The sequence below is a fragment of the Rhipicephalus microplus genome, chromosome X (genome assembly GCF_043290135.1).
Source record: "Rhipicephalus microplus isolate Deutch F79 chromosome X, USDA_Rmic, whole genome shotgun sequence".
NCBI lineage: Eukaryota > Metazoa > Arthropoda > Arachnida > Ixodida > Ixodidae > Rhipicephalus > Rhipicephalus microplus.
In genome coordinates, this window is record NC_134710.1 from 367,135,945 (window position 1) to 367,208,033 (window position 72,089).

The window sequence follows — 72,089 nt, forward strand, 5'->3', positions numbered from 1 at the left end:
TGTCCCCGGACCTCAATGGGCACGACGTCAGCGACAGCATTCAATTGTTGCATAAAAAAATATTGAAAAAATCAGAAAGCTCCACACTTAGTGGGCGCCAAGCATGAAGGAAGTGCGGTGCTGGCCGGCCTTCTTTGTTCTTTATTTTCCAGTTTCTTTCTGCTTGATCTTTCCTATTTTTTTTTAGTCTTTTTGTCTATTGATTTCTCTATACACTCTCAAAAATTATCGAGTAAAATGGGTGTCTTTTTGCTCCGCAACAATTATCCGACTTGCCTGTGCTTTTTTTGTCAGAAACTCAGCGCTGGGCGCTTTAGTATCAAGAATGATGAATGTAACGTCGATAACCCGCAATATCGTTCGCGAAATGAAACTAACGGGCGCGCGGCGATAACGCGAGGAAAGGAACGCAAGAGAGATGAGGACTGGTGTTGGGGGACAAAAAGAAAAGACACTCTTTTCAGTCGGCCATTTCTTGTACACTTCTGGCTTCCTTTTTCTCTAAAACCTTCTATTTATTTCTATGCTCAATTCTCTCTTTCTGACGCTTTTAATTTCTTCGCATTCCTATCTCTCGCGGTACTCATTCACTTGGCCATTAGAGGTGTTGCATCGTACACCTGAAAAACCGGCGCACCTATTATGGGAGAGAAACAGGTAATCAAGAAGCAGAAAATCGGAACACGTGCGGGTTGACGGTCATAATTTTTGTCCGCGACTAGTGGCGATTGCCACTGAGAGAACAGCAGTAGAGGGGCAGCGCAGGCGGAGGTGGGGTGGGGGTGGGGTATTTTAGAGCACTGAGAGCAGGGCCACTCGATCTGCAATCTTCCGGAGAGCAGGTGAGAAGGTTGACGAGTGGGGAGATCCATCAGATGGAAACATTCGAAACGCTGGCATTCTGTGCAGGGCCGCAGTGAAGTACGCTTAACATCTCTCAGTCTTATTTTCGACGTTATTCTAATTCGCACATGCATAGTGCGTTTGTGCAGCGACGCATGCAGCGAACGTATACCTGCGTGCCGTCATCATCGCCACCCTATAGATTATTGACATGCCGATATACGGCAAGCAACGGTGAGAGACTACACATGGTTGCTTCCATTGCCGCAGCTCTCACCGGCTGAAGAAAAATTCTGTCACGTGACTCTCTTTGTATACTGCGCCTACTTATATGTGTAAGGTTTAATGTCCCAAAACCACAATATGATTATAAGAGACGCCGTAGTTGAAGATTCCGGAAATCGCGACCACCTGGGGTTCTTTTATACTGCGCCTACTCCGCATTTTCAGGCGAAGGCACTAAGGAACTGCTCCTGGCTGCTGCTCTGGGCGCAGCCAAAGTGTTCTCACTCTACGAGTGGCCCTACTCTCTTTTGAACCTTTTGAACGCAACGGCTCTGGAGAGAGCACTTTCAGCGTTCTTTTCAGTGCTCGTGCTCTACAAATGGAACTCACCCTAAGAGGGACTCTAGCCATGCCCAGATATATCCGCTGTTGAAAACGGTAAGTAGGCTACGGCGAACTTCTCTACTCCTCCACAATTGCGTACAAAATGTTTGCAGCTACTCCTGCTCCTGCGCTCAATTTCCGCGCTCCGAGTACGTTAACAGTTTACCCAGGTTTTCGCGCTCCGTGCACTGAAGTACAGAGGGAATCTTGTACAGACGACGCCCTGGCAAAAGATATTCTCATTTCATTTCTTATGACATGCTCTAAAGCTGCTTTCGTCTGGGGATCCACAGGGCCTTTTTCTTGGGGGGGGGGGGGGGGGGGCGTCCAAAAACTTATTTTTCAAGGAAAAAGGAAAGTCCTAGCTTTTCCGCAAAGGCAAAGCAATATTCGACAGCAACAAATCGGAACTTCAAATGAAGAATGGCAAGCAGATCTAAACGTGTCCCGCGTTTCTCACACAAAGATGACGCACGAAACGTACTCACGGGCACAGAAGAATGCAAATAAACGTCTCTTTGCTGTGTCTTAAAAGCGCGCCCTTTTTGCAAACAAAGACTGTGCAGTGAGTGCAGCAACCTTCGTGCGCACGGTAACTAAAACAGGATCGTTCCGGTGAAAGCCCAAGACGTACTACTTTCCCCACCGCGAGATAAGCGAGCGTGCTTATCGCCCTCTCTCTGTGGGGCAAATTACGCGTGGGAGATCAACACATGAGCACGCGTCACCGCATCGTGACGATCTGGTGACGCTAAGGAGCCTTCATGTGCGCACGTCTCGACTCGCTCGTACGCCGGGATTTTGACGGCGCCGCCACGCAGCTTCACAGCATGTTTCAGCCTCGCGCGCTCGCACATCAGTGTTCCGTCTTCGAGCGCGAGCTGCCACCACCTTGCACCCACGTTTTTCTGCAACCTTGTTCATCCGCCGACCTTATGAACGCGCGTGCGCACCGAAACGCTTTTATTTTACTACACCGCACTTGTTAGCGTACGGCGACGCCGACGAACACGCGATTGCCAATGTCTTCATGTGACGTCATTCTTATTTTCTCACGCGCTCGCACATCGGGATTACATCTTCGAGCGCGAGCCGCGGCCGCCTTGCGCGTGTCACACTTTTCATCGGCAAACTGTGAATCATCCGTTGGCCACGTCCGTCCATCGTAAGTCTGTTTGACGCATGGACGGACGGACGCATGGACTAACGATGGGATGGAGGTACGTACGGACACGCGGTTGATTGCAAGACTAGACGGACCCACGGACACACATATGGACGCACGAGAGGACGAACGAACGCACGGATGGACAAAAGCAACAACGAACGGACGGCCGGAACCATGAACGGAATGAGGGGCGCTTCGCCCCACTCATCATAATTCACTCCATGGATACGCTGTGATTTTAATTATTTGTCACACTAAAAGTAACTTTCTCTATAGTATCGTACCATTTGCATTTTTCAGCGTATATGCGTTTTGTTATATGATCAAGTACCGCCTTTTACGGCCTGTTCAAGAACTGACGTGAGGTGGCTACATACGATTGCGATGGGACGCTCAACCCACGCCTTAAGGAGTTTCACTCCTAAAAGATAAATATAGGAGCACGCGTTAGTACCATACGTGATACACGTTTACGTAAAGAAAACTAAACTCACTTTTCCTACAGTTTGAAGTTGACCACCTGTTCTCGATAAAGGCGCCGCCTCTGCCGCTGGGACTTGTGTGCGCTGGAAGAACGTTGGCACGTGGGGCACGAAACCAGCCATCCCGGGGACAATCTCTGCGCATGCGTCGAGGACGACGTAGCCGTCGTTGAGAAACGCGCACAGTTTGCTTGTGCCTGTAAGTGTGTCTATACCAACCAGCGCCAAGGGACACGGAGCGACATTGCGATTTCACGGTTAAGCGTAGGTAAGACCTTAGCACTAACCCTCGTCTCGTTCCAGCCCACGCCTTACAAAATGAGTAACACTTGAGTATAGTGGATATTGCCTTATAGACCATTCAACCTACTTAGGGCTTACAGTCTCCACTGTAGAACATTTGTGCACAGCTGCATCTTTGTCCATTGCTTTTAATTTTGTGCTGACCTGTTGTTTTAAATTATTATGCACCAACAAGCCCAACCAACTCCAGCACTTAGTAACACTTCCTTTATCATATTTGCATGGTCCAGCCATAGTGACTGGACCATGACCATGAAACCCCAAAAATTCATGGAGAGAAGATGAAAGTCAGGATAGTGAATTGTTATCTCTCAAGTAGAGACTACCAAGCACACCGGATTCATATGCGCAGATAAGGCGTAGCCAGGCAAGAAGTACGACCCAAATATTCCTTCATCGCCACTGCAAACGTGTCAGATTTTGTTAATGTAACTGTTTTCTTAATCAACTCAATATAGTGAGGAAAAAGCACTGAATTTGAAGCCGTTCATAGGTACTCACCTTTTGAGACCTTCCTGATGACACAGCGGTTTCTCGATCTGGCTGGAGAGAAGGGGAAGTGGCGTGCCCTTTTACTTTTCTCACTACAAAGCTGAACCATGGAGCGGAAACGCGAGCCCACAGCTTAGCGCAGCGGCACAACTAAACGGCGATTATAAAGTCTACTCGTCAACAGCGGAACAGAATAAGCGAGCGACAACTCCACAATCGACAATGAGCTTACCCGTGCAACACGTACGTTGCGCCAGGCCCAGTCGGAGGCGTCGGAACACTTCTTCCTCGTCTTTCGTTCGATAGCACGCGCTTAGCAACCTGGAGAGCGCGATCGTAATAAATGATTATATTCAGACGTCGCCCTCTGGTAATTCCTTATAGTTGATTTCAGATCCTTTAATCAAGTTCTATTTATGTTGTCTATTTAGTTCATGTTTTATTTTTTTCATAGCTTAAAACAGAGCTAAATTGAACCCGTCACTTAATATTTTTCTTGTCGTGCAAAATTAGCGTCTTTCACGGAAGAAGAGAACGCTTGCACGAGGCACTTGCAGGCGTTCACGTGCTATAGGCACGCGGTGGTCCACGAACTCGCCAATTTAAGGTAGTAAATGGAGGGGGGTGGGGGCTGACAGACTGCGGTGAAAGAGGCACTCGAAAACGGCCTATGCTTTCACTACGTTTTCCCACTGATAGAGTTACTGTATATGCTACCCTTAGGTACCTAAAGGCAGCATATACAGTAACTCTACACAACGACGCTGCCCGGAGCGTTTTTAAGCGCGAGATAGGCGTGCGACTTTTCGTGCGATGCGGCGTGCGGCGTCCCATGGTGCGACGTGCCGCATTGAGACGTTTTTTGACACACGGTGGCGAGGGAGCCATGAGCGGCAGGCTCCACCCTCATGCGGCTCCTCGACATGCGCGGTCGGACGACATTGTATCCTCGTAATTAAGCTCAAAACAAACAACATTGCACAGCTACGCCTCGTTTTAAAAAAAAAGTACCATAAACATTTTGCTTGAAGCAGTCTCCATCTCCCTACTTTTTTTCGATTGCACTACAAGATTTGTCATGATCTCAACTTTAAACGTCATTTAACGTACAAAGTTAATGCTCACTCAACCGCAACACTTTTTTTGACAACTGCGTAGAAGACTAGGGGTAGCGCAATCAGTGTCAAGGTATATTCAGTTTGTTCGAATAAAGGAAGAAGTCGACGAGGGCCTTACTATAGAGACAGTGGCTCATTCTTTCTACTACATATGCATTTTCCTCAATAGAACATTGTAATCTAGTCTTTGTCATAAACCCAGGCAACTATTTGTTCTCGGCTAGAGGTCTGTGACTGACTGCGCAGTGGCAGGCCCGACCTTGAAAACCATCGTAAGGCTGGTCTTGTGGATTGACAGCGGCCTCATGCCGGGTGACGCCGGGACATAACGTTGGCCCGACCGGGTTTTCCGACGAGCCCGAGTACGTGCTGCACGCTGGCCGTTGCCAACGTTCCTTGGTCTGTTTTTTTTTTTCATTGTACTTTGTGCACATGACATTGGCTCAGTGCACATGTAATAGGAAGTTAAACGTTTCTAAAGTACACACTTGTAAGCGTGTAAGTACGTAACCGGCAATAAAAGAAAGACCAACGTAAGCTCTCTAACTTAATATGATTATTCCACAAATATATAAACGCACTATGTTTTCATGCAACATTGTTCGCATAGAAAGATTTGCAGCAGGCATTGTTCAACCTAATTATACAGTTGCTGGAGTAGTATTCCTGAAAGATCAGTTATCTCTTTCGGTCAATTTTTGTGCTCTTAACCGTCAATACGCATTCAGTGTGCGACGTTTTACCACCGAGATGTGAGGCTTGTATCTATCTGTTAATTGCTGGGAAGAGCTGAAAAGATCAAACAGAACGATTATTACTTAGAGAAAGGCAGACTATTTACATGACTAGTTGCACAGTCGCATGCGTTTATAAGCTCTATTTGCACAATTCGGCAAACCACCGAATTGCGCATTGTGTACATACCTGTGCGGGTATGTACACAAATAAGAAAATTTTGCACTTACAATACTTATGTCAGTGCGTTGAGATTCTGAAACGTGCTTGAACTCCCAGAGCACACAGTTTCCTCGTAATATGTCACTGGAAAACATACAGTACAACAAATAAGTTAGGGAAACAAATCTTGCCTTCAAGGTGGGCCAGGCAGACATTTTTCAGTCGGCGTTTACAGCGCGTTTGTGACTTAATGTAACATGGAAAATTGCGAACGTCTTTAGCAACCAAGCATACATCTTACCAGACTTCCTTTCTGTATGACAAGACCAATGCAGCACGCTATTCACACTTTTTGCAGTCTTTGTTGCAGTGCTCCCTGAAGAAAAACAATAGCAACATTTGTCACGGTCTTTCAATATAAACAAATGAAGAAAAAATCACGAAATGCGTAAATTTACCTATTTACCCGTAAACGATCATTGACGGCTGATACGAGAGCCGTTCACCTGAACAATTTTTATCCGTCACCTAGAAGAGACTATACCGAATCGACACATCAGTTTCACAAATCAAAGTGAATTTTGTCACGAGAGAAAACTGGGAATATGCGTCAGGAAATAAAATGCCACTTGCGAGTACGTATGAAATCCTCGGCGGGGGTACGCGTCTGCCTCTAAGAACATCGCAAAGTAAGTGCTGCTCAATGCATGCGCGTCACTTTGCATGGCAGTGATTCAGCGAGTCCCCGGAATGAAATAGCGTTGTCTCCTTCCTAACGAAAAAAAAGTAGGGAAGAAAGCGAAAGGCCTGTCGCTTGCACCACGCCAACCGGTCCCAACGACTCCGTGGCTAGCGCATTCCTTTCCTCCTTTCAGGCGTTGTCAATAGACAGATTCAGTCACGTGTCCACAGGAGCCGGACGCAGCGTGCAAGGCATTTGCAATTATGGTGGTAGTGGTTAGCAGAAGGCGCCTAATTTCTGCAGCCCGGGGAGCACAGCGCAGCGCCTTTTGGAATGTCAGGCCGCGTCCTTACAGCTGCTGGGGTCGCGCAACTAAATCTCTATCCTTATGTGATTCTTAAAGAGGAAAGAAGAGAAAAGTGTGCCCCGTAATTGTCTGCATAAGAGTGCGACAGCTCAACAGTAGCTCACAAGGGATGGGGTAAGAAGGAATTAGAAGGATAGGAATAAAGGTATGGAGATAGGGAGAGGAAGGAGAGATCGAGGCGCAGGGACAGCGAACAGCAGAAAACGACGTAAGTAAAGAGGAGATAGGAAAGATGGACACGGTTGCCGGACTCCGGACTCGCTCACTGGATTCCGTGCCGACCGGTTGTTCCCTCGCGATCTCCGACGACGGCGCAGCTCTGGCCGGCTGGGCTGGTCCTACGCCATCTCCTGAAGCCGGTCTCCGATGACGACGACAGCGTAGCTCTGGCCGAATGGATTCACCCTACGCCACCTCCTGTCACCGACAAGGGCTCTCACCAGTGGTAGTAGTGGTTAGAAGAGGAGAAAAACACCTAATTTCTGCAGCCCGGTTGGAAGCACGGAAAAGTGCCTCCAGTGGAGCCCCGTCCTCGGACTCATGTGACCGTCTCCATCTTTCCTATCTTCTCCTCACTTCGGTCGTTCGCAGTCCCTGCGTCTCGCTCTCTTCTTCCTCTCTCTCTATCTCTTTACCTTTTAATCCCTCCTTTCCACCCACCCCTCGTTAGCTATTGTTGAGGTGTCCTCCCTCTGAGAGACAGTTACGGGGCTCACTTTTCTCTTCTCTTCATTTAAAATCACCCCCCTCCCCCCCGCAGGAGTCCGAGGACGAGGCACTACTCAGCGAGAGCTCTTGTCGTCGGCAGGAGATGACGTAGGGCAAGCCAGTCGGCCAGAGCTGCGCTGTCGGCGGAGATCGCGGGGGCACAATCCGTCGGCATGAAATCCATAGAGCGAGTCAACTGAATCTGTATATTCTTCCTGGGGAATGTGACGGGTGGAGTATTCCCAGGCCGAAACGAGGTGACCTCAACTCTTTTTTTCTCTTTCCAAGGAATGCGCGTTCCGCTTTTTGTAAGCAGTAAGCACGAGTGGCCGGGGCGGCAGAACCCAACGTTTATAGATACTATAAACATTGGCAGAACCAGTAGTAAAAGTTTTTTTAATCTTATTTTTCCTTTCCGTGTTTTCTGCTATCTGTAAAGCAACACGTGATTTCTTTGTTGACATTGGCTTGTCTGTGCTTTTCTTGTGCTCCTAACCCGTCTGTTCTGTGAAGAATACACATGTGTTCAATCTGACAATCTTGAAGGAATATTTCTACTTCATATTGTTTGTGTGTCTGTACTAAAATCTTGCATGAGGTCATGCCTGTCGTGGACAGCTTTTTTGAGCGATTTCAAGTTTCGGTCCGTGGACTTGGACCATCGATCGAAAGCCCGCTGGACTTCACCGATACTGTTCTAACCTCAGAAGTGGGCCATAAAACAGAGGACACGTCCACCAGTGTCAGTGGTTGTTTTTATGTCTGTTTACATATGTGTGGTGCAAAGAGGAGAGCCCTTAGGACTCCCAAGAACATCAGTGACCTGTCGCCAGCAAACCATTTGAGACGCGCGGACGTTCTTTTTTATTGGTGTCAATAAATAGCTTTCTTTTGTTTTAATCGCCGGCTTCGTTTAATCCTTTGATAATTCGCAACTTGAGCCACCGAGTCGTAAGGACACTACAACGCCTTTCGCGGAGTTTCTTTTTCTCCCCACATAACACATATAGCATCGCCGTTTTCATATCTAGCAGTCAGCGAAAGATGCATTACTCGTGTGTACAAAACTAATAACTAGCTTCTATACCAAAACATTGCGTACCTGCGATTGTAGGGTAGGGTACGTGGTGTAGTGCTGCCCGGGCAGCCCTGAAAAATCTTCATGAGTGATGTTGTGTGAGTATGGATATGCTTTTTTAAGGTGATACAGAATCGTTTTTTCAAATGGTCCTAATTTAGCAGTGAAATCACGTAAACACATTGATATAAGTCAAATTTACTCCAAGTGGGGGACGTTACTTGCACGAAAAGTCAATGTCATTATTTATGACCTTAAAATAATGACATCTTGGTATACATACTGCAACTCATGGACTGTATGTAGGCTCTATTTTTGCAGTACTCACCCCGAGAACCTAATATTTACGTCATCAAATATTTGAGGCAGAAATTCATCATTATACAGCCACTTTTCTTATCATAACAATATGCTGTTGTGTCGAAGAAAAACAAAGGTGTAGTTTAATACCCAATATACATATACATATATATATATATATATATATATATATATATATATATATATATATATATATATATATATATATATATATATATATATATATATATATATATATATATATATATATATATATATATTGTAACGGGGTTAATTTGCAGAGCAGAACGCAGAAGGCGAAGCAGTCAGCAGCGTCCGGCCAAACGCCACAAGCACGAGCTTACTTATGTTGATGGCGATGCCCCTGAGACGCCAAAAAATGCCGCTGAGGCCCCTCTTTTGCACTACAATCGCCCTCCGCAGAAAAAGGCGCCATCCTGGCGGATTAGGGAGAAGAAACGACTAATGGGTCATAATATGGCTTGAGGCGAGAGACGTGGACAGTGTCGCGGCCGCGGTAGCGTAGGTCTGTGGATGGGATGATGGGCTCCACGACATAGTTGACGAGTGACGTTTGCTTTACAACGCGGTATGGCCCGATGTATTTGGGAAGAAGTTTTGCGGAGCGGCCGGGTGCGGTAGCAGGTGCCCAAATACATACCAATGAACCAGGTGGAAAGTTTGGAGCCGAACGGTCCCCAGTCTGGCGGGATTGCTGCTGCCACTGGTCCTCGGTAAAAAAAAAGCGAGCAAGCTGGCAGCATTCTTCAGCATGTCGGGCAGCTTCGGACAGAATTGTACTTTCGGACTCAAAAGGTTTATATGGAAGAATAGTGTCTACTGTATTTGAAGGTTCTCGTCCGTACAGAAGAAAGTACGGCGAAAACCCAGTAGTAGCTTGTACGGCTGTATTATACGCGTAGGTGACGAGCGAGAGAACTTGGTCCCAATTTGAATGATCAGAGGCGACGTACATCGACAACATATTGCCAAGAGAATGGTTGAAGCGCTCCGTCATGCCATTCGTTTGAGGGTGGTACGCTGTACTTGTGCGGTGCACGATTCGGCATTCGTTGAGTAATGCCTTCAAGGCGTCAGAAAGGAAGGCACGGCCTCTGTCACTTAAGAGCTCGCGAGGGGCACAATGACGCAAAACGAAACGTTGCAACAGAAACGTTTCAACGTCACGGGCTGTGCATTCGGCAGCGCGGCTGTTTCGGCATAGCGTGTCAGATGGTCTATCACAACAATAATCCAGCGATTACCAGCTAGAGTTGATGGTAGTGGTCCATAAATGTCAATGCCGACGCGATCAAAAGGTTGACTAGGACAAGGAAGAGGTTGTGACGGCTAGACTTGCCCGGGAGTTAACTTTTGTCGTTGGCACTGAGCACACGAGCGAATGAATTTCCGCACGTAGTTATACATGCCACGCCAATAAAATCTGAGTCGAAGCCTAGCGTATGTCTTGAAGAGGCCTGCGTGGGCGCACTGTGGGTCTGCGTGAAAAGCTTCACAGATGGCAGCTCGAAGATGGCGGGTATCACAAGGAGACACTTGCGACCGTCAGAAAGGTAGTTGCGTCGATAAAGAAGATCATCCCTTAGGCAAAAGTTGCTAGCCTGGCGGCGGAGAGCGCGAGACGACGAAGGAGTGAGAGGATCAGAAAGAATGCTTATGAGGCCACTGATCCAGGGATCCTTTCGTTGTTTCACCGTCATGTTGCGCAAGGCGGCTGACGCAAGTGCAGGCTCGAGGGAAGAGAGGCAAACACCTTCATACGATATGGGTGAGCGAGAAAGGGCGTCGGCGTCCGTGTGCTTACGACCAGATCTGTAAATAACGCGGATGTCGTATTCCTGAAGTTTGAGCGCCCAGCGAGCAAGTCGTCCGGAAGGGTCTTTAAGTGTGGATAGCCAACAAAGAGCGTGGTGGTCAGTGACGACGTCGAATGCGTGACCATACAGGTAGGGGCGAAATTTTCCAAGGGCCCAAATAATAGCAAAACACTCTTTCTCGGTCACGGAGTAGTTAGCCTTGGCTTTCGTCAAAGTTCGGCTTGCGTAGGTGACGACACATTCATCAAACCCTGCCTTTCGTTGCGCGAGCACAGCGCCAAGTCCAACACCGCTGGGATCAGTATGAACCTCCGTGGGAGCAGCAGGATCGTAGTGGCGGAGGATGGGTGGTGAAGTTAACAGGCGGCGTGATTTGGTGAACGCATCGTCGCATGCTGGTGACCAGGTGGAAAGGTCCTTGTCACCGCTAAGAAGGTCCGTAAGGGGCGCACATACGGAAGCAAAATTTCTAATAAAGCGTGGGAAGTATAACGACAAGCCGACAAAACTTCTAAGTTCCTTCAAGTTCTTTGGCTTCAGAAAATCGGCGACTGCTCGAAGCTTGGTGGGGTCGGGAAGTGTGCCGTCCCGCGATACGACGTGGCCAAGAATGGTGAGCTGCCGGGCACCAAAACGACACTTCTTGAGGTTGAGTTGAAAGCCGGCGTCGGTGGGGCTTGCGAGGACGTGTTCGAGACGATTAAAATGGGCGTCGAAATCGGTGGAAAAGACAACTAGGTCATCGAGGTAGCATAAACATATGTTCACTTGAGACCAGGTAAAATAGTGTCCATCATTCTTTCAAAAGTGGCTGGAGCGTTACAAAGGCCGAAAGGTATAACGGTAAATTTGTATAACCCATGAGGTGTGACAAGTGCTGTTTTCGGTCGGTCAGATGCTTCCATAGGAACTTGCCAGTATCCAGACCGTAAATCCAGCGAAGAGAAGTATTCTGCTACCTGCTAACAGTCAAGGGCGTTGTCTATTCGCGGTAACGGGTAAACGTCCTTTCCTCTTCGTCCGAGCGTGAGATCATTGAACAAAATGTAGCCGATATGCTGCAACGGAACATTATACGTCCCTCCGCGAGTCCTTGGTCATCCCCTGTTGTTTTAGCAAGGAAAAAAGATGGCTCCATGCGATTTTGCATGGACTACAGAGCACTTAATAAGATTACCCACAAGGATGTTTACCCCATGCCGCGCATAGACGATGCTTTGGATTCACTGCAAGGTGCTGAGTACTTCTCAAGCCTAGACCTGCGTCCAGGTTACTGGCAAATACCCATGCACGAGGATGACAAAAAAACAGCGTTTTCAACACCAGATGGGCTGTACGAATTCAACGTCATGCCATTCGGCCTTTGCAATGCTCCAGCAACATTCGAGCAGATGATCGACACAGTTTTACGAGGCTTGAAGTGGAAGACTTGCTTGTGCTATTTAGACGATATCGTTATTTTCTCGTCAACCTTCCCTCAGCACTTGCAACGACTGGATGAAGTTGTTACGTGCCTTGCAAACGCAGGCCTTCAGCTGAACACCAAGAAGTGCCGTTTTGCGAGAAAGATGATTAAAGTGTTAGGCCACATTGTAAGCAAGGACGGTATTCGTCCCGATCCTGAGAAGATTTCCGCTGTCCAACACTTCCCGCGTCCTGAAAAAGCTAAATATTTGCGCAGTTTCCTCGGCCTGGCTTCTTATTGCTACATGCATATATATTGATATTCTAGGGGGCGACACACGTGTGTTCCTGACGAGGAAGACAAAGAGTTGTCTCGTCTCGATCGCTGGTGAACCGGGCACGCCATTACCGCTGGTTTTGAATATATCTAATCCCCAGCCTCGTCGTTACGGCGTCCCTTTTTTTCCGTAACATATTTGGTGGAGGTGGAACGTTCCCCGTCTTCACCACGAAGCTTCGCAGTGGCCGCACCCTTCAGTCTCCGGCCTTGGCTACCAATAACAACAGCCTGTCAGCGTCTCCATCTGTAGCTCCAGCCACTACATACCTGACGATGCCCACCCCCTATGATCCAGGTACATTCTCCGCACAACCTGGGCTCGACGTCTATTACTGGCTCCGTATGTACGAGCGTGTTAGCCACACACACTGATGGGACCCTACCATGATGCTCGCCAATGTAATATTTTACTTGGACGGCACCCCACGGGTCTGGTTCGACACCCATGAGACCGAGCTCACCAGCTGGGATACCTTCAAGGAGCGACTACGCGACATTTTTGGGGACCCGTCCGGTCGCCAAATGGAAGCGCGAAAAGAACTCGCCACTCGTGTGCAGTCGTCAACAGAGTCGTATGTCTCGTACATACAGGATGTGCTCACGTTGTGCCGAAAAGCCGACGAGCAAATGACAGAGTGACAAGGTGGGTCACATACTTACGGGCATCGCGGACGACGCCTTCAATTTGCTCGTCTACAATAACGTCACGACCGTAGATACGACTATCAAGGAATGCCGTCGCTTCGAAATGGCCAAAAGCCGCCGTGTTCTGCCTCAATTTACGCGGCTACCAAACACGGCTGTTACATCCACTTGCACCGATCTCGGTGCCGCACCACCCATGCAGGACAGCGTGACACGAATAGTTCGACGGGAGCTTGAGGCGTCAAGTCCGGCACCATTTCCTCCACATCCGCTCGAACATGGCGCCGCACAAACGCCTCCACCGGTCTCCGTTATTCAAGCCGTCGTGAGGCAGGAAATTGCAAAGCTTGGTTTTTCTGTGGCTTGCTCTGTCGCCCGACCCGTCTCCAGACCAATGACAACAAATGCACCACGCCATGACTTACACTTTATTCCACGATCCCGCAATCCGGCGTAATGGAGAACTGCAGACGACAAGCCGATCTGCTTCCGCTACCACCGAGTTGGCCATATCTCCCGCTACTGCCGCTGCACTTGGACGCCCTCAAACTGGAGCCAATTTTCTTCTAATCGACCATACGAGGACTCCCGTCGGTATTCGCCCAGTCGTGTGTACCCTTCTTCCAACATCCCCAACAGCCGCTCCACTGCTCGTTCGCCGCCACCTCAACGCCGCCGTTTTCCATCGCCCCAACCACGCCGCTATCCGTCGCCGGTCAACTGTGGATCCTCTTGGACGGAAAACTAGATCATGCAGCTCCGGGAGGTAGTGCTGCATCACTTGCGAATGATACAAATCCTCCATTGACGCTCCCCACTGATACGAACTTGATTGAGGTGTATGTGGACGGTATTTTTTTGACGGCGTTAGTCGATACCGGAGCTCAAGTGTCGATAATGAGTGCTCATCTGTGTCGCCTGCTCAAAAAAGTCCACACGCCTGCAGCAACTAAAGCCCTCCGTGTCACTGATGGTGGAACTGTGGCCATCACTGGAAGGTGTACCGCTCGTGTTAGTATTGCCGGCCGCCATGTTCCCGTTTTATTTACGGTGCTTGAAAATTGCTCCCACGACCTAATCTTCGGCATGGACTTCCTATCGACGCATTCTGCCCTCATCGATTGTGCCGCCGGTACTCTCTGCCTAGAACTTTCTCTTCTCCCGGATTCTCACCCTGAACTTCCGAACATCTTGTGCACCACGGACTTCTTCCGGATACCGCCTAAAGCTCTCACATTCGTCGAACTGGCAACACCCTCTCCCGTGCTCGACGGTGATTATATCGCGACGCCGATTACTGATGTTCTCCTGGCACATGACATTACTGTCCCACACTCTGTCGTAAGCATGGCCTCTAACCAAACATATTTACCTGTTATGAATTTTGGTTTCATAAAACAAGTGTTACCTCAAGGAATTTCGGTCGCCACACTAAGGCCCTTAATAGACGACCACGTCACCTGTTTTACGGCAGACGTATGTCCCGAGCACCCACATCACTCGCAGGATGCCACGTGCCTCGATGCGACCTTACGCTCCATGATCGCCCCGGACCTCACACCTGAGAAGTCAACCGCGCTATGCCACCTTCTGGCTTCATACTGCGACATATTCGACATCGACCACCGTCCACTCGGCCAGACTTCACTCGTCGAGCACCGCATTAACACAGGTGATTCCCATCCCATTCATCGGCGACCATACCGGGTGTCTGCCACCGAGTGTAAAATTATTCAACAAGAAGTCACCAAGATGTTAGCCAAAGGAATTATTGAACCCTCTTCGAGCCCTTGGGCGTCCCCCGTTGTGCTCGTTAAAAATAAAGATGGCACGTGGCACTTCTGCGTGGATTACCGTCATCTGAATAGAATCACGAAAAAGGACGTTTACCCTTTACCCCGCATCGATGACGCCCTCGATTGTCTCCACGGTGCCCGATATTTTTCCACAATAGACCTACGTTCCGGCTACTGGCAGATTGCTGTCGACGAAAAAGACCAAGAGAAAACTGCATTTGTAACTCCACACGGCCTATATCAGTTCAAGGTTATACCATTTGGGCTATGCAACGCCCCAGCCACGTTCGAGCGCATGATGGACTCTCTGCTACAAGGGTTCAAATGGTCAACATGTCTTTGTTATCATGACGATGTCGTTGTATATTCCCCAACATTTGAGACCCACCTTCAGCGTTTCTCAGCTATTCTCGACATATTCCGCACTGCAGGCCTCCAATTGAACTCGTCGAAGTGCCGCTTCGGACGCCGGCAAATTACAGTGTTGGGCCACCTTGTCGACGCCTCTGGTGTGCAGCCGGACCCCGAGAAAATTCGTGCAGTCACCAGTTTTCCTGTACTCCAGTCAGCCAAAGACGTCCGGAGTTTTGTAGGACTTTGCTCCTATTTTAGAAGGTTTGTGAAAGATTTCGCAACCATCGCTCGGCCCCTCACAGAGCTTCTAAAGAAAGACGTCACATTTACGTGGGGTACCGATCAAGCTGCTGCTTTTTCTCACCTAATCACGCTACTGACGACTCCACCCATATTGGCTCACTTTGACCCATTCGCTCCGACGGAAGTTCGAACCGATGCTAGTGGTCACGGAATCGGAGCCGTGTTAGCCCAGCGCCAACGGGGACACGACCGAGTTGTCGCCTACGCTAGCCGCTTCCTCACAGCTGCTGAGCGCAACTATTCTATTACGGAGCGTGAATGTCTTGCTCTTGTTTGGGCAGTCTTAAAGTTCCGCCCATATTTATATGGCACTAATTTCTCTGTGATAACTGACCATCATGCGCTATGTTGGCTTACGTCACTGAAGGATCCTACTGGCCGGCTCGGGCGCTGGGCTCTGCGACTCCAAGAGTATACCTTCACGGTGACGTACAAGTCCGGACGCCTACATCAGGACGCAGACTGCCTGTCGCGCTACCCGCTCGCTGAGTCGAGCACTATGCATGACACCGACACCGAGCCTTGCGACTTTTCCCTTTCGCAAATGACATGCATCGGTGACGAGCAGCGCTATGATGCGTCCTTGCGTGCTATCATTGAGCGCCTCGAATCACCATCTTCCAGACAGTCCGATCGCTCATTCGTGCTCCACGATGGTGTATTATACCGCCAAAGTTTTGAGCCGAATGGACCGGCTCTGCTGCTTGTCATTCCGAAACACCTTCGCTCGGAAGTTCTACATGAACTTCATGACCTTCCGACTGCTGGTCACCTTGGTGTGTCACGCACTTACGACCGAATACGCCGACGCTTCTACTGGCCAGGGCTTGCACGCTCAGTCAGAAGATACGTTGCGGCTTGTGAGAAATGTCAGCGCCGCAAAACGCCATCGACACTTCCCGCCGGACGCCTTAAACCACTTGATATTCCGTCAGAACCGTTCTTCCGCGTTGGCTTAGACCTACTTGGCCCTTTTCCCTTGTCTTCCTCGGGTAACAAGTGGATAGCCGTGGCCACCGACTACGCCACGCGTTGTGCCATCACACGAGCTCTCCCAACAAGCTGCGCCACAGATGTCGCCGACTTCCTCCTCAAGGACGTGATTTTGCAACACGGAGCCCCACGGCAGCTGCTTACAGACCGTGCCGCACCTTTTTGTCGAAGGTCATAGCCGACATCTTGCAGTCCTGTAAAACGAGACACAAGCTGACTACGTCATACCACCCGCAAACTAATGGACTCACGAAGCGTCTAAATCAAACTCTTACAGACATGCTCGCTAAGTATGTTTCTACCAACCACACCGACTGGGATCTCGCGTTGCCGTACGTCACATTTGCCTACAATTCTTCGCGCCATGACACTGCCGGTTACTCTCCATTTTTTCTGCTGTTTGGCCGAGAACCAACATTGCCTCTAGACACCATCATACCGTCCCCTGGAGTACCGACCAGTGAATATGCCATGGACGCTATCACTCGGGCCGCTCACGCACGCGAAATCACCCGTACTCGCCTTCTGACCTTTCGAAAGAAGCAACGGCGCTTGTATGAACAACGACACCGCGGCGTACACTTTCCGCCCGGTTCTTTGGTACTGCTCTGGTCTCCGACCCGTCAAGTTGGCTTGTCAGAAAAACTGATTACTCGCTACACAGGCCCATACCGAGTCCTTCGTGTGGTTACGCCTGTAACATATGAAATTGGTTCTGCCACCCCGTTTCCTTCATGTGCCCAACAGGCTACCGATATTGTACATGTTGCGCGCTTGAAGACCTACAACTCTCCTAGTGACGTTGACATCTAAATGCGCCGAGACGGTGCTTGCGCCGCCGGGGGTTATGCTACATGCATATATATTGATAATCTAGGGGGCGACGCACGTGTGTTCCTGGCGAGGAAGACGAAGAGTTGTCTCCACTCGATCGCTGGTGAACCGGGCACACCATTACCGCTGATTTTGAATATATCTAATCCCCAGCCTCATTGTTACGGCGTCTCTTCTTTTCCGTAACATTATTTTCGCCGATTCATTGGCCTCAGTCACTAGATTCTTCGCTAACAAGAATACGACTTCACGATCACATACAAGTCGGGAAACAAGCATCAAGACGCCGACGCACTTTCGCGTTCCCCGCTCTCTTCGGAGCCTCTTAACAAGCCCGCCATTGCCGCACTCGAGAAGCTTTCGGCCGTCTCTTCCCTACATGTTTCGTCATTAGCTACTGTGGACCCAACTTCTCCAAGCGAGTGTGGTTTGTTCTTATCTCACCAACTTGCTGACCCTTACTGTCGCCGCATCATGGACCATCTTGACGGGACTTGCCGGCCCCCTAACGCCCGTCTTCGCTGACAGCTGACGCAATTCAAGCTCAACGACCACGTCCTATACCGTCATACATACCACCCTGATGGTGAACGCTGGGTGCCCGTTCTACCTCGCTCTCTTCGGGCTCAAGTCCTCAAGACATATCATGACGACATGTCTGCTGGACACATGGGCTTCCAGAAAACGTATGACCACATAATATGTCACTACTACTGGCCGGGCTTGTCCACCTGTGTCGTGAAGTACGTTGCCTCATGCGCCCTTTGTCAGCGTCGCAAGCTACCTACATCAACTCGAAGTGGACAATTACAACCACTCCCGTGTCCCCTGCAACCATTCGAGGTAGTTGGCATTGACCTGTATGGTCCGCTTCCTATGACTGTCACGGGCAATTTAGTTACAGCTGTCGACCACCTGACCCGCTACGCCGAAACAGTTCCCGTGCCTTCAGCATCAGCTTCGGAAGTGGTTGACTTCATCCTTCGAGCAATAATCCTTCGACACGAAGCTCCTCGTGTAATCCTGAGCGACCGTAGAAGAGTATTTCTTTCAGAACTCGTCGAAGAAGTACTAAAGGCATCCGGCACTACACACAAAACAAGCTCCAGTTACCATCCTCCGACGAACGGCCTGACTGAGCGCTTTCATCGCACACTAACAGATATGATAGCGATGTATATCGAACCCGACCACAGAAACTGGGACACCGTTTTGCCATTTGTCACTTTTGCGTATGATACCTCTGTACAGCGCACAACCGGTTACTCGCCGTTCTACCTCGTCCACGGTCGCTTCCCCTCTTCTTTCCTCGATGTTTCGTTCTTCTCTGCACCTGTCAAACCATGTTCCTCTTCAAGTGAAGAATACATGTCTCGTCTACTTCATTGCCGCCAGTTGGCTCGCGTCAACACTGAAGCCAAGCAACAGGATCGCAAGCTTGAATATGATGCCTCTCATCGTGCCGTGTCTTTCAGCCCTGGCGATGAAGTCCTCCTTCTTACACCCATTCGCACTCCCGGACTGTGCGAGAAGTTTCAATTACGTTTTATTGGCCCCTACACTGTCTTGAAGCAAACGTCTCCTGTGAATTATTGCGTGGCACCCGTTCTTCTTCCGACGGACCGCCACTACAGGGCAGCAGAAATAGTCCACGTATCCCGCATGAAGCCTTTCACACGGCGTTCATCTTCGCTTTAAACTACGGCCAAGAACTGCGGTGAGGATGACCGCTTTCACATGGGGGGGAAGTTAGTGTAGGCATTCATTAAGCACATCTACTATCTTTACACATATTCATCATCATGAGTGGTCGTCATCTTCATCTGCTGTGGGGACTTGGCTTGTCTGAGTTCTGTGCCTTGGGCGTGGTAGCGTCATCGTGTCTTCTGGGCATAATAAAGGTTGCCTTCACCATTACATCATATATATATATATATATATATATATATATATATGAGATGTAACAGACAATAATGCCAAGGAAGGTATAGGGGAAGTTATTAGGCCGATTGTAATGTAAATAAGAAGAAAGAAAAGTGGGTGAAAAGATAACTTGCAGTGTGTGTGTGTGTGTGTGTGTGTGTGTGTGTGTGTGTGTGTGTGTGTGTGTGTGTGTGTTTGTGTGTGTGTGTGTGTGGAAAAATAAATATACGCTTCTAAAAAACTGTTTATTCGTGACGTTTCGATCGGAGACCGATCTTCATCAGACATAATTTAGTAGGCTCCGATGCACTTTTACGCCACCGTCCAGCCAAGAGAGTGAGAGAGAAAAAAAAGGTGCACACATAAACCAGTGGCCAAACTAGCCATGATACACTGATAAGTAGTCAAACGACCACGTCTGCGTGTGCCTACTTCCACCTAGGCATAGCACGCTTATTTAGTGAAAATAAGCACAATTAAACGAGTGGCCAAACAAACCATAATATACCCATATTATACTGATAATTAGTTCATACTAATAAGTAGTCAAACGACCACGTGTGCGTGTGCGTACTTCCACCTACGCATAGCACGCGAATTTTGTGTAAAAAAAAGAAAAAGTGCACACAAAAACGAGAGGCCAAACAACATAGAATCAAGCTAGGTTTTTTGGGGTCCAAGTATCTAAATGTTCCAGGTGCCTAAATTAAACACATTTTAGTGATACATTGCGATGTTTCACTCCTCAGGCTCACTACTCATCAGCCGTGCCCCCCCCCCCCTCGTAGCTTGAAAATAACGCCAAAGAACATTTCTTGCGATCATTTTCACTGTGGTGTTCCACCGGTTTTCAAAACCCCCTCCTTAGTCGATCATGAAGCCTGGGGAGGAGGGCCACCTCGAAACGATGTGGTAAATGCTTAAAAAAAGAAAAACAAAGGGCTACGCCTGTCAAAGCTCCGCACAAACGGAGAAACGTGTAGGATAGGCACATGCCAAACAGCTACGATCTCCGGTCTGTGGCTCAAGAATGTTAAAAAAAAATTGAGGTTGTTTTTGAAAACTTTGAAAACAACCTCCATTATTTTTTACCATAAGTGCGACGCTATGCGAACATGCCGTATTGACGTGGTGCTGCAAGAAAAAAACGGGAGAAAGCGACAAATTAGTATTGTTTTACAGTGGCGACACATGCTGTGCCAAACAGTTCTCGTCTCATTGGCTGGAGCTAGCAAAAGGGAGAAGGGTGAGGAAGGTCCAGTTTAGAGTGGGGCACGTGTCCTACGTTTGGGCAAACCATTAGTAACGGAGGCAGCATAAGCCAGATAAAATATGTGTGTGTGGGGGGGGGGGTAGATTTTGGGGCAAAGATGGTGAAAACAGACAAGGCCGTTTGAAAAGTAGGCTAAATTTTGGACGAAAAAGCACATGTTGTTAATATGACAGCTTGCGTGTATGCACTAATTTTGTACCGCTCCCCGAAGCGCTTGTGGTTGAAACGGGCTGGCACTGGTTGGGTTCTGCCACTTACAAATAATAAGGCAAACATAAGGAAATGGAATGACAGAAAATAGAAAGAAATGTGAAATGTGAAAATAGAACAAATATTAACAAGAGATAATGAAACCGGTGATATTGTGTGAGAGATATGTGCACAACCATGGCCCCTGCATGAAAGAGCACACGGGTACGGCCCGCCGTGTGCTCCAACACCGGCGTGACAGGTCTAGTTCTCGAACCACCGCTGCGGTGCCACAGGGGGGGGGGGGGGGGGGGGGGGGCATTTTCGCGAGTGTCTACGCAATCGCATGTGCGGCGCGCTTGCGGTATACTTATAATTGAGCGCGTGCATCTGTGTGCGACCCGCGGAATCGTTTAATATTTGTCTAGCCTGTGCCCACCAGCTAATACCGATCTTGCTTTTACATATTTACATAGCTGCAGCCCTTGCAAATTTCCGCTATTTTCTTGCCCGAGATGCATGGAGCCTTGTACAGCGATCAAGTTTCGCGGAAGTAAGAATTGTGAGGTAATTTTACTCCAATCCTACAAGATCACAAAGAACTAAGCTGGAAGAGCTGCACCTTTTCTAATGCATTGAAATTCATTATAGTAAATGTGAAAATGTCGCTTCAAAAAACGTTGTTCAGATTTAATCATTTCGTTTTGAATAAGCAACCTCAGCAATTGCAGTTGCCCCTGTTCATTTAATCACAAAATAAGGTAGACTGTTCACTTCCACCAAACACGTCTATAGTATTCATACAATACAGTATCGGATGCAACATCCACGATATATACTTAGCATGTGTGCGATCTCATAACAGTGGACTCGAACCTCTTTGAAATTTCTGCGACTGTAACTTCAGTGCTGACAATTGAGCTTCAGTTATGAAGTGAATAATGTGAGAACTATGAGGTGAAAAGAGCGATGAAAGGTTAGAAAATGCGAGCACAACTGTTTGCGTTCCTGCGCTTTTGAATGTTTTTGTCTATTTCAGGCACGCCATTCCTAATAATCTTGCAAATTAACCAACCTTGCATTCAATAGTGAACACATAATCGGAACAAATTGCGTGAAAATGTTTTATTTATTCTCAAGTTCGGGCTGATCCTGGCATTTTTCAAATTTTTTTACTTGTTTACACCTTTGCGTAATAAACCAGTTGAAAATAGCTTGACAGCTTGGTAGGCGATATTTTTCAGAGAGAATATCCCAGTGAGTGCATATTAGTGGCCGACACTCGCTCACACACAAAAAAGGTGCCCCGTTCCGCAGCCGACAAGCATAAGTTTACGTTGACCCCTCCACAGCCGCTGGCTGCAAACGTTGTTGCATCCAAGAGTCTTGACAACACTTTCCCGTTTTCTATTATCTCTAGTTTTTTTTTCTGATTCCCGGCTTAACTCTACTTTTCTTCTAATGCCTGCATTTAGGCCCTTGGCACCTTGGTCATTAGTCCCGGTTATTTCCGAACGTTGTCGCGCTGTGGTGCCGTGCATCTCCCGCATGGTCATATGGAACTGATTTTCGTATGTATATATATATATATATATATATATATATATATATATATATATATATATATATATATATATATATATATATATATATATATATATATATATATATATATTAGACGTTTATTGGTCGACACTTGTCGATGATGCTTGACAGCGACAGTCAATGCGGGTACCGACTCTCTGCACGAGCTGCTCTTCTTTTTGCTAAAAGGGCAACCCACTAGAAGGCGCTGGAGAGGACGACCCACTGTTCGAAGGCTTCGCCACAACTACCTTGGATACGAAGAGGGAGCCGCCCGGCGACCTAACAGTTGGTTACTATGAGCGGGTCGTGGTATAGGCTTTGAGGCGCTCCACGATGACAATGTCGCGCCCTGGACAGTGCATGTCCAAAGATGGTTCGATGGGTTCGGTCAAGTAATTTACAGGGGAAGTGCGTTCGACGACACGGTAGGGGCCTTCGTATTTGGGCAATTGTTTTGAAGATAGGCCAGTGGTAGGGATCGAGAGCCAGACGAACGCTCCAGGGAGGAACGTGGGCGCAGTAGTGCTGGTGTCAGCGCGAATGCCTCTTTGCCGCTCTTGATCATGCGCTGTAAAGGTCCTTGCAAGCTCTCGACACTCTTCAGCAAGATTGGCTGTAGCAGAAATAGGCGCCCACTCGGGCGGATCTGGCTTGTACGGAAGTATAGTGTCGATGGTGTGCGACGGGTGCCTTCCATATAATAAAAAGAAAGGTGAAAAGCCAGTAGTGCTCTGAGGGGCGGTGTTGTATGTGTAGGTGGCGAAGGGTACAATGGCATCCCAATTTGTGTGATCGGCGGCGACGTACTTGGAGAGCATGTCGCCGAGCGTACGGTTGAAGCGTTCAGTGAGGCCATTCGTATGCGGGTGGTAAGCAGCAGTTTTGCGGTGAACAACGTTGCACTCTTTGAGAATGGCTTCGACGACTTCAGACAGGAAGACGCGGCCTCGATCAGTGAGCAGTTCCTGAGGTGGACCGTGTAGCAGCATGAATCGTTGGAGCAGGAAGGAGGCTACATCGCTCGCTGTAGCCGCGGGGAGAGCGGCAGTTTCGGCGTATCGCGTGAGGTCGTCAACAGCAACAATGGCCCAGCGGTTACCAACCGACGTTAGTGGAAGTGGCCCATACAAATCGATGCCAACGCGCCCAAACGGCGTGGCAGGGCAAGGTAGAGGTTGCAGACCTAGTGGCGACAGGTGCGTTAAAGTATTGCGGCGCTGACATCCTATGCAGGAGCGAACGAATTTCTGCACGTAGCGGTACATGCCGCGCCAAAAGTACCGTTGGCGAATGCGGTGGTAAGTCTTCGATACCCCGGAGTGCGCACATTGCGGATCAGAATGAAAGAATTCGCATATGTCAGAGCGCAGACTGCGGGGTATGACTAGTAGCCACTGGCGGCCGTCACCGTTGTAATTGCGTCGGTGGAGGAGGTCATCGCGAACGGCGAAATGGTGGGCTTGACGACACAACGCGCGAGTGGATGGAGTGGATGGATCATTCAGCAAGTCTATCAGTGAGGAAGTCCATTGATCCTTGCGCTGTTCAGTAGCAACGGCATGAATGCTAATGGAAGAAACGGCAAGGTGAGACGCTGAGTCGTGGGCATTGTCGTCAGGCAAGGGAGAGCGCGACAGGGCGTCGGCGTCAGCACGTTGCCTTCCGTTGCGGTACAGCACGCGGATGTCGTAGTCTTGCAGGCGAAGTGCCCACAGGGCGAGACGGCCCGAGGGATCTTTCAATGACGACAACAAGCATAGTGCGTGATGGTCGGTGACTACATCAAATGGGCGACCATACAAATAAGGTCGGAACTTGGTGAGGGCCCAGACGATTGCCAGACATTCTTCCTCGGTGACGGTGTAATTAGTCTAGGCTTTTGTAAGCGCACCGCTTGCATACGCCACGACATGTTCAGGGAACCCTGGTTTGCGCTGCGCAAGGACAGCGCCGAGACCGACACCACTGGCGTCCGTGTATACCTCTGTAGGGGCCGTAGGGTCGTAGCGGCGGAGTATGGGAGGCGACGTCAACAAACGACGGAGCGTTGTGAATGCGTCGTCACTCTGTGATGACCACTAATGGAGAGGCCCGTTACTTCTGAGGAGCTTCGTCAGCGGCGATACGATAGACGCGAAATTGTGGATGAAGCGCCGAAAGTAGGAACACAGTCCTACGAAACTGCGCAGTTCCTTGACAGATGACGGCTTGGGGAACTCGGCCACTGAAAGATGCATGTGTTCGTGTATGTTACTTCCCTTTCTCTACCTCTCCTTTATATCCCACTCATTCTCTTCCACAAAGACGCTGAGATGTCACGCCATCTTTCGGGGCTTTATCCCACCTGGGAACATTGTTAGCTGCAGGTGCCGCTCGTAGTGATTTCAGGAATCGAAGCGGGGGCTGAACGGAGTTAAGAAAAATGGGCGACAGAAGGGCATAGTTTACGCGCCTGTTCCAGGCACGGCCGTTAATGAAAAACGCATTAAAATCATCATTTTCTGCAAGTTTCTGTCTGAATTGAAGGTTGTGTCTACGGATTTCAGCACCCAATTTTTTTAGTTTGGCTGAAAACCTCGGCGAGAAATATTTTGTTCAGCATATGTAATAATTCAACGCTCGTTCAGAGTGCAAACGTTGTAAGACTCATGATATTTGTGCACTTGCCACCAGAGACTAATTGATTCGCTCAGTAATTGACCCCCCCTCCCCTGCTGTCGGGCCGGATTTTTTTTTCTGAGAAAGATGGCAATCCTATGGTGGCCTCTGGCAAGGTGCCCGTGAATCTTGTGCAGCAAGTCACGGTAGATGTATTAGTGTCTTCAAGGCAACACCTTTCGAGTGATGAAACCTTGGGTTAGATTGTGAGAAGGAAAAAGAAAGCGGACTGCCCACATAAGCCATGCAGAAGTTCGGCCTCGAGGGCAAATCCCGAACCTCAGATAGCCGTGAGTTTCGAATGGCTGAAGAATATGCGAAGATAACCTGGCTATTGAAAACAAGGGCGAAAGCGAATGCATATCGTACAAAACCGGTGGAACTTTTATCTAATTGCTATGATACATTATCTTCCACTATAGCTGGGCTATGTCGGTATTTTGATGTTTTGTCACTTTCATTCTATGGTGTTATGATTTTTCGACATTTTAAATTTTCGACTTTTTATATTTTCTGCGTTTTGATGTTTCTGTGTTTTAAATTTCGGCATTCCGATAGTTCGGCCTTTTGATTTTCGGCGTTTTGAATGCCACCCTTCGAACACAGGTATCGGAATGGCATAAGAGAACACCGTGTCACCACGGGACGTGGCTATGTTGAATGTGCGTTTATTTTTTCCGCAAATATGTAGCATTGAGTTTCTACCTTTTTCTGGTACCGTAGTTGCTCACCTACGTGTTACACGAGATCATGGTGGCAAGCTGTTGGCGTCATATGCAAGAACGACGAACTTAGCCTTGAAGGATACAAAAACAACGGCAGAAAATTTCGTGAACGCACAAGCTGGCATCCAGCAACAGTCTAATGAAACAACACGGCTCGAAACGAAAATCACGTCGCACATGCGCACATAGTACAGATGAAAGCGCACGGATGGCTGTACGGACAGATGGATGCATGAACGTACGCAGGGATGTACGCACGGATGGCCGTGCGGACGCACGCACGGCCGGGTGGATGGACCACGGACAGTCACAGAAACGGACGCATGGACGGACGGAAGCAAGAATGAATGGACGGACGGATGCTTCGCCCCATTCTCCATCATTCACCCCATGAATATGCTGCCATTTTTTTCTCTCTCTCTCTTAGCCATATTTCCTCATCTAGTTGCCGATTAGCTGTTCTTTGCCCGTATATAGTGTCAGTGTGGCAATGTATGACTTTGAGAGCTTGCTTCGTAAGTATTCCGTGCAACGCCAGCCTAGTACTTGACGTTCTTCACGTCGGTAAGAAGGCACAGCCGTATTGTATACATGACCGTGCACGTGAAGTGTTATTTCCAGTGCGCACACAACTAACACGAAGCGAGCGCACACCGTACAATGCATACACACTTAGTCCGGTAACAAGAAAAGTTTATTGTCCTTCCGTATAAACGACACAACGTCTAAAAACGCGACACGATTCCTACCACAGTAAAAACGAAAGTTCGCGTTTGTTTTCAGTTGACACAATAAGTAAGAACCAACGCGACGTACAGCTGAGATAGAGTGTACTAGAAGTGTAGCTGAGAGCTCCGCATGAAAATGCCATCAACAGTGAAGCGAACATACGTGAAAAGTGCCTCCAGGTACATTCGTCAGTGCACGCGATTCGCACTGAGAGATGGGCATCGCATAGCTTTTCTAAAAAAAAAAACACGCAAAAGAAGCAGCACTCGTGGATTGACTCGCTGCCGGCGGAGAACACGGCTTCCAAGCCCGCTGCGGGCCACCGGGAGTCGCGAATTGTTTATCTGCTTCTCCGCTAGGAGGTGGTGGGTGTTTGCGATGACGCGGCTTCACTAACATGACGTAATGGCCTCTCCTATAAACCCCTTCCTCCTTGGTCGGGAGTCAGAATAAGTCTCGGAACGTGGAAGTGTGAGTGCTACGCGGCGAGTACACGTTTTCTTTTTCGTCCGTTTGCTTCCTCTGGTTGAAACTCGGTCGGACTTGTAAACGGCGCCTTGCGCCAGCGTCGAACGCTTTTCTTTCGTTGCGCCTTCCGAACACTGGGCCGACGAGCGGTGTCATGTCCTAGCCCGTGGGCGTACAGCGCCGACCCGTATCTCTCGAGCCAACGCGAGCGTAGTTTGCCCTCGCTCGAGCGACCGGGCCCTGCGGTCACAGATCGTGAGAGCAGCGCAGAATTTTCGCGAGGGTGTTTTCCCTCAGCAGCGGGTCACCGTGAATCCCTTTTGTCACAGAGACGTGCTCGCGGCACCCCTTGATGTTGTACTTTTCTCCCGTTGTGTGGTTAAGCCTCGTTTGCTTTCCCGCCGCCATTTTGCAACGGGCTCTGTACTGCGTATTTGGTCTTGCCGCAGGCAATAAAGTGTTGCGACCTGTTTGAGAGTAGTACTGTGTACTTTCCACGCTGCGCTATGCGCCTTGGCTGTCCGAACCGGCGTGTGCGGCGGCGTTCAGCACGCGACGCGTTGGTGAACACGGCCTTGCGGCTCGCTAAGACCGAACCCACGCTAATGGCCATACTCCTTCGGGATGCGCTGTACACTACAAGCTGTATTGTCTCGGGTTTTGGTTTACTCCCACTTTCTGTATTGTTATTGCACATGGGCAAAACAATATTTACTCGCACAACTATATTGGCTGTTGGAAACGAAGGATTAGAACGCACATAAGCAGGCAAACGCGCCAGCGTCCCACGGATGCATTGCCCTGTACTATACATGGCGACAGCTTTTCTGGGCACAGAAGGAAAAGCTACGGAGGCGGAGCCTCTGCACATGTTGCACTACACGAAGTACAATCAAACCTCAATATATCGAACATGGATGTATCGAATTATTGCCTATATCGAACGGTTCCTATATCACGCGGGAAATCGCATGCATTATTGATTTTTTATTTCGAACGAAGTTTGACATATAATGGATATATCGAACTCAGCCACCCCAAACCGCCCGCGCTCCATTGACAGGCGGCGAGCTTTCCCGCAACTCTCAAAAGTAGCGGTAGAGTGGCGGGTGTTTACGAATTCTGCACACATCGATGGCGCCGAGAGCGCCACTTTAACGTAGCGGCGTACGCGCGCCGCAGCCTTGCGGTAGAGGTTCTTAAATGAGGAAATACGAAGGCACCGACACGGCTTCGCGCGGGGAAGGGGGAGGTAAAGACTGAGGAGGAAAGTATAGGAGGGAAAGGACGCAGACGACTGTCTCGGACGCGGCCCGCGCTGCCGCCAGGAAAGAAAAAGCAGTCAGGCGAGCCGGCATGGGCGCGCCATGTGCGCGCTTTACACCCGGACTCACGCCGCAGCCTTGCAGCTTGCAGTCGTTGCAGTCTCTATGGTGTCAACGGCACATTGCGCTCTTGTTGCAAGCTCCTCCCCCGTAGCATCGGCAGGCATCGGTCGTTGTGCTCGCAGTGTTCGTGTGTTCGGAGTTAGGCCTGTCGCGCGCTGGTGCGCGACAGGCTTAACTCCGAACGGCGGAGCTACTGCTGAGCAGCCAAATGAAGACTCTGCCGAGGTGGATCCCGCAAGCGCTGATGGTGCCCCGCTCCCGACATCAGCTGAGGTCGTAGCTGCCTTGGCCCTTGTGCGCCGCCACTGCGGCGCGATTGAAGGCACCGGCCTATCACTTATGGATCGCCTGGACTATATTGAGGACGCAGTCGTCAAACACGCCATGGCCAACAAAAAGCGGGCTACTCTTTTTCAATATTTTAAACCAACACAATAAATACTATGTTTGAATCTTCAAGTGAGTATTTACTGCACCACGCTTGAACGGTTCGTTGGTTGTTTTCAGCAAGTTGTTGACGCATTTTTTTCGTGATTTTTTACATCGAATTCTGGATATATCGAACTATTTCGCGATCGCCGCGCCGTTCAATATATCGAGGTTCGACTGTAGTTCGTTTTGGTGCGCGTCCGTAACGCTGTGGAAAGACGGGGGCGCACCACCAGTGTTTCATGTAGAAGCAGATGCTGCTTAGGATTTGAGGTGCACATAAAAAGGCAGGACTTTTTTCACGTGTTCGAAAACTCCAAGTCACAACAAATAAACTTGAAAAAACAATATCTTACAGGTGTGAGCTGCGTCCCGCCTCAAATAGCTCCCCATAGCCAAAAATAATGGAGCAACATTTATATTTCACGTCGAAAATACGGGCGCTACTTTGGAACTACCTTCCCTGGCGGTAAGATGCACGTGATTTGGCTCCATAGCACCATGAAAAGTTGTCGCCGAATATAGGCCATAGAATGCAACCATACGTGGTTGATATACAGCACGACTTGCGGACATGCAAGAAACAGATGCGCAGGATTTAGGTTGAACAGGCCTTAGAAGTAGTGTTCCAGCATAGCTGGGAATAGGTTCCACATGCATGCTCCGCAACAAGTCAGAAGAAAATTTCAGCTTAGTGGCTTGGTATTTTGTTTTTCTTGGTAAAATATTTAACTGTAAGGAATGCAAAAAAGTATAGAGAATTTAAAGGTTTGTAATTTTCAGAGGTTTCTCGTATATATTGAAAAAAATAGTAACGGTTGCACAATGCATCAACTTGCCACAGGTGTGACATAGATCTTCACTGTGCACTCGGTGATCTCTACTGTTGCGCTACTGAAAACATCAGTCTCCTGCTAACCTTTGTCACGTACTACATGAATCATGCAGTTGGAGGCACGTTCTACAGTTGCCACAGTGGACGTGAGTGGTGCTGTTTAACCCTCGAAGTTTCTGCATTCATACCAGGAGTTCACGCAAAGTATTTTCACTCATAACAACACCCTAAATTGACATAATAAGGCCAAATGAAATATGGAAACAGTAAGAACTTAGTACAGTACAGTATCGGGAACTCCTATAGTGATATGTCAGTACGATGCTCCAAACCATAACCAGGCAAATACTTGGAAGTTTTTGTGGCTCGGCTAGTTGGTACATCATTATGAGGGAAAATTTCAGAGGTATAAAACACCACAAGCACGAAACAGCACAGGTTTAAAAGAGCATCACTAAGCCTGCACATTGCTATTCCTGCTCCTGTTAGGGCCTATGCTTCCAATTCATCAGTGGAATAGAATTGAAAAATTATGCGACTCAGGCTCCTTAAACTGGACTCCCTCAGACTTCTGAGCCCCGAGTTTGTTAGCATAAAATTAGCTCATTTCATCATGCCATCAACTCCAAGAGCTCGCATATAATTGGTGCTGTGTGACATGCCTTATGATCTTGCACCTTCAAATATTAGTTTTGTCAGAGGTTGCATTTAAGTAAGGATAATTTTATCAAACAAGCAAATCACATGAGATATTTTTATCCAGCATATTCCACAAGACAGCTTGCAAGAGGGGTAAGTGGTTTGGGACCATCTAACTTGCACCTTTGATATTGATTATTGAGGGGGCATATGAATGCTAGTGCCTTCAAATGTGTGTGAATAGACCTAAATTTAAACATAATCATTCATAAAGCTGCTAGTAATAATGAAGATGAGTGAAAGGTGGAGCTCATTCCGACTCGCTCAAAAAATACATTTTGCTCTTATTGCTCGCTGGGACTCGGACTTGTCAATATTTGCTTCTGCCGAACTCAGACTCCAAAACTGGACTCGCTTTGACTCAAGCTTACGAAAACATTGCTCTTCTGCACTCATGACCTCATCGGAGTCTGATCGATTCACGAGTGAGTTTGCCGACCTATGGCCACATGAGCTTCAAGCCTGTCATCAGAATTTGCCGTTAGGAAAGGGCTTTGCGAAGAGTTACATGGTTTGTTTTCACTAAGTAATGGACCGGCAGTTTGATTTGAGTTCAGCTCACCACGTTGTGTGCATTTCCCAGGCAACTTATCTGATTGATTGATTAATTTCTTGACGAATTGCTAAGTTAGTTTAATATCCTGAGGCCACACAAAGGTCATGAGGTATTTACTAGAGAGCTGTGAATTGAATCTGACCTTCTGGGCTTTCTTTCTTGCACTCGGCTCATGCATGGATGCAGATATTGTGGTTGTGTGGAAAATCCACATCCTTGGGGCGACACAGTTTGGGTGATCATGTGGAATGTTACACATTGTGTATATTTCTGAATGAGCCGTTATTTTTTACACCTGTTGGTAGTGACCACTCAGAATATCACACGTGTATATTTCTGAATGAGCCATTGTCTTCTACACCTGTGAGTGCTTTGTGTAGAGAGGCAGCATTGGTGAAGCCCTCGTGGTGCTCTTGCAGCCACTTCTTGTTGGAGCGCCAGCGCTCGAAGATCCGGGGCGCAGCTGGCAACAGGGCCGCATACGCGACGCGTATCTTGCGGAGAGCTCTGAATGTGGCACGGCGCCGCTATGAGCGCTCGAAATTGCTCCCACAGGTGAGAATATAAGATGTACTTGTTCTGTATTGTTATTATTTGAAAGATTTAGCTCTAGGCATACGTTGTAGAGCGGCATACATAATATGAAGGTATGTCTCGCTTACAAAGACTTGTGAGTGAGACATGCTTCTCGCTTGCTGTTGAAATAAATTGTGCATTGCTGGGGTGACGATTGGCTTATGCAATGTGTGAAGTAACTTGGGCACATGTTTTTTGTTATCCATGTCGTGACATGAAGCAGACCAGCCCTGTGCAGTTTTTCTCCACTAAAAAAATGACAGTAACACAAAATGTGCATGCTTGTTATGTTTGGTCACATTTGTCTTTGAAACCCTTATGAAGAGCTGCTGTAGACGGTTCTAGAAAAGATCTGGTCAGTAGAGTGCTTTTTTGAAAAAGAACTTGACTTTCAACGGCAGTTGCTGCAACTTTGCCTGTCTTGAAAATCCGCACATCTCGATATTTTTACTGTTTGTACTACTCTAACCTAATGCAGTATAACTGTCTTATTGTGTTACTGAATACCATTAGATAACGGAGTCAAGGAAGGTATAGGGAATAATAATTGTTATTTTATGTATATTGCAGTAAGTTTGATACAGATATTAACAAATGTGGACAAAAAGTGTACAATAGTGGATGAAAATACAATCTGTCATTGGCAGGGACCGAACCTGCAACCCTCGGATCGGAAGGTTGCAAGTTAGGTCCCTTTTAAATTCTCTTCATTCACTTTGCCTGTGTGATACATTCACGGTATTAACCCCCGAATGCGAAGATGTTACTTGGCTCGCGACTTCACCTTAACTTGAGCTAGTCGGCGTGAAGCAAGCAGCGGACTTCAAAAACGCCCAAGTCAGCCTTCGCGTTTCATAGATGCGCAGGCTGTCTTGCTTGGTCAAGTCAAGAACGAGCTTCAAAGCAGAAACTCGCTGCTCGCCTGCTAACGACGGTAATAATGAAATTGTTCGCGTAAGGCATGCATTACATAAAAAAAGACCATACGTTTTAAAATAACTATAAAAACGAAGGGCCACAAGCATATTTCTGCCATTTTACAGCTAATGAGCGGCACGTGGTGCCTGCCGTCACAGCGATGCGCAGTGTTGCTTCTGTAAAGCGTTCGTTGCCCGCTGGTTTCAGTGGCCGCCCAAATTCGTCGCGTTTCTCCACGGTTGCTTGTTTGGAGGTGAAGCAAGCATCGCGTTGGGTTCTTTCATCGTTTTTTTTTTTCAATCGAACACCACGGCATGTATTTGTGCTGACCTGGCTCACGAGGTGACGCAATTTTCACGGTATTGGCCTTTCTGTTCGCCTGTGTGCACACCTGTAGTGGGCTAGGTCGCAGTTATATATAAAAAAAACAAGTTCTGGGAACAATTGTGATTCGTATCCTTTTGTTGAGCTTGGTAAACAAGAAAAAAATCGGGGGTCAGGACGTTGCCCTCAGCAGAATTTTGTCTCGCGGGGTGCAGCAGTCTCTCACTGCATGATGGTGAAGCGGATAAATAAACCCGTGATAGGGGCACCTCTTTTTTATGTGTGTGGAATTTTACATAGCATTGTGCAATAAGTAATGCCTTTCTGAGCAAGAAACAGTGCCCTACACAGGACGAAATGATAGACGAGGCACACAGACACACCACCGAGTCAATTTTGTACCCGTAGAGGTGGAAATTGTCATCGTGTTTAAGAAAAACAGAAATGGCCTTTGCGCTTACGGAACACTTCGGCGTCGTCCCCACCGAAACTATTAATACACACATGTGTGTAGTCGACACAGCCTGTAACACCAGAGAACTCAGCCATTTCATAAAAATCCCGCATAACTATAGAAAGTGCTGCCAGCTGCGGAAAGCGCACCAGCATTTGCGTACAGGTGCTTTGCGATGGGTAGCGTAACTTTTCCTACTGCATGGCAAACTGTCGACTATGGAATGTGGACGAGATTCCCGGTGACTGTTTGGAATGAGCCAGCGCCGTAAAACCCGAGAGCCATCAGTAGCTGTAACACTGGGAGCACCGGCTGTCCTCGGTTGTCCCCACTTTCACGGAGCAGCAACATACCCAGCAGCTGCCGCACGGCGTTCTTCGTAAATCTGTATCGAGCATGAAATTGTTCCTCGTCGTACAACTCCATCAGATTTCCTCGGTCACGTAAAGCGGGTCTAATATTCTTCGGCAGGCAGTACGCCTCGGAAAATGCTACGCTTAAGGCGAGGCAAGCAAACTCAAAAGCGGCCACCCTCCGCGCGACGTCCATTCGAGAGGTGGCCATGTTGGAATAACGCATGCAGTCGCTTTCAAGCTAGCCCCGCAGCTGACTTGAAACTTGTCCTGACTTCGACCGAGCCAAGTCGCCTTCAAGTCATCCACAAGTTCGAGAACGATTTATGGTGACTGGCAAGACTGTCTTGAGTCAAGAACGAGTCAAGCTGCATTTGGGGGTAAGATTGAACAAGCCAGTTTGCAAGGAAAACCCACCTGAGAAGTTGATATTTCTATAAGCTGTTTTGAAACATTCGGAGATACTGAAAGAAACTTTGCAGTTTCTTTGACAGTTTCTTTGATGAATTAGAACCACAGGGCTGGTGTGGTATGCATCAATTACATTGCAATGATAGTGTATTACGATTCTACCTCCTTATAAGAGATATGCGGAGGGGAGTAAGTTTTTGTTTCTCATATGAGGTGTCCTCTATAAGCAGGGTGCCATGTTTGCCTGTTTTGTGTTTCCTGATCAATCTCTATTTCTATGCAGGGGCACCAGTGTTTCTCATACACAGTGTTCTCTCACGTGCTGCCCCGTGCCATTGTGGTTCGGCTCACTCGAACAAGAGCATTTCGAGATCAGAGGTCTCACCATGGGGTTTCAGAACTTCCCCGTCAGGGGTAGGGCCACGGAGGAAGAAATATTGAGGAGGCGAAACTCCCATTAGAATATGTGTCTGGAGGCGTCCAGAGAATTACACAGAAAATATAAAAATAACATTCTCCGACAAAGACATATCAGTTGGTGGCGCCTTGTGGTGCAAAGCAGCAACCATGAAAAAAAACGCTGCCAGTCAAACACGCTCCGTGACTGCGGCGGAACGCGAGCAGCATGTTCACCTGGTTCGCCGGGAAATGGAAACAGGACAGTTACCTTTTGTGCTGCAAGACACCGCCAGCATGACTTGGCCCTCTGGCATGGTAACTTTATCTGGTCGCCTCAAAGCTTGGATAGCGCCTCCTAAATGTTTCTTCATCTGTGGGTAGGGCACACTGTGCCCATGATGATTTTTCTCTCTGCCGACTGTCGTGCGTAGGTAGTGGCTGCTTGTGAGGGGCAGCCGTTTCCAGAGCCCCCTGAAGACTCCACCGTAAACCTGCCCCAGATTCAGAATCTGTACAAGACGATCCATGATCTTATGGAAAACCGCGAACCAGCTGCCTTGGGAGAATGTGAACACTGGCTGATGTGTCGTCTGCTGTGGACAATAGGCAACATCATCAACACTCTTGACCTGGATGCTTCGAAGGAGGCCCTGTACCAGGCTCTCCGCTGGGCTGCTGTGAGTCTTGCGTTGCCCACCTTTCAATTTCTTTATGTGCTGATGTAGGACGCGCAGAACCACCGAAACTGGCTGCACCAGCCGTCTTTCACCAGCTTGACTCGTTGAGTCATGCCTTCTTGTGCTGTGCTTCGTTACTGGCAGGAAATCTATTATGGCTATATACTTGAGGACCAGGCACAATATGCAGAGCCATGAAGTAAGAAATCATAGCCAATTTTGGTGAAGAACACTGTCGGCTCTTAGTCCACTCGATAACTGTGAGCACCAGCCATAGTGAAGCTGGTCATGCTGGAAATGGAAACTACGGAAGCTGTCCCCTGCTTCAGAATTTAGAGCACACCGAGTATCAAGGCAGATCTTGCGTCTCTCATAATCATATTGCAGTTTTATGGTCCTTAAACCCCAGATATTATTGTTACACGACATCAAGGCAGGTCACACATTATTAAGGCAGGTCCCAAATAACATCCTGCATAGCATATGCAGGGTGTTCGATGCAACAAGAACCGAAGGTTTTAAAAAGTGTTTAACTGCAGTATAATGAAATCGGGAGCATACAGCCTGCCATCATGTGATTCTCATGAGAGTATTTTTATGTGGCATTTAATTAGTATTTACTTTAGGGCCATGTGTATTGCATAATGTGATAGAGGGCATACCAAAACAGGCTATTCATTTACAGCAAAAGCTGTTATGAGATCAGAAGGCTCACGTGCGTCGTAATTGTCCGCTGCCAGTGTCCATAACCACTATCGCACAAAATTTTAAAAAATCGTAAATAAAAAATGCCAAGGACACCACGGAATTCGAACCTAGGTCCCAACCATGCTAACCCTGTATTCTACCACTGAGCACGCTGGTACTTGAAGCTCCTTTGTAAACTGGCCTTAGGTATGCTTGATGCTCAGCCACTGAGGTGTACCTCCTTCATGGTTCAAATGGCAACCTATTTATACCTCCTACCACTATTGACGGGCATCTCGGGGGGGGTGGACTATAGTGTTTTCAACATTATCAGCAAGATGGCGCAATAAGCACGCCGTGGCTCTCATCTTTCACGCGTACTTTGGCGCGCGAAGAAAATAAGGGGGTGTACGCTCCATCGCGGGCCTTTATGTTGCAGTGGGAAGGATTGTACGTCTTGGCTAGCCTTTGGGTATCGCCAGAACAATTCTGTTGTAGTTACCGGGTGCACAAAGGTCCCCGCAATCGTTGCACAGCCCCCGTTTGCGAAAAGGGCGCGCTTTTGAGAAACAGCGAAGTAACAACTGAGACGCTTATTCCCGTTCATCTGTACCTGTGAGTACGTTTCGTGTGTCATTTGTGCTTAAGAAACCCGAGGCACATGTCAATCTGCTTGCAATTCTGTGCTTGACCTTCCAATTTGTTTCTTTCACATGCATTGCTTCGTCTTTGCGGCAAAACTGTGACTTTTTTTCTTTTTTGTCGCATTCCACACGGTGTCTTGTCATTTCTTTCTTTTCTTGTATTTTAAAAAAAACCCATGAAGTGAAAAATTGTTTCACATGAAGTGAAACCATTTGGCTGCGCTCATGCGCTATCATATGGCAGCTTGCTCAGTTATGTTGGGAACAAGACAGCCATGCACATGGACCATCAATGTATCGCTTATTAGGAATGAAAGCGTTTCTTTGCCATGTTGGGCCTTCAAAAATGCTGACTCACTGTGAAGCTAGTGGCTAAAGCCGTTCTGTGGCCACGATTTGTGGCCATGGTTTCCGCGCATGCTTCTTCACTTGAAGCACGGTTAATTGTAATACGGTTGTGCATGAGGGTCATGTGTTTTTTATAATTCATATCATATGGACTTTTTTAAACACTGGAAAAAATCACCATGCTACATGTTATTGAAAAACTCGGTCATTTATTTTGGTATGCCCATTACAACGTTTCGATAAGTAAGTGGCCCTAAAGCAAGAAATAAAATTTTGCACGTTTGATCTTGGTTATAAGACTGGACTGTTCCACGTAGTCCGGTTTGGCGGGAGGAAGCTTGCCACGTGCAGAAGCTCCGCACCCATAGCTTTCCCTTCATTGTAAAGAAATGTAGTCTGCGAGGTATACTTTCAGGTTTTTTTTAGCCAAAAAGGGATACTGAGAAAAAACTGAAAAAATATCAACATTCTACTTGGGCATCAACACATCAACATTCTACTTGGAAGTACAAACTGTGCCAATTTCACGTATTTTTGAACATTTACCTCTATGCTTGGCCAATTGTCAGCGTGACTGCACGCGATCGTGAGCCGTGACGTCACACTCACCGAAGTGCGTGCAAGGTGCTCGTCCTCCTCTTCCCTTCCTCTACTCCTTTCATCCCACTCTGTCTCTTCTGCAAAAGCACTGGTAAAGCACAAAAGCTTCACTCCAGCCAGGAGCATTGTTCATTATCAATATTGCTCGCATTGATTATGGGAACCGATGTAGAAGCTGAGAGGGTCGGGAGACGCAGGCGATAGCCAGCATTGCTGGCATGCTCATTTCCTGCGTATGTTACGTTGCCAAACGTCACATCCTCTAGTTCACGGTATGGTACTAGGTGCAGAAGTTTGTCGAAAATGCAATTTGTTATTTTCCTTAAGTTTCATCCTGAAGAGAACGTTGTGTCAATCGATTTCAGTGTCTAGCAGGTCAATTTATCAAAAGGTCTTGGTGGTGAAAATTCTGCTCAGTCTTCTTTTAATACATTTTGTCATCATGCAAAATGCTATACAATCATTATTGTCCTGCTGATTGTAGTATGGAGTACTGTGTTGCCAATGCCGCTATTTCCACACCTAAGGCAGCAAACACTGTTTAACGGTGCAGGCACAGCCTGCTGATGGCTACTCGAAGCCCGCTGGCCAGAATGAGGAGCAGTGCCAGGGTTTGCCATCCGAGTACACTATGCGGCGTCACCTCAACTTCCCCAGCATGAAGGAGCGCAAGGACAGCTTGCTGTCTTCGTGGAACCCGCTCCGGATTCCCCCAAACGTCATCCAAGCTCAGTGGGGCGCGATCCAGCAGTACCTAGCCGAGAACGCCTCCCGCCGCGAATTCGTCAAGAGTTTGCGGAATGAAATTCCGTCAACTTCCTCTGCCACTGCTGCCCGCAAAGTCAGGGCCTCTCCCAAGAAGACCGGCTCCCAGTGTTTGGAGGCATTCAATGCTTGGACGAACTAATCTTGCTGTGCCCTAAGATTTGGGCTCTTTAGAGAATAAACACACAAATTCAGCTTTTTTAAAGGTTTTTTGAACAATGCTTGTAGCATCTCATAGCTTTTGTGTCTTCTGTCTCTTCAGAATGAATGGTCAAGGCCGATTCTAGATGTTGTTTATATTTATTATAATTTATATATACTCCGTTCTGACTGCATGATGGTGTTGTAGGACAAACAATATCAAATATTATTGGCAAGTAATCGCTATTGATGGCACATTTTAAGATAGTTTATGACAAACTAGTGAGGAAGGAACTAAATAAACTTATATTCAGTGATGAGCGAGACAGGCCACTAATAAAAGTAGGTGTTCGGGAATTGAGGCACGATGAATCGTTATCTGCTATCCACTTCCACAACTGTTTACCACAATCATCGGTTTGAAAACCCGACAGGTATGGCAAGAACTGAAATCTTCCATCAGAATTTTGTCTCTACGAGATGTCAGTGCAATGTTCAAACATGGTGTGTCTAGAACCCCTGTAATGAAGTACGCATTGAGTAGTAAGAAGGGCAGGCAACCCGTCAAAGTGATTTTTAAGGTGAAAATTACGCTTTCCGGTGACATATGCTTATAGGAAGTTGTAGCTTTTAGGCTTATTTTATTATTAATAAAAACTACCAGACCTCCACCTTTTGATGGACAGTCCAGACGAGAAGATTTATATCTATTTAATTGAAAGATCTCATGTGTTCAAAGCCAGGTTTCTTGTAATGCAATTATACCTGGATTGAATTTCGCTGCTAAGACTGGTAAATCGATTATTGCTGAATGAATTTATTGGCAATTCCAGTGAAGAATTTTATGTGACTCTTTAGTTTGGCTGAAATGGTTTTGGTGACTGCCTTATTTAAGATACTTTCTTTTAGAAAATCGGCTTTAGATTGGCTGTGCTTTTGGTATTTCTTGAACTTTGAGTGGCTAGGTTGTTTGTTTTGTTTATTTTGCAGGAGAAAAAAATACAGAATTTTTTTCCTGCGGGAGGCAAAGACTAAAGGCTAAAAGCCTGACGAGGTCTCACCCCCTATTAACCAAAAGACAGTCTGCATCAGTGACATATACATTTGCACATCAGCAACATAGATCTGTATACATCGGTTACATATTTCATTGGTAGAAGATACTGGCATGCCATTATATATTTCTTTTATATAATCAAAATAATCAAACATTCCGAACATGCATTTTTGTCATATACAAGCAGAAGCGCACATTTTAAAATACGCTTTGTTCCACACATTGTTGGAGCAAATCCCATTTTACAATCACAGTGAACAATCATAAAAATACATATAAAGAGAGCGTACCATTACTTTTACGTGTAGATGACTATGGGTCTACAATGACGTCAGTTGAAAAAGGAGTGATTTAAGATGAGATTTAAATGGTTTAGATTTCAGAGTAAAATCTATATTCGATTCGTGAAGGTTTAGCAACTGAATAACTTTGTAGTTAATGTCCTGCTTTCCGTAATTCGTGCGTGCTTTCTTAGTTTTGCGGGAAAATTTTCTGAAGCTATATTTAGTTAATATAGTTCGTGGGTAGGAATCCTATAGTTTATGTTTATGAATATATTGCATCAGCTTAAAATTATAAACTTTTCTAACAGGCAGAATTTCGTGTTTGAGAAAAAGTGTTTCAGTGTCTAGAGAAATCGCAGCAGTGTTAACTATGGAAGTGGTCGAAGTCGAAGGAACTGAGATCGCCCCTGAAGACACCACCCTCGAAGCCAGATGGATCTCTAGCCACCGAAACAAGCAACGCAAGCATACATTGAATGCTCCGGCATCGCCAACTGGCCAGGGAAGCACGTCCGATACCCCAATGCTGAACGGATCTGCCCAGCATCTCTCTCGCAAACCCAGGCAACCGCGTCTGCCAGATGATCACGTAAAAGTTGTGATTCGCTCGAGAGACGGCCTCGATCTCTCCTAAGTGGGGGAAGCACAACTGTGCGATGCTATTCTACGTGAAGTGGATCTGCACGCAAGGCTACTCAAAGAGGACATTTACCGCACGTGCGTTGAAGCTAATCTCATCGTAGTAAGCACACCTTATCTATCCAACGCAGAAATCTACAGTCGGATGTCCAAACAACAGGTGGAAACTGAAACCTATGACGTTCGAGCCTACGTTACTTCCCCTGAGAACACAGCAAAGGGAGTGATCCACAATATTACCCCCTACGACTTTCCTGAAGACATCTCAGCAAGTCTTGTTAAAGACCGCAACTCTACGATACTACAAGCTCGCCGAATGGGAAAGACAAACACGGTACTCATTGTATTCTATGTCTACTATCAAGCAGACGAATACAAATGTTACCTACAAGAAGTGCACCGAAGTCTGCGACAAATGCGGGGCAGTCGGCCACCGCTCGGATGTCTGCTCCAAACCAAATGCCATAATCTAATCTGCACGCTGTGTGGCACGGCCAACCCTGCTACTGCTCATCCATGCACCCTTAAGTGTCTTCTGTGCGGCCAAGCCCACCAGACAGGTGACAAAACCTGTACTCAACGCTACCAGACACCTCGCCTTCTCATTTATCGTCGCCAAGAAAAAGTAAGCTCCGACAACAACAGTACCTCTCAACCATGAATTCCACGCAAGATGCTCATCGGGAAAGCCAAGAGGTGAAGCCTAGCGAAACTCGCTTCCGCAGCTCCAGTCCAACCTCGAAGCGTCGTGGCTCACGCAGCCGATCAGAGCAGCGACGCAAGAATCATCCCCAGGAGCTCCTATTGGGATCTGCGGCACCCAAAGCTTCGGATGGTCCCCCCTCCAGCAGCGGCAACCCAGTCTCACCCTCGCCACCCCTACGGTAAAAGCTGGTCTAGCATTGCCTCCCAACATGCTCCTATACACAATACAGCGCCTACAAGTACACACACGACCACACCTAATAAGGAAACCATGTTAAGTACTATAACACAGGAGCTGCGTTCACTCCATACATTAGTACAAGAACTTCGCGTTGAAAATGCTGCTCTTCGAAAACAACTTGCCCAGCAACCTCCATCCTCTTCTTTGCTTCACTCTGCAGACCTCCACACCAATACCGCCCCCACTCCCCTACCCTCTAAACGAAAGGCTCCAGACACAGAAGAACCAGCCACACCATCGTCGCAACCACCTACCGCCTCAGCACCCATTTTGCCTGTAGAATCTGTACTGCAGCAGCAACTCCACGAGACGATTCAAACCATACTTGAATTGCAGTTACCGATAATGCTTGAACAGACCATCGCGCAAACGCTAGAGCAATCCCTCGATTCAATCCTCACAGCAAAGTTAGAGCACCAACTCACCTTAATGCTCGATGGAAAGCTGGAAGCCCGAGCGACAATTATCCAGAACAACCTTGAAGCCACACTTTCGAGTCTTCTTGCCAGCTACAATAGCAGAGTCACGGAGCTTGAGCGGTGTACACATCGCTCTCGCTCACACTCGTATCAGAAGCCTTATGGCCGCATTAACCAAGATGGCCGTGAGTAATCCACACACTCAGTACAGCATCTGGCACTGGAACTGCCGTAGCTACCGCCGTAAGAGGAGCGTGCTACAACAATTTCTATCGACACTCAAAGAAACAGATACACCGGATATTATTGCATTACAGGAATCAGGTGGACAGGCTAAGCTGGTCGGATACGCCTCCTTTACAGCTGCTCAAGCCCCTGACAGTCGTGAAGTCCTTACCACCCTCGTGAAACGAAATATCCCTGTAATTCAACACCCCTCGCTCTCTAATACAGTGCCACACATTATATTGGAAATCCTCTCTTCATCTCGCCGGACATCCACCAGTATGTTCTTGGTCAATGTTTACAGCAGCCCACGACAATATCCCTTTCACAAGCTCCTGTCTTATTTCAAGAAGTTGGCGAGAATTTCCCCCCTCCTCGTGGTAGGGGATTTTAACGCTCCCTCACCCGCTTGGGGCTACCTTCACGACACCAGAAAAGGGCGAATGTTGTGGCAAGACACCCTCAATCTTGGCTACACCCTTATCACAGACCCGGCATACCCTACGCGGTTGGGCAATAGCGTTGCCAGAGACACCACTCCTGACCTCACTTTCACTGCGAACATTACGCATGCAGAGTGGTCCAACCTTCATGAACATCTTGGCAGCGACCACTACATAATACAAACGATCGTCAAGGCTGGCCCGCAGCGCAGGAAATCTAAACAGCCTGCCTTCGTTGACTGGGATGTCTTCCACGAATTGCGGGCAACAGCCTCTCCAGAATCTGCCACCTCGATCGACCAATGGACAGCTTCCTTACTACAAGACGTTAAGCGTGCTACCAAGACTGCCCCAGAAGACGCCGTAGGCGACACAGTAGACACCAAGCTGCTGCACATGTGGGAGGCCCTCGCTGGTCTTCGCAAGCAATATAACTCCAACAAATTGAACCGCTCATTACGCAAACGCATTGCTATATTAACGCGTCAAATTGAAGATTACGCACTTCAACTCTGCCACCAGAACTGGCATCAGCTTTCTAACGTTATGGAACGCTTACCTAACGTGCCCAAAACGTGGAATATTCTTCGTCGTATGATAGAACCAAGATCGACAAAAACTGCTCAGCGCCACTCCTTAATCACCGCTTCGCACAATTATCCAGATACCAATGAAGACCTTATCCAAGACCTATCTAGTTGGTACATTATCAGTGCTACTTCGGTTGATCTCCCATCCTACAATGAGGTGGATAATCCAGTCCTCGATTCCCAGATTACAAAAGCGGAAGTGAGGTCCGCAGTTTCACAACTGAGACCACAATCAGCCCCTGGCCCGGATAAAATTATAATAAAATCTTACGAAACCTTGACGAAGAATCACTTGAAACGCTCACATCTTATCTGCAAATAGTTTGGGAGTCGGGAGAAATACCAACAATAAGAACATGGAAAACCGCCACAGTCATTCTGATACCCAAACCAGGAAAACCACTCACTATCGAGAACCTTGGCCGATATCTCTCACATCTTGTGTCGGCAAGGTACTCGAGCATGTTATTCACACTCGACTACAAAGTTACATGGAAGAACATGCCCTCTACCCACATACAATGTTCGGATTCTGCCCTAAACTTTCAACACAAGACGTGATGCTGCAACTGAAGAGTCACATTATCGACGGTGAAGACGGCTCTCCGTATGGGACACGTGCTATTCTGGGGCTAGATCTTACCAAGGCATTTGACAATGTGCTACATTCATCCATCCTTGACGCCCTCGCCACGCTCAACGTAGGTGCCCGTACCTACCGCTACATCCGTAGCTTTTTAACAGACAGGACAGCCACACTCTCGGTCAACGATTTGCCTGCACCTTCCATCGCTCTCAGTGGGAAAGGGACACCACAGGGGTCGGTCCTCTCTCCATTCCTTTTCAACCTGGCCATGCTTCACCTTCCACCACTTCTAGAAGATATCCCCCACCTTCACCCCAGCATATACGCGGACGATATCACTTTGTGGATTGCCAGAGGTAGTGACGGAGAGATACAAGATGCACTTCAATTGGCGGTTGATAGAATCACAACTTATGCTGAACAACGAGGATTGTCCTGCTCGCCCCGAAAGTGAGAGTTACTCGTCTATAGACCTAGATCTCCCTACAACAGAGACCTTCCCACGATAAATCTGCATGTGCAACATCACCCTATACGAACAGTTCCTACCATTCGCGTATTGGGCTTCCGCATTCAGCAGAACGGTGGCAATTCGGAAACAATGCAACTACTACACCATCATGTCTACCAGACTACCAGGCTCATCTCCCGCATCGCCAATAAACAGCACGGCATGAAAGAGGCCAATATCACACGACTGGTGACTGTCTTCTCCATAAGTAGAATCCTTTACTTCGCTTCATTTATGAAACTTACGCTCACCGACAAGAAAAAAACTAAACATAATGATCAGGCGCTGCTACAAGTGTGCGCTGCACCTCCCCATGTCTACGCTTAATGCGAAACTCAATGACCTAGGACTTTACAATACTATAGACGAATTCATTGAAGCCCAACGTATATCGCACTACGAACGATTAGGCCAAACTCCTACAGGACGTCATCTCATGTGCGCACTCGGCATACCTTACGTCTCCCAGTTTGGCCAGAAACTCCCAATTCCTTCGAACATTCGCGACACTTTCGTGATTTCCCCCATACCACGCAATATGCAACCTGAATGTAGCGTGGAAAGACGAGTAGACCACGCCAAGCAACTAGGCAAGCGTTACGCGAAAGCCACGTCCGTGGCGTATGTAGACAAGTCAAGTCAGTTGAGTTAAGTCAAGTCAAGTTTATTAAATAGTTCAGTTGAGTTACATGGTTAGCGTTAATACAGCAGGAGGTCCCAAAGTTTCAGAGAAACTGACAGGGGGACCTCCTATGGCTACATGGATGGGGTAATTACAAAAAAATACAGCAATAGTATACGGTCTTGTGAGTAATAATGAATAATCTTGATGAACAATAAAAACACGATCAATACACAACATAATGGTAATACTCACTATTGAAAAATAACAAGGAAACAATCAAAAGCAAGTTAAGACAAAAAACAATATTAATGAACTCTACGTGACAAATGTAACACGTTTCATTATCAGTGTTATCAATTATACAATGGCAAATTGAAGTAGTAAAAAAGCACAGAACTGTGGAAAGCTATTAACAGTTAATTACACAAATCGGATGAGTTGATTAATTCCTGAACGTAATATTTCTTACTACGCGAAGTGAAAATATGGATGTTATGCGATGATTTCAATTCGAAAGGCAATGAATTCCAAATGGCTATGCTAGTAAATAAGGTTGAGAACATGCCGTAGTTTGTCCTTACGGCCGGCAAAAGAAGATTATAGCACTGAGAAAACCTGGTGATGTTACCATTAGTTAAGTGACGATGATCAATGCATGCAATAAAAATGTCATGCGTGATGAGTCTAAAGGCGACAACGGACATTCTATGACAAAATAATTGTCTCAATGGGAGTATGTTAAGCTGAGAAAACAACGAGCTGCAGGAGAAGTAAAATGGGCTGAAAGTCATTAATCTAACTGCTTGATTCTGAAGTCGCTGCAAACGTTCGATGTGCGTGAAATATGTGTTGGCCCAAGATGATACGCAATACGAAATATGGCTATGAATATAAGCAAAATACAAAGTACGTATGATGTGAGGCGGAAAATAAGTTCGTGTCTTGATGATAACGTGAATACCAAATGCAATCTTTTTAGCGAGTGATGCTGCATGTTTATGAAATTTTAGTTCGCTATCTAAGATGACGCCAAGAAACCGCGCTTCACTGGAAATGTTTATGACGGTATTACCAATGTGAAGGGAAGGTTGTATGTCAAGTGAAATGCGCGGGGAATGGAACAACATAAACACGGTTTTAGTAGCATTGATCTGAAGATAATTGGCCTGGCACCATAAAGTTATGTTATGTAAATCTGTGTTGAGGTCAGACTGGAGTGAAGAAACTGATTTAGATGACTGAAAGATGGTTGTGTCGTCAGCGTAAAGTATGCACTTGGTCCTTGTAAGAATTGTAGGTAGATCATTAATAAACATCAAAAATAAAAGTGGGCCTAAAATTGATCCCTGTGGAACACCGATGTTAATTAACTTGGGCGTTGAAAGATGGCCATTAACATGAACCATTTGAGACCGGTTACTGAGGTAGCTCTTAATAAAACTTAGTGGCGGACCAGACATACCAAATGATTCGAGTTTAGCAAGTAGAACGTGATGATTTATAGTGTCAAAAGCCTTCGTCAAATCGATAAACACAGATCCCACAAGTAACCCTCTATCAATAGCTTGTTTAATTTCCTCCGTTAGGGTAATTAGTGCCAGCTCAGTTGAATATCCATGACGGAATCCGAATTGTTGTGGAGATAAAAGATTAAATTTTTTCAGATAACGCATTAATCTAATGTGGAATAACTTTTCAATTACCTTACCGAAGAAAGGCAGGATACAGATTGGCCTATAATTCTGTACAAAAGTCTTATCACCCTTCTTAAAAACTGGAACTATTTTACCAGCCTTAAGGCAGCTCGGAAACACACCCGCTGAAAACAGCTTGTTAATAATTACTGCCAAATGTGGGGATATTAAGTTTGAAACTAGCTTTACTTTAAAAGGATCAATATTATCTAAACCAGCACTTGTGGTCTTTAGTGATGTGATGACCTGAAGGACTTCATCTGCAGACGTGGAATGAAGATAAAAAGAATGAGTACACCGTGGTATATTGCGTAAATGACCTGGTGATTGCTGCGTATCCGCAGATGCGCAGAAATGCTCACTGAACGTGGCGGCCACTCTTACAGGGTCGGTATACATTTGGTCGCCTTGCTTTATTTTTATTGTGGGATCTGAGCATTTTTTCATGTTCAAGAAATCTTTAATGATTTCCCAGCAGCGTCTCGTGTTACCCGTGTTTTTTACAATGAGATTCCGGTAGTAATTGCGCTTAGCACACCTAAGTAAGGAAGATAATGTTGCTGAGTATTTGTGAAAGCGGCATTTTAATGCGAGATTATAAGGCTGCGACTTTAGTTTCTTATGAAGGTTATTCTTTTTATTAATGGACTTCAACAACGAGTTGCTTATCCATGGATTTCTAGGGGAACGATACCACTTCGTGACAGTAGTGGAAGTGGTGGATGCATCTATACCTGAAGCTATTACTTCTGAGAAAGACTCAAAAGCCTTTTCTGCGCAGTCTAGATTAGTCACCGATGTCCAGTCTACAGTGCTAATTATTTGCACAAACTTGTCCGCGTCGAATCGGCGTTTCGTAGAGATGTTACTGGCCAGATGTTACAGACGCAGCGAAATATCGTACGCATCGGGCCGTGGCCCTCGCTGTCGCCACCGGGCCGCAGTACATAATTACCGCAACTGGCACCATTCGCACAAACAAACCCGAAAAAGGTGAAGAAGCAGCCATCGCTCTCGCCTACGCTTCAACCCAGGCATCCTGCATCATCAGCAACTCCAAGACTGCCATCCGCAACTTTACCAAAGGTTTGATCTCCCAACCGGCGCTCCGAATTCTCACAAGTACACCTCTGTTACGTCGTCGCCGTGTTGAGATCATCTGGACTTCGGGCCACTAGGGGCTTGCGGGGAACGAACACGTTCATGACGCCGCCCGAGCTCTCGTCCACCACGCGCGTCATCTAACAGAGCACCACCCCTCGCGACCTGACGCGGCTGAGCGAGAGATGATGGGCTCCTCGTTTCGCGACAATGCAAGGGCCAGAATGGTTACCTTTGGAGAAATCCTAATGTATTACCACAAGGCCAGGCTTAAATACCCACCACCAGGCAAGTGCCTTGGTAAGCAGTAGTCCACTACCTGGCGTCTATTACAGACACGCACTTTCCCCTGTCCGTCACTGCACAGCCGTATTTACCCCGGTATTCACACACCACAATGCAAAACGTGCGGTGCACCTAACGCTGAGCTTGACCATATTATATGGGCCTGCCCCGAAGCTACTCACTCAGTTAAACACAGCACAAACCCTACATACACAATCACCGTGGCCGAGCAGTGGGAGGCTTTGCTGCTCAGCACATGCCCGGAGGACCAGCTCTGGGCTGTCCGGCTGGCCGAAGACGCCGCCAGGATTCAAGGCCTGGCCGCCGCCTGGGGAAGGGGGTTACAGAGGGGCCCGTCTCCTGGCCCCCCGCCACCTTTGACCCCAGCTGGGACACTTGAATAAAGTTTCTTCTCTCTCTCTCAGTGTCTAGGTCCCTGGAATGACCTTTATATTTTTCTATGATACGAAGCACGTGCTTCTGTAATACTGTTAATCTATCATAATTACTCTTAGTTGTTGTTCCCCATACCGAAATTCCATATAAAAGTTTGGAGTAGAACAAGCTATAATACAGCGATTTAAATAACCATGAGGGGAGGAGGAAAGCGATTTTGCTCAAACACCCCACCGAACAAGCTAGATCTGTTAAGAGACGATTAACGTGAGGCGTCCATGACAGGTGCTCGTGAAACCAGACTCCGAGAAATTTTTGTGTACTGACTTGTTCTAGTCGCTGATCGCTGAACGAAATGACTATATTATCGTTTATCCGCTTTTTTATAGGTCTGAACATAATAAATTTGGTTTTCTGTGGGTTTAATTTTAATTTGTTGTTTGTTGGCCAGCTTGAGAGTTTCGAGAGATATAGATTTGTTAAAGCTTCTACTTCCTGAATGGTGAAGTCTGTAAAGATATACTTGTGTCGTCAGCGAAAATTTTAATTTCTGGTGTGTACTGAACCTCTGTAATATCAATTATATATACAAGAAAAAGCACGGGGCCTAAAATGGAGTCCTGAGGAACTCCTTTTTTTATGTTTAAATATTCAGACCTTTCACTGTCTATGCTAACAAATTTATATCTCGAAGATAAATAGCTTTTAAATAAGTCTGAGACTACTCCACGAATTCCATAGCGGTTTAATTTTAGCAGTAAAATTTCTTGATCAACCGAATCTAATGCTTTGCGCAAATCAAGAAAGACTCCTATCGTGTACATTTTACCTACAATGTTTTCGATTATGCGATTTTTTACACTAATTAGTGCCTCTTCTGTAGTCCTATTTTCGCAAAATCCATATTGATGCGGTGATAAGATACTATATTTCTCAAGATATTTCATGAGGCGCGTATTTATACATTTCTCATAAATTTTTGAGAATACAGGTAACACAGATATCAGACGATAGTTAAGTCACAGGTGTTCCACCTTTATGGATGGGTGTAACCTTGGCCACCTTAAGTTTTTTTGGGAAGCTTCCAGTCAAAAAGGAATAATTTATAATATATGCCAATACAGGGTTAAGTAAAGATGCCACGACCTTAACTGGAGCTGCCTTTACATCATCATAACCACTTGCAACGTTCATTTTTAGTTCTTTTATATACCGGTAGATTTCATCTGGTAATACTTCGTGTAGTACGAGAGAATTAAGGGAAACGTTTGCCTCGTTGTTATATTGCGTTGCCTCTTCATCACTCACAGCCACATTTACAAAGTATTGGTTGAATGCATTCGCCAATTCTGTGCCCTCAAAAATAATATCACCAGCATTTACTTGCTTAGGTGTACTTGATGCAATTGTTCTTCCAGTCAAAGAATTTACTTGCTTTCATATTTTTGCTGGTTCCGATTTTATGCGCGAAAAGATGGCTTCGTAATAATCAAGCTTAGCCTTTCTAGTGTCACTATATAGCTTGTTACGGAATTGCTTGAATTTGCGCAGTATTTCAACATCTCTAGTAGCAATAAATCTGTGAAAAAGCGTATTTTTGTGTTTGATGCACTTTAAGAGGTCATCGTTGATCCATGGTTTTCTATTATTAGCCTTTCGTGTCCTGAATTGTTGTATTGAAAACGCAGTATTGTAGCGCTCTAGGAAGATAGCCATGAAAATATCATATGCGCTATCTGGATTGCATTGCACATACACAGGTGACCAGTCTGTCTGTTCAATCCAGTCAGCAAATTTAAGCAGAGAATCGTCATTGATGCCGGTTCTCGATGCACTGCAGACCATGCGTTGATAAGGGGCGTCGTTGTAGCGAACTGCCAAAGAGACCACGTGGATATTTCAAGCAAATAGTCACAGATGTGCTTTTAGGCGTCTGGCCGCTTCGTGCACTGCTGCCGGACTATTGAGTACCTTTTTTGCTCAAAAGGGATTTTAAACGCTTTAGTGATCGGGGGTCCATCTCCATTTCATTTGATTCCGGCATGTCTTCCCAGGTAGCTTCGCTTTGACCGAGAGCGAGTTCAGCATGCACTCTCGACTTGAGCACCCTGCTACGAGGTATCTGAGACTACCTCATTTGAAGGTCCTTTGTTTTCGCTGTTTCGAGTCGGTGGGCTGAGATTTTCAGCTGTGCCCAATAAGTGGGCCATCTGGTTCGTGGGTATATGGGTCGATGTTTCATAAAGGCTTCCAGCTAGGCCTTCTATCACCTTTTCTATTGCCTTATCAATTGCTTCCGCAATAGAAGCAGAGAGCGACCCTTCGATTGCTGGTATATGACGGGCTGTAATGCTATCTTAACGTAAGTTTCATGCTTGAATTTCAGCTACTGCTTCCTTACGAGAGCATCGCCTACGTTCAGCTATTTCAAGAATTTCCAGTTCACGAGCCTTTCCAGGAATGTTTGTCTGCAGCACGAGCTCCCTGACATAAGCAATACTTTTCATTGTTACCTTGACACTCTTTAGAATCGCGCCCTTCTCCACATACTATGCACCTGACAGCAGACCTGCAACCTTTCATGGTGTGCCCATAACGCCAGCACTCAACGCATTGAAGATAGCGAAGGGAAAGAGCATCGACTCGGTAAATAATAGGCCATGCCTAAATTTCTCATGGTCGGACTGCTCCCGCAAATGCCACTATGACGGACTTGCTTTGTATTTTCTTTTTGAAATGTTGTAGGCCCGTGTGCTCAGATTTGGGTGCACGTTAAAGAACCCCAGGTGGTCAAAATTTCCGGAGCCCTCCACTACGGCGTCTCTCATAATCATATGGTGGTTTTGGGACGTTAAACCCCACATATCAATCAATCAATATGTATTTTCTTTTCGTCAACAAAACGTGCACAACGATAAACTGAAATAACACCTGCTGGCGAAAACAGTTATAGAATTTCAGTTGGTGTCATGTTGACGTCAACTTCACGGACTAGACCTCTGGAACATGCTAAATGCGGTGAAATAAACGAGCTAATCGAATTAGATGCGAACATTGTGCACTTAAGAAGATCTCGCACGCAGGACTGGTCAGTAGAAAAGCAGACTATACTCCCTTTGCCGAAGTGGCGGACCTCGGTGATAGACTGGAAGTGGGTCGTCGCTGACCGCAATTCCGTTTGCATCACCTTTGGGTTTCTCATCCGAATGATGCCCTCATTAGCATTGGTAGGAACTAGCGCCACAGGAACAGACGATATGGTGTTGCGCAAGAAAACATCTACTGGCAACTCCTGCGAAGGAATGGACGCACACCAGAGGAAAGTCCCGGGTCCCGGCGAAGAATAGGTCATTCTGTCTGGTCCAAACTGCACAAAAATGCATCTCGACCAACTATTGCACTCTAAGAAACTATGAAATCCCTGCAAAATAAAGCACTACTCAATCCTTGGCCAAGACCCTTCTGGCTGAAGTGTTCTGCTTTTTTTTCTATCCACCTCTCCACTCACTTTAATTTTTTTCAGACGTCTAAGAGGTTGAGTTCGATTCAGTAAAAAATAAAATTATTTGCATTTTCTCGCACCTTTTTTTGAGAAACTAGGACAGGAGATGGGGCATTGCATCTGGAGGCTTTCTTATATGTAGGACACTTTTTCTTATTTTAGCAGTCCTTCTCTCTATGCTAGGACAAATATTTGTTAACGTATGACCTTAGATGCCAAATAATTACTCACGAGAGAAATGGTACGTGTTTATTTATGATATATTTGAGATCACATACTTCTCACACATATTTGTCATGACATACTTCCCAATTACTTTAAAGCGGCCTTGAAACACTTTTTCAAGTAACTATAAAACTGATTCACTATAAGAGCTCATTGCCTCGCAAATTAAAAATTTGCCGCAAGAATTTTAAGAATCCGTCCACTACGAGTGGAGTTACAAAGACTTGTCTGACGCTGCAATCGCGTTCCCTCTTCTCTCGTCCCTGCGAAAGCACTAGAAGCTCAGCAGGGAGAGATGGCAGGGGCAAAGAAAGTCCGTCATACGATACTTCTTGTGACCTTGAGCACTTTTACTTTTTTTCTTAGAACACACGGCCTTTTCCGTGTGATCGTGAGCGCACGCGTGGACAAGTTGCGGCCTCCCGCGGCAATCCTTGTAACGATCGAAAACGCCATGTTCAAGTCAGCCAATGGCTGACAGATGGCCTTTTACACGCACTTTTTTAACGTATTCAGTCATTTCTCGAGAGGAGAGAAAGCAATTTTTAGCTGACTTTGATCATTTATTGTGAATTCCAGGCCGTGTGCTGTGCTATATTACTTGGCTCACGTGTTCTCAGGAGCCTCTACAACCGATCGGCAGTGCTTCCTGACCATGCTCAAAAGGTATTGCAGGGTCCATTTAAGAAGAAAATTACTTACACCTTCTAAACTTCAAGTGTTTCTGGCTCTCCCTTTGGACACTCCTACTTTTGTTGAAACATTTGACCAGAAGTGCATACACGTGAGCAGAAAAAAAATGGACTACTTTTGCGGGCAGTTCTTTGCTGCAAATTTCGCAGCCAACTCTACCCAGCATCGTGCGCGCACGCGTGGACAAGTTGCGGCCTCCCGCGGCAATCCTTGTAACGATCGAAAACGCCATGTTCAAGTCAGCCAATGGCTGACAGATGGCTTTCTACATGCAATTTATGAGCGTATTCAGTCATTTCTCGAGAGGAGAAAAAGCAATTTTTAGCTGACTTTGATCGTTTATTGTGAATTCCAGGCCGTGTGCTGTGCTATAATACTTGGCTCACGTGTTCTCAGGAGCCTTTACAACCAATCGGCAGTGTTTCCTGACCATGCTCAAAAAGTATTGCAGGGCCCTTTGGAAGTCAAATTACTTGCACCTTCTAAACTTCAAGATTTTCTGGCTCTCCCTTTGGACACTCCTACATTTGTTAAAACATTTGACCAGAAGTGCATACACCTGAGCAGAAAAAAAATGGACTACTTTAGCGGGCAGTTCTTTGCTGCGAATTTCGCAGCCAACTCTACCCAGCATCGTGCGCGCACGCGTGGACAAGTTGCGGCCTCCCGCGGCAATCCTTGTAACGATCGAAAACGCCATGTTCAAGTCAGCCAATGGCTGACAGATGGCTTTCTACATGCAATTTATGAGCGTATTCAGTCATTTCTCGAGAGGAGAAAAAGCAATTTTTAGCTGACTTTGATCGTTTATTGTGACTTCCAGGCCGTGTGCTGTGCTATAATACTTGGCTCACGTGTTCTCAGGAGCCTCTACAACCAATCGGCAGTGTTTCCTGACCATGCTCAAAAAGTATTGCAGGGCCCTTTGGAAGTCAAATTACTTGCACCTTCTAAACTTCAAGATTTTCTGGCTCTCCCTTTGGACACTCCTACATTTGTTAAAACATTTGACCACAAGTGCATACACCTGAGCAGAAAAAAAAATGGACTACTTTAGCGGGCAGTTCTTTGCTGCGAATTTCGCAGCCAACTCTACCCAGCATCGTGCGCGCACGCGTGGACAAGTTGCAGCCTCCCGCGGCAATCCTTGTAACGATCGAAAACGCCATGTTCAAGTCAGCCAATGGCTGACAGATGGCTTTCTACATGCAATTTATGAGCGTATTCAGTCATTTCTTGAGAGGAGAAAAAGCAATTTTTAGCTGACTTTGATCGTTTATTGTGAATTCCAGGCCGTGTGCTGTGCTATAATACTTGGCTCACGTGTTCTCAGGAGCCTCTACAACCAATCGGCAGTGTTTCCTGACCATGCTCAAAAAGTATTACAGGGCCCTTTGGAAGTCAAATTACTTGCACCTTCTAAACTTCAAGATTTTCTGGCTCTCCCTTTGGACACTCCTACTTTTGTTAAAACATTTGACCAGAAGTGCATACACCTGAGCAGAAAAAAAAATGGACTACTTTAGCGGGCAGTTCTTTGCTGCGAATTTCGCAGCCAACTCTACCCAGCATCGTGCGCGCACGCGTGGACAAGTTGCGGCCTCCCGCGGCAATCCTTGTAACGATCGAAAACGCCATGTTCAAGTCAGCCAATGGCTGACACATGGCTTTCTACATGCAATTTATGAGCGTATTCAGTCATTTCTCGAGAGGAGAAAAAGGAATTTTAGCTGACTTTGATCGTTTATTGTGAATTCCAGGCCGTGTGCTGTGCTATAATACTTGGCTCACGTGTTCTCAGGAGCCTCTACAACCAATCGGCAGTGTTTCCTGACCATGCTCAAAAAGTATTGCAGGGCCCTTTGGAAGTCAAATCACTTGCACCTTCTAAACTTCAAGTGTTTCTGGCTCTCTCTTTGGACACTCCTACTTTTGTTAAAACATTTGACCAGAAGTGCATACGCGTGAGCAGAAAAAAAAATGGACTACTTTTGCGGGCAGTTTTTTGTTGCGAATTTCGCAGCCAACTCTACCCAGCATCGTGCGCGCACGCGTGGATGGGTTGCGGCCTCCCACGGCAATCCTTGTAACGATCGAAAACGCCATGTTCAAGTCAACCAATGGCTGACAGATGGCCTTCTACACGCAATTTTTGAGCGTATTCAGTCATTTCTCGAGAGGAGACACAGCAATTTTTAGTTGACTTTGACCATTGTTGTGAATTTCAGGCCGTGTGCTGTGCTATATTACTTGGCTCACGTGTTCTCAGGAGCCTCTTCAACCGATCGGCAGTGTTTCCTGACCATGCTCAAAAGGTATTGCAGGGCCCATTTAAGAAGACAATTACTTGCACCTTTTAAACTTCAAGTGTTTCTGGCTCTCCCTTTGGACACTCCTACTTTTGTTAAAACATTTGACCAGAAGTGCATACACGTGAGCAGAAAAAAATGGACTACTTTTGCGGGCAGTTCTTTGCTGGGAATTTCGCAGCCAACTCTACCTAGCTTGAATTCTGCCAATAACTCAATGAAAGCATGTATGCTGAAGAAGTGCAATTTTTCAGCAGAAAAAAAAACAAGAAAGCAAATGCATCCTCCAAAGTTTTCACCAGTCTGGCACGATTTTCACAAGGATACAGTAAGCCTCCCCTGTCAACTGCACTTACTGTTCGGTGTGAAAATATCTCCGAATTTCTTGGAGGCAAGAGCATAAATGCACTCGTAACAAAGCCTTTTTGCTCAACTTTTTGCAATGAAGCCAGCAACGAAATAATTGAGAGCTGTCAATTTTCTGAACGACATAGATACTGTGATCACCAATAGACTGCAGCGTAGACCTAACACTGTCAACATCTCCGAATTCCAACATGTCTTCTAAGATATCTCGTATGCCGAAAATATAATCACTTGAGACTGGCGACAAAGTATTAAGTGGAGCTATTACAAGCTCTGCTACTGAGTTACCACTTTTAGGTGGTCTCGCAAGATTATAAAAATATAAGCAATTTACTGTCACTAGGAACTGTGAGGGAACGAAATGGGCATTATACCGCAATATTGAAGAATAAACCCCCAAAAAAACTTTCCTATTTGTCCTGGCTCAGCCGGGTGGTTAACACGTACCCAATCAGCACGGTCAGTTTGCTGACGAGTCAGCAAACTGACCATGCTGATTCACGCAATGGTCAGCAAACAGACCCTGAGCTGGTTCTCAGAACCCATGCTACAACACGTGGCCAGCCGAAGGTGAAGCATCTGAAAGAGGCAACGGCACAGCACAGAGAGAACCAACGAGCCCAAGCATGCGTGTTGAGAACTTATTACTACACCAGCAGCCCTTGGGGCGGCCAGAATTTTCGCTGCGTTTTGAACACCCTCTCCAATGGCGAGAATGCTGCGCCCGTCACCCTATCCTCCTCTAGCCACCGTATCAGCGCTGGAGTTTCCACGTCTACCCTAGCGGTGAAAGCGCGCAATTCTCAGCTGCTCCCGCAGACCAGAACGGCGGCTAGTAGAAGCGGTGTGGGAGCACATCGCCGTAACAAAACCAAATGGCTCTGGCAGTACTACTATGTATTCAAGTGCAACAATAGATAAATAGAGGGGGGACGTATAGAGTGAAGGGAGGACGTAGAAAGAGGAGGCGGACTTGCATACAAGCAGAAAAACGAGCAAAATTTTGTTCTCGCTCTCCTGTCTAGTGGTGTCGGGCTCATTTCTAAACCAAATGGCAAGTGTCTGCTATATTTATTCAATAGTGAAGACAGCCACCAGTGAAAACCAGGGCCAAACAGTCAAGTTTAAACGGGGTTTTGCCGAAAATAGAATGAGCGTACTATGCAACATGCGGCATATGTAAACTTTTTTTTGACCTGGCCGCTGATCGTTGAGTCGTACACTTCAGAACTAACAAATTTTCCGTGCATCCATTCATCTGATCCCCGCCACCAAACTCCCACTGATGCTCCCGGGTGAAGTGAATGATACGATAGGCAGGTAGCATTTTTTTTAGAGAGTTGCGTGTAAAGGAAAGCTGCCTTGTCCACGAAACTTGTGCGGGACCGCGTTCACGCACGCCTCTGAACTGTTCTAAAAAATACTCGTGTTGAACACTCCGTGCCGAGATGCTTCTGTATAAATAATTTGTGCAAAAGAAAGGGTTCTTATTACGAACAAAGCAGTGGACTTCTCCAAGCTTACATTTCTGGAGTCAGGCAATGCGGTAAGCGTTTTTCTCAATGACTTCCATGGCTAAGTAATATAGAAATTTATGTTTCGATAGAGAAGCATTCAATGTATTCGATTTTGACTTGTTTTTTTCGCCTGCTACACAGTTTGAGTTTTTCCGCTTGCCTGTGTCGGCATAAAATGAAAGTGTCTGTTGAACATCGTTAACTGCTAGGCTTTCATGTGCCAAACAAGATATCATTTGGAGGTATGCTGTAGTGTGCGTATCAAGATTGTTACTGCTTGGGCTTCTTCAATCATATACTTTGGTTCACGGGTGTGCGAAGTGCGGCCGCCGTGGTCGCTAATCTATCCTGCGCCCTCAAGAATAGCAGTGCGACACCACATGTGCTACCAATACAGCATCATCCAGAAAGTGGGACTCCGCTCTCCGGAGTCCGGACATAACATCACAACTTTGGGCTGTCCAGAGAGCCCACGATGCAATGCTAGGTCTCGGCCTTACTATCTCACCATGGGAGCGGCCCGCCGTGTGCTAGGGCGCACGCCTTTGGACTTTCACAATAAAGTTTTCCCAAACCAAACCAAAACCGCACGTGCTATGCTGCCACAGTGGTTTGCCTGATCAACGTCCCCTTGCATAGATACTGTGGACAGGGCGTACAAACGATGCCTTTGTTTTTGTTTTACTGCAGATGTTGGCAGTGTGGTATCATCGTAGCACGGACCTATCAATGGGGGCATGTCAGCCAGCACAAGCATTCGCGCGAAACCCAGCACACAACCAGAAAATGAGGACAAGGGAGTTTTCATCACCGCACACCACTGTCTCTTCGATACCATAAGTATAGACGCTGTTCATCTTGCATGGCTTCTCTCCACTTTTTAGTGCTTTTTACGTGAAAGTAGCCTTCGGACCAAGTTATTTTTCTAAACCACAGTGATGCATTACGGGCACAATGGCTTTCCGAGCTTCTCGTTCCAAAATGAAGCACGGCAGTGAGGCACGTGTGTGCTCTCGGAGCGGTACACTGCGGCTGGTCGTCTGGGCGCGAGCAGCTAAGTTGTGTCACGATTCTCCAGGTGCGCTTTTTCAGTGCGCCACCTATCCAGCGCAGGTCCCACATAAGTGGCGCACCGAAAAAGAGCACTTGGCAGAGAGTCGCGACACAACTCAGCCACTCACGCCCAGACGACTGGCCAAAGTGACACAGTGTACCATTGAGAAAACACGCGCATGTTCTGCTCTTATGCTTCATTGTAGAACGAAGAGCTCGAAAATCCTTCGCCCAGGTATTACTGCACTGCGGTTTAGAAAAACAACTTTGTCCTAAGGCTACTCTCACAAAAAAAACAGAGAGAAGCCATGCAATACGAACTGCGTCTATTCATATGGCATAGAAGGGACAGTGCTGTGCCATGACAGTGCGACGATATCACGCAGCTTACATCTGTAGTAAAACAAACAAAGAAAGTGGCTGCTGCGTCATTTTTTTTCTGGCCTCGTATATATGCCATGTCCACAGTATGTATGCATGGGACATTGATTAAGCAAAGAACCGTGGCAGCATAGCATGTGTGATGTCGCGCTGCTATGCTCGAAGGCGCGGGTTAGATTCGAAAGCATGGAGGCCACACTTTGATGGGGGTGAATTACAAAGAACACCCATGAACCAATATATACATATGTGCACATTGGAGAACCCCAAGAGGTCACAAGTACTTCTGATGCCCACACTACAGCGTGCCTCAAAATGAAACCTTGTTTGGCAAATAAAAGCCTCGTACAGACACCTTTATTTTAGGCCTACAAAAGCACGCTGAATAACTGAAACTGTGCATAGGGTGAAATAAATTACGAGTAAAAATCGAAAACTTTCGATACTTTTCTAGCAAGACGTAAATTCCGGCGCTGCTGACCCAAAGGTCGCGAGATCGATCCCGGCTGCAGGGATCGCATTTCGATGGAGGCGAAGTGCTCGAGGTCCGTGCATTGCGCAATATCGATGCACGTTAAAGAACGCCAGAGGTTACAAATTTTCGGAACCATCAAGCGTCCTTTATAATCATATCGTGGTGTTGGCATGTGCAACCCTATACATTATTATCTGCTCACATAACTAAACTTTTGAGCTTCGTATAGTAGTTGCCCCGCCACAGTGGTCAACTGACTGAGGTACTCGGCTGCTAACCCGCCGGTTGTGGGATCTAATCCCAGCTGCGGCGGCTGCATTTTCTATGGAGGCGAAAACGCTGTAGGCACATGTGCTCAGATTTGAATACATGTTAAACAATCCCAGGCGGTCGAAATTTCCAGGGCCCTCCACTATGGTGTCTCTCATAATCCTATGGTGGCATTGGGATGTTAAACCCCACGTAGCAATCAATCAATCGAGCATCGTACAGTCCTCGCCCAGAGACCGAACTCAAGTATTGTGCACCCGATTTGGCTGATCAGACCTGTAGCCAGGGGGTGGGGAAAGTGCCCAATCATCCCCCCGCCACAATACTAATCGATTGATGAGCGGTGTTTTGCCGAGAATAATCAATGAAAATAAGTGTTTTTAAGGCCTCCAATCGGTACCCTCTCCTCGCCCCTCTTCTTGAAAACTTCTGACTACGGGACTGTGGTCATTACCGTATCACTAATTGTTGTGTCCCGAACCACCCCTGGGTTCCGAGCGAGCCTCTAAGCGGTACACAATGAATCGGTGGACGAACGGTTGAAAACGATTCCGGTCATTAGGACTCCTCCGTCACCCGCTCAACACATTGATTGATATGTGGGGTTTAACGTCCCAAAACCACCATTTGATTATGAGCGACGCCGTAGTGGAGGGCTCCGGAAATTTCGACCACCTGGTGTTCTTAACGTGCACCCAAATCTGAGCACACGGGCCTACAACATTTCCGCCTCCATCGGAAATGCAGCCGCCGCAGCCGGGATTTGAACCCGCGACCTGCGGGTCAGCAGCCGAGTACCTTAGCCACTAGACGCCCTGCTCGACACAACGATCCGCCACTCGCTTACCCACTGCAGTTCGGCTGCCGCCCCCGCCTGAGCAGGAATAAACAAGCTTTAGGCGTTCGAGGTTGCATATGCTTTTTCACTACCTGTCCAGAAGCACATGTATGGGACGACAACACCAGACTGAACATTGGCGAGAAGGAAATGGATTTGTATCTGCACTACACAACACTTTTGGCAAGCACATCATGGCTACGCACGGGCTCCAGAATCGGCTGTCCGAATTCAACGGCTCGTCATAGTCATCATGAGTTGGATGCCTACAATTTTACTTTGAGGCTAACATCATTGATGCAGCAATGAAAAGAGCCCATCTATTAACGCTGTATGGGGAGCAGACGTATGACACAGTCTGTGCCCTGATTCATCCACGCACTCCAGCAATTGTCGACTATGACGACATCATAGCTGCGCTACAAAAATACTATGATCCAAGGCCATCGGAGGTCTACAGCAGAGCCCGCGTCCAACATCGAGACCAACTGGAAGGCGAAAAATTGAGCAATTTTACGTGGCAGCTCTTAAAAAACTCGCTGTACGACTTCAATTTCTGGGCGCCAACCTTAGTAACTTCTGCTACTGCGCAGGAGAGCGGACAGACTACCACGCCTGGTAACACCACTATGCTCCCCTTAGACGTTATGTTGCGGGACCGTTTTGTGTGCGGACTGCGTGACGAATGCCTAAAACAACGCCTGTTCACAGAGACGGGTCTCACATTCTCCAAAGCGTACGACATCGCCCAGCGAGCAAAGAGCACCGGTCACCAGCAGACGGATATCCGACGGAACGTCAAACCAGTGCCCCACACCAGTCAGCAACCAGGCCAACATGCTACCACAGCCAACTCGAGGAAAAAACACAACGCTGTTGACGATGCGACGACATGCACAATCTCCAGCTATGTAGATTCAAGACAACTACGTGCAATTTTTGCCAAAAACGAGACACGTCGAAAAGGCGTGCATAACCAAGCGCCAACAGCCCAGGCCGAAGGATTGAGCGCAACGTAACCGCAATGTCGACGCTCAAGAGGGAAGGACACACATCACTAATGTCAGCGGCTCTATACGACTTAACCGTCGTTGAGAATCTCGGCACGAGACCGAAGACAATGACAGAAATCGTAGTACACCATCGCCCCATCAAGTTTGAGGTGGATTCGGGAGCAGCATGCAGGCTTATTAGTGAGGCCACTTTTCGAGCTACTTGGAGTGAGAACGCGCCAACTCTCCGCGGCAACATAGAGGTCTACCACAACGGCCAGACCCACCATCTGCCATTGCTAGTCATCCACAGCTTCGGATCAAGCCTTTTAGGCCGAAATTGGTTCACCCCCCATACAGTGGTTGTTGGCGGAGTTAACGATGCATCCAGCTATCCGTCAGTAGAGCAGCTCTAAAAGAAGTACAAGGCGGTTTTTTCCGAAGAAATACCAGGAAGCAATGAACCTCCAGTCGCACTGGAGCTGTGAGATGATGTAACGGCTCCGGATCAACCATTTTAGGCCGAAATTGGTTCACCCCTCTTGGAGTGGTCGTTGGCGTAGTTTTGAAAGGCCAGACCCACCATCTGCCATCGCTAGTCATCCGCGGCTTTGGTACAAGCCTTTTAGGCCGAAATCGGTTCACCCCTCTTGGAGTGGTTGTTGGCGGGATTAACCATGCATCCAGCTAACTGTCAGTAGAGCAGCTCCAAGAGAAGTCATCATCATCATCATCAGCCTGACTACGTCCACTGCAGGACAAAGCCTCTCCCAAGTTCCACCAGTTAACCCGGTCCTGTGCTAGCTGCTGCCAATTTATACCCGCAAACTTCTTAATCTCATCTGCCCACCTAACCTTCTGTCTCCCCCTAACCCGCTTCCCTTCTCTGGGAATCCAGTTAGTTACCCTTAAGGACCAGCGGTTATCCTGTCTACGCGCTACATGCCCGGCCCATGTCCATTTCCTCTTTTTTATTTCAACTATGATATCCTTAACCCCCGTTTGTCCCCTAATCCACTCTGCTCTCGTCTCTTAAGGTTACACCTACCATTTCTCTTTCCATTGCTCGCTGCGTCGTCCCCAATTTAAGCTGAACCCTCTTTGTAAGTCTCCAGGTTTCTGCTCCGTAGCTAAGTACTGGCAAGATACAGCTGTTATATACCTTCCTCTTGAGGGATAGTGGATATCTACCTGTCATAATTTGAGAGTGCTTGCCGAATGTGCTCCACCCTATTCTTATTCTTCTAGTTACTTAAATCTCGTGGTTCGGCTCAGCGGTTATTACCTGCCCTAAGTAGACATAGTTTTTTACAACATCAAGTGTACTATTACCTATCTCGAAGCGCTGCACTTTTCCGAGGTTGTTGTACATTACTTTCGTTTTCTGCAGATTGATTTTAAGACCCACCTTTCGGCTCTCCATGTCTAACTCCGTTATCATGAGTTGCAATTCGTCAGCAATGCAATGTCGTCGGCGAAGCGCAGGTTGCTGAGGTACTCTCTATTAACTCGTATCCCTAACTGTTCCCATTCTAGGCTTCTGAAAACCTCCTGTAAGCACGCGGTAAATAGCATTGGGGAGATTGTGTCCCCCTGCCTTACACCCTTCTTGATTGGTATTCTGTTGCTTTCTTTATGAAGCACTATGGTAGCAGTTGATCCCCTGTAGATTTCTTCCAGAATGTTTATATATACTTCATCTACGCCCTGATTCCGCAGTGTCTGCATGACGGCTCATATTTCTACTGAATCAAACGCCTTCTGGTAATCTATGAAGGCTATGTATAGTGGTTGGTTATACTCTGAGAATTTCTCTATTACCTTATTGATAGTATGAATGTGGTCGATTGTTGAGTAGCCTGTTCGAAATCCTGCTTCTTCCTTTGGTTGATTGAATTCTAATGTTTTTTTACTCTGTTAGCAATTACCTTTGTAAATAGCTTGTACACTACAGAGAGCAAGCTGATTGGCCTGTAATTCTTCAAGTCCTTGTCATCTCCTTTCTTATGTATTAAGATTATGTTAGCGTTCTTCCAACACTCTGGTACTCTTCCCGTCAGGAGACACCTCGTAAACAGGGTGGCTAGTTTTTCTAACACAATCTGTCCTTTATCTTTCAGCAGATCTGATGTTACCTGATCCTCACCAGCAGCTTTGCCTCTTTGCCTGCTCTCCAATGCTTTTATGACTTCTTCTATCATTACTGGTGGGGTTGCATCTGGGTTACTGTTAATTCTTATAGTATCAAGGTCGTGGTTGTCTTGGCTACTGTACAGATCTCTGTAAAACTCCTCCGCTATTTTAACTATCCTATCCATATTGGTAGTTATTTTGCCTTCTTTGTCCCTTAGTGCATACATCCGACTTTTGCCTATCCCAAGTTTCCTCTTCACTGCTTTGATGCTTCCTCCGTTTTTCAGAGCGTGTTCAATTCTCTCCATGTTATACCTTCTTACATCGCATACCTTACGTCTATTATTCAACTTCGAAAGCTCTGCCAGTTCTATTTCGTTTGTTGTACTTGACACTTCCATGATTTGACGCTTCTTAATTAGGTTCTTCGTTTCCTGGGAAAGCTTGCCAGTGTCCAGTCTAACTTCCCTGCCTCGAACTTCCACTGCACACTCCGTAATGATACTCGTAAGATTATCATTCATTGTATCTACGCTAAGGTTGGTTTCCTCACTAAGAGCAGAGTACCTGTTCTGCAGGGACACTCTGAATTCCTGTACTTTCACTCTCAGTGCTAGCTCATTGATTGGCTTCTTGCGTATCAGTTTCTGTCATTTCAGTCCAAGAGACGTACAAGGCGGTTTTTCTGAAGAAATATTGAGAAGCAAACGGACCTTCAGTCACACTGGAGCTGCGAGAAAATGCATCGCTGGAATTTTTGAAAGCTAGGTTGGCGCCTTTTGCTCTATGAACATCATTCGAGAATAAGCTCGACCGATTGCAGGAGCAAAGAATAATCGAACCGACGCAACGTTTAAAATGACCTACACCACTCGTTGCCGTCCGAAAAAATGGCACCCTACGCCTCTGCGACGACTACCAGAGAACCGCCAGCCTGTCTACAAAGGCATCACCCTACCCACTGCCGACACCGGAAAAGGTTGTTAGCATGCTTCGGGGTAAAAATATGTTCAGCACCTTGGCTTTGACACAAGTCTACCAGCAACTAGAACGAATCAACATCTGAACTGCTCGCCATAAGAACCAGTAAGGGTCTCTACAAAGTGAAAAGGCTACCATTCGGCACAGCTGCAGCACCAGCAATCTTTCAGAAATTTATAAAGTGTACACTTAGCGGGATCCCTGGAGTTTGCGTCTACTTAGATGATGTTATTGTCGAGGGTCCTCCAATGAAGAGCACACAGAACGTTTGGAGCTCATTCTTTAAAGGCTATCAAATGCTAATTTGCACATCAGCAAGGAAAAATGCATTCTTGTGTAGCCTGAAGTGAAGTTTCTTGGACATCAGATTGACGCGCAGGGTATTCACCCCACTGAAGAAAAAGTGCGAGCAATGGCTGAAGCACAATCTCCTACTAACAAACAAGAATTGAATCATTCTTAGGGCTATTAACATTCTACGACTGGTTGTTATAACATCAAGTTACAGTGGCCAACGATCTATACGAGCTTCTGCAGAAAGAAATCCCATAGACTTGGTCGCCACGCCACCAAGAATCAATAGCTGCCCTTAAGAAACTGCTATGTAAGTCTACAGTGCTGCGACATTACGACAAAAGGAGCCCCCTTCTGCTAGCCTGTAACGCACACCATACAGAGTGGGAGCAGTCCTCTCCCAAGCTGACGACCAAGGACGGGAAGCCCCTATCGCTTTCGCATCGCGCAGCCTATTGCAGGCAGAGAGGAATTATACCTAGATATATAAAGAGGGACTCGCCATCGTCTACACAGCAGACCACTTTCGACAATATATTACTGGCAAAAAAGTGACCTCCATAACTGATCACTGGCCCTTATTGGGTATTATGGGCCCCCAGAAACCAATACCACAGACGTCACCGCGAATGACACGATGGTGCATCAAGACGTCGACGCATGATTATGAACTCGTACATCGCACTGCCAAGCAACACCAGAACGCCGATACACTAAGCCGCCTGCCACTAGACACCACTATGGACGAACCACCTCTGCCAGCTGCCCTAGTGAAAAAATTCTTATGTACAGAGGGTACGGATCTGTACATATGCAATTATGGTATTATGGATCTGCATGAAACGGATCGGCATGATGCGGTATCCGCATAGAAGGCTTCACATATACGGCATCCATATAAACAGAAATATGGTATTACGGATGGTATATGATATCGCTGGTCATGGGGAATTTTGGTCAAATAACTGTTGAGGATTATTATCCCAAAACCACAATATTATTGTGAGAAATGCCTTAGTGGAGGATTCCGGAAATTCTGACCACCTGGATTCCAATCACCTGGAGTTCTTTAATGTGCTTTTCAATTTAAATACAGGGACTTCAAGTATTTTCGCCTCCATCCAAATTGTCGCCGCCACAGCATGGATTCAATCCCACGACCTAGAAATTGTGGCAAGATGCTAACCGCATGATATGGCTTCGATATATACAGCTTGTGCATTAGATCCCATTAGGATATTGTACCGGTCACTTGGGAAAAATAAAATTTATATTCTGTAGCAGAGCTCTGACATTGTACAGTTGTTTCTCAAGTATCAAGTAAAGCAAACAATATTTATTTCACAAGTGTAAAATAACTGCACTGTGAGGGACAGTGCAACAATGTCCCAGCACACATTTACACGTGTAGAATAAGTATAAACAGTGTAGTGTGAGAGATGACACAGTCAAGTCCCGGCCCGCACCACCACACAAGCATTGCCTTCTCCTTCACCACCACTTTTATGACATATTCAGCTTGTCCGCTAGGTATCAGCTCATGCTCCTGTCTCCGCTCTGCTGTTGAAAGACTCCTTTCGCAACTTCTTCGAGTCAAATTCAAAAGCACCTGAAATAGGCCAAAGTCAATGCAATGATCGAGAGCAGAAAGAATGAAATCAATTGCCAACAAAAGTTAGGTAAACGTGCTATCTTCAAAAGTGTAGACGCTCTAGCACATACATGTGCACATTCCATTTCAACTAGTAATATTTAAAATAACTGCCCAATTCATAATTTAAAAAGTGCAGTAGAATTAAATGACTCTTTACGAAGTGCCACATAATGATCGCACTTGTTTATAGAAAAATGCCTGCAGACTTCAGAGTATTATAATACAGGATTTTATCTTTGAGAGAACAATCGACTTGATCAAGCTACCTTGATTATAACTACAACCAAAAAATCAGGCTCAACATAGCCACCCATTTGTAACTTTTACTGCTTCAAAATTTTGAAGCAGTAAAAATGTAGCAGTGGGTTTCTACTGTATCTCAAAACAGAAAGACACTGTGGCTACACGATACCGTGGCTGAGTGAAGAGGTGTGCAAACGAGCCTCAATACATCTTCAGCGCTCTCACCTGCTCAAACGTTTTGTTACCTCGTGCAGTGCACAGCTGACACATGGCTTTGCAACCACTAAAGTGCCTATGTAGTGCGGAGTTATGCAACGCATTGAACTTGTTTTAATTAGTATGCTACATGGCTATGGTCTTCAACTTCCCAAAACTAATGTCAGTTCACTGCTTTTAGAGTGACGAATTTAACCAATATGAAAACAGTGCATCAGCAAAGCTTTTGAACCAGGCAAGCATTTTATTTAATGCGACGGTAGCCACCAGAACATCGGCACACCGATTTCCACGTCTTAAGACATGCAAATTTCTAAATATTTGGAGTGCAATATTCAGCCTATATTTATTAACACCCATTTGGAATATTACCACCCTAGCGATTCTAAAAGGACAATGTGCACCAACAGCTGTAATAGACACCAATGAGGTGACGTCACCCCAAGATGTTTGAAATCATAAGTGTACCATTAACCTTCGCATGCTAGAAAAAATAAGTTTATGCAAAAGCTAGGAAGCAATAAAAGAATACTGCAACTTTTTAGCTCTCAGTAGTGCTCCAAGTGCAAAGGCTGACTATGGTGGAGTAATAGGAGAGGTGTCTGAATGGCGCTTGCCCCAGCTTTTATGGTTGAGGGATATACATTTGGACGCATGCTGTAATGGCTCATTTTGCGACTTTCTATAGCAATCAAGTCACCTTCCAATGCATTAGTGTCAGATGGTCGGCACAGTTCGTATGTGTGACGTAATTACGGGACCCCAGTCGAAACGGTACGATACTCCGAATGTTGGCAAATTATGGCTCAGTGGACCTCAAGTTGTGTCGCTATGTTTTGTAAATGAGACTTTTGATTGGCAGATTTAATATGGTGTGAGCTGAAGAGTGGAAAGGAACGCAAGCTGAAAAATCAAAACAGTTCATTTATAGCTATCACGGGGACGATGAAACAAGTCGAGGTAGAGTACTGAATGGACAGCCAGGATTCCAAATACACAAGTAATTGAAAATTTTCTGTCGGTGTTTGATGACCCCTATAGGACTATGCTCACCTGGCCTTCCATGAACCACACCACAATAAGCACAGTGCATATGTGGATGGCCTCAAAATTAGAAGAAGAAGAAAACAGCCCTGTTTGTTATCCTCAATTCCTTTGCATTTGCCTCTATATAAGCTAGCTTTTATCAAAACTGTTTGAGTCAAACTATTTAGCTGAAAACATACTGTGCCTCAAAAAGTAGTATGCTGCTGAAAACTGAAGTTAAAAATTCAACAAGAACTCAAGTGCTCACAGGCATTTGTCGTCTTTCCCACTGCTATTTTTCAGTCCTTCCAAAAATCAATGTATCAACTTTCTAAAACTACCATCTTCCCAAAGGGCTGCATAAGAAAAGCAAGAAAAAGGCAGGTAAATCTGACAAAATTCACAAAGAATGTACACGTTTGATTGCTTCTTGCTATGGGAATTGGTGCGCCAACATTCTGGTCGAAACCTTTGCTTATGCACTGTTTCCATACTGGATAAATTTGTCACTGTAAAAGCAGTTAACCCACATAAAGTTTGGAAAGTTCACGACCATAGCCGTGTAGCATACTAATTAAAACAAGTTGAAAGCGTTGCAAAATCCCGCACCACATAGGCACCTTAGTCATAGCAAAGCCATGTGTTTGCTGACGAGGGAGCGGCGCTGTTTGGATCTTCAAACAAGTAGCCGACCGGCCGGCTGCCTATGACCGCCAGGCATTGTCCTTCCTAGCCGGTGGGTGAGACGTCGTGTCGCCACGAGGCCGTAAGTCGTTCGAGAGAGGACAACTACAGCATCTTCCTTGGAAGGGACCGCCGTGGTCGCCGCGAATTGGCCCTCTAATTAGGCGAGCGGTTTGGCGGACTCTTTGATGTATGCTGTCTGGAGTTTGGGACCCCTCGACTAGCGGCGCGCACACGACGAGGAAGAGCCCCGCTGGCGCCACCTTGGATTGCAGTGATCAAGGCTCAATATTGGACGTTCACGTGGGCCGTGCATGCTCTTCACTCTCGCCGGCTGTGTGTGATCTGTAATTGGACAGTAACCTCTGCACGTGTTCCCTGATCTAGGGATCTGGGGAGAACATACCCTTTATAAGGAGCCCCCGGGCTCATTGAAAGGAGCGCCATGCAGAGGAATGCCAGATTTGAAAGCTCACAATGTAAGAAAGAACTCGTCATGTACGAGAGCTCACCTTGTATTTAATGTAAATAAACCCTCTTTAAAGTCTCTCTTCCTCCTGCCTCGACAATTTCCTTCCGCACCTCCGGTGCCTGCAAACCGCGGTCGCAACAGAAGGTAACAAATTTTAAAGCAGATTTTGCAAAAAGCCAGTGAGGAGGAGACTGAATTGGCGTTGAATGCTTTCAAAATGGAGGCAGAGAAAGAAAAAAAGGAGAGGGAGGAAAGAGAAAAACAGGAAAGGGAGGAGAAAGAGAGGAACGGGGAAAAGAGAGAGAGCTGCGGAAAATGGCTTTATATAATGACAGCAAACATTTGGCTCAAGCGAGTGGAGGGGCTTCGGAACGAGCGAGCAAGATAGAATCATACTGCATGAATAAATTTCTCAATTTCAAATTAGGAATGACATAGGTGTATTTCTTGCGAGTTTTGAACAGACCTGCGTGAGGTTGAATTTAGATCCGAGTACATGGCCACAGCGGTTACTTTCTCTGCTGCCGTATGAAGCCGCTGAAGTGATCACGAGACTCAGTCCGCAAGAGGCAGATGATCATGAGAAGGTTAAGGCTGCCTTATTCAAGAAGTATCGCCTTTTAGCCGAGGGATTCCACCAGAGGCTTCGAAACACAGAAAAGAAGGATAGTGAGAGATATGTAGAGTTTGCCTACGGCATGAAGAGAAACCTAATCGAGTGGTTAAAAGGCGCGGAAGCCTACAAGAGTAGAGACAAGGTTATTGAAACCATTTGTCTAGAGCAGTTTTACGGAAAACATACCTCAGAACATGAGGCGGTGGGTGCAAGACAGCCATAATGAAAACACTGTGGAAAAGGCAGCCGAGTTAGCCGAAGGATACACAATGCGTAGAAAACTGAGCGTCGAGTACAGAGGGCCGGATGGATGAAAGAGGTCACGAAAAGAGTTTACATTCAGGGAAGGTTTGCAGGCGAAAAAAATTAAGCGATCCTGAGGTGGAAACAAGTACGCCAGAAAATAAAGCGGAAAGCTCGAATAGTGGGACATCTCAGCAGTGGCAAAGAAAAAAGTTCGAGGCTTTCAAACCTATTAGATGATATAATTATCAGAAGACGGGCCATATTGCGGTAAACTGCAGAAAGCCTAAGGTAGCTTTATCCTACATAGATGAAAGTGACGAGAATACACAGCTTTTACGCCTGTATCTTCATGACCTGGAGATTAACGGTATACCCTGCAAAGTACTCGGGGACAGCGGTGCCACCATGTACATTGTCCACCCTTCTTACATTACTGTAGATGACTTCACGGGAGAAGTGGCATGGATAAAACAGGTTGTAGAGGAAAACGGCGTTTGTCTTTCTATGGCAAAAGTAATGATCACTGGGCCGTTCGGAAAGCTCGTGACAGAGGCAGCTGTCTCAACATCACTGTCGTTACAGAACCCGTACATAATTTCGAACCGGTCCGACAGGATACTGCGCGAGCAATGTCAGAAACTTGGAGAAGGAACTGTTCAAGTGCTGACTCGTGCCAAAGAATGTGAACTCGCGTCTATCGCATCGGAAAAAACAATCCCCATGGCAACAGACACGGGCCTAGGTCACCGCTCAGGGGCACAGAGAGAACCTGCAGCTGATCAACAAAACGAAGTTTCATTAACAAAACTGGATCACAACCTAGATAAAAAGGCAGCTGATCGGTAACATGAGGCTTTATCAACAGAGCTAGATGGGGATCTAGAGGGAAAGCCAGCCATTACACTCAAAAGCGAAAAGGGGTCAGTATAGCCGCCGACGTCGAAGAACTTCGACTGGCTAGTGCAGGTAAACAGACAATCGCTGGCCGCTGAGCGAGACAGTGACCCTAGCTTAACTAAACTGCAGTTTAGCGCTAAAAAGGCGATTGCTAGGGGCAACGTGACGTTGCATAAGAAAGGAGGTTTGTTGTATTGGCACTACAGGCATAAGAGAGGAAGGGTTCTAGATCAGTTGTTCGTTCCTAGAAAATAAAGAGAGGATCTTTTGAACCTCTGCCACGAAAACAGCTGGTCTGGTCACCTAGGATTAAACAAAACAAAAGAGAGACTGGTAATGGAATATCATTGGTCGGGGTGCTTCAAAGATGTAGAGAAATTCGTAAGATCATGTGACACGTGCCAGCGCGTGGGTAAGCCTGGGGAAAAGTGGAAAGCTCCGCTGAAATCGGTGCCTATAATATCAGAACCATTGCGACGTATGGTAATCGACAGGGTGGGTCCCCTGCCGACAACTAAGTCTGGTTATAGGTATTTGTTCACCATGCTGTGCCCAGCCACAAAGTTTCCAGAAGCAATCTCTCTGAAGGAGCTCTCTTCGACAGAAATAATAGAAGCACTTCTGTCAGTCTTCACAAGGGTCGGCTTTTCGACAGAAATACAGGCTGATAAAGGGTCAGTTTTCACAAGCTCATTGACTGACGTTTCTGCAGAACTTTGGGATAAAACTTATACACAGCTCCATAAACCATCCTCAATCAAACAGCGTCGAGAGATGGCATTCAGTGTTGAAGCGAGTGTTGTGCGCACTCTGTTACGAGAATAAGGAAGACTGGGAAAGCTGTCTTCCGGTTACTTTGTTTGCCTTGCGTACGGCCCCTCATAAGGCCACAGGGTTCTCGTCAGCACAGTTAGTGTATGGCACGATGCTGCGCTCCCCACTTAGGATGCTTAGAAAAATGTGGGAAGAAAATGAGAAGAGTCAAACAGTGGTCGAATATGTGCTGAAGTTGCTAGAGCGACTAAGTACGACACAAGGGCTGGTAGAAAAGAACATGAAAAGAGCTCAAAAGACGGCCAAACGTACTATGACAAGAATATGAGACTGCGAACCTTTAACATCGGGGATCAAGTAATGATTTTAAAGCCGTTGCAAAAAAAAACAAATCGGAAGTTCATTGGGACAGGCCTGTCAAGGTGATGCATAGGCTTTCTGACACAAACTACGTGTTGAAAGTCCCAGGTCGAAGAAAGGAGGTGAAAATCTACCATTGTAACCTGATGAAGCCCTACATAGAACGTCAGGGAGTTGTGAACCTCACTCTACAACAGCCCGAAGAAATTAAATCTGAGCTCGACGAATGCACGAGAACTTCAGACTCAGAAATTAGCCTGGAAGAGGTTGTAGCTTCCTATATAAACAGTAAAACTCTTGAGACTGAACAAATAGAGGAACTAAAAGAACTTCTGGAGCAGTACATCGACAGGTTCCTTCTTCGACCGGGTAGGACAGAATTGATAACTCACGAAATAGAATTGACATCAGCCGAACCTGCAAGATCCAAGCCATACCGAATGTCTCCAAGGCACAAAGAGATTTTGGAGGCCGAAATACGGCCCATGTTAGAGCTTGGGGCCCGCTAAAAGTGACTACACGTCTCCACTAATACTTGTGGAAGGCCCTAACAAAGACCCCCGTCCATGTGTAGACTACAGGAAATTCAATACTATCACTAGGAATCAGTTGTACCCTATCCGAAATATTGAGGAACAAATCGAAAAGGTCAGTGCAGTGAAGTACATTTCCACGTTAGATCTCTTAAGAGGATAATGGCAGGTTTCTCTCTCAGAAAGTGCCAGCCGCTATGCCGCATT

General features: G+C 46.7%; 1 protein-coding gene and 1 long non-coding RNA gene across 2 annotated transcripts in view; one reads left to right on the top strand and one right to left on the bottom strand.

Annotated features, from left to right (window-relative positions):
* Nucleotides 1-30,294: 30,294 nt before the first annotated feature.
* LOC142776371 (uncharacterized) lies at nt 30,295-38,395 on the top strand. The gene is made up of 2 exons (XM_075879930.1): nt 30,295-35,146; nt 37,979-38,395. The coding sequence occupies exons 1-2, from the start codon at nt 35,003-35,005 to the stop codon at nt 38,330-38,332; spliced, it is 498 nt and encodes a 165-aa protein (XP_075736045.1). The 5' UTR covers nt 30,295-35,002; the 3' UTR covers nt 38,333-38,395.
* A 27,082-nt stretch (nt 38,396-65,477) lies between these two features.
* LOC142776372 (uncharacterized) overlaps nt 65,478-72,089 on the bottom strand; it is a 20,372-nt gene continuing 13,760 nt past the window's right edge. The window contains exon 3 of the long non-coding RNA XR_012887487.1: nt 65,478-65,770. This is a non-coding gene — a long non-coding RNA (uncharacterized LOC142776372). The remainder of the gene's footprint in view (nt 65,771-72,089) is intronic.

Coding starts and splice junctions, on each gene's coding strand:
- LOC142776371 (XM_075879930.1), top strand. CDS start 35,003: ATGGAAAACCGCGAACCAGCTGCCTTGGGAGAATGTGAACACTGGCTG. Junction 35,147..37,978: donor AGGCTCTCCGCTGGGCTGCT/GTGAGTCTTGCG, acceptor TTAACGGTGCAG/GCACAGCCTGCTGATGGCTA.